Source organism: Pinus tabuliformis, chromosome 1_1 (genome assembly GCF_031772625.1).
Source record: "Pinus tabuliformis cultivar Carrire ecotype Pingquan chromosome 1_1, CPIR1, whole genome shotgun sequence".
NCBI classification, from domain to species: domain Eukaryota; kingdom Viridiplantae; phylum Streptophyta; class Pinopsida; order Pinales; family Pinaceae; genus Pinus; species Pinus tabuliformis.
This window is the reverse complement of record NC_142297.1, coordinates 946,564,339-946,636,427: the sequence shown is the minus strand read 5'-3', so window position 1 is coordinate 946,636,427 and position 72,089 is coordinate 946,564,339. Positions and strand designations below refer to the sequence as shown.

General features: G+C 37.1%; 1 protein-coding gene across 1 annotated transcript; it reads left to right on the top strand.

Annotated features, from left to right (window-relative positions):
• Window positions 1–44,666: 44,666 nt before the first annotated feature.
• Window positions 44,667–45,257, top strand: LOC149217611 (uncharacterized). Its single transcript, XM_089390308.1, has one exon. The coding sequence runs from the start codon at window positions 44,667–44,669 to the stop codon at window positions 45,255–45,257; it is 591 nt and encodes a 196-aa protein (XP_089246434.1).
• Window positions 45,258–72,089: the final 26,832 nt, after the last annotated feature.

The window sequence follows — 72,089 nt, the reverse complement described above, 5'->3', positions numbered from 1 at the left end:
AATTACTGCTTCACCGATAACCCTTCAAATATGAATTGGGGAAAAGGACAAGGCTGAATGAAATTCTATGGTGGTGTTGCTCCTTCAAATTTCAATGTGTTGATGTGCTAGTATCTCTTCACAATTTCATGATACCCATTCCAATTTCAATGAGTTGTGGTGTGGTAACTCTTCACGAGTTCATTCAACCATTGATGAAATATTTAATATTGATGATAGAATCAACAATCGAATACTTCGAACTCATTACCATAGGTTTGAATCCATTCATGATAATGAGAGACATTTTGGGGATTGCCCAAGGATGTTTCGTGTTATTCAAATCCTTTCACGGGGTAGGATTCATTGAGGTATTATTGGAGATAAAGATATCCTCTCATATGGCATGAAACGAGTGCCCCAAGATCGACATACTTTGCCTTATACTAAAGAAATATTTGCATTGTTGGGATCCTTTATGATATCATTTTTTACTATTTCCCAATGACCCTCTCGATTTGCGGATTAATCCCCTTCATCCATCCCACCATGTGGAAAAAATATTGAGTCCCCATAACAAGAATGACTATTATCTTTATGGAATCATTAATGATAGATCTCCCTATGCCATCTAAATCCAACATGCAATCCATAGTTAAAGCCAATGGTGAGCATTTCTCCATCTTCTCCCCTTTCATCTTTTGTTAAATTAGAACTAGTCTAACGATGAATGCAGAATCTAGCACACAACCTTTAGTGGAAATAATGAGGAAAGAAGTATCAATTTAATCTATTTTATAGCTCTATATTTTGTAGCAATAACCGATAGATTACATGAGGAAATATGTGTGACAATAATTGAACGATAGGCAATATGGATGATCATGCAAATACTTGACAGTTGAGAAGGTTTGCAAGATATGGCCAAGGCACCGTGGAAATTTGCAGGAGTAGGATAACGGTAAAAAGTGTGAATCATTCTACATCCAGTGAATTCTACATGGGTTGGGAAAGGAAACAATAACGATCTATGATTCAACTTTGAACAGTGGAAGCTGCTTTGACCTTTATATTGCATAGTGAGATGGGCCGCAACTCCCAAATTGACAAAAAATAGAAAACTAGACCTAAACCCAACTCAAGGCATCCCATAAACCCATCAAGCTCTTGGTGATTTTGTACTTGAAATTCCCAAAGGTCCCAACTATATCATATAGTACCTTAACATTTATCTATAAAAAAACAATAGCTAATCTCTATGCATTTTAATAGAGACAACATGCCATATGTGAAGATATAAAATCATTTACATCCAAAAAAAAATTCAACTAAAATTTAGAAAATTATTTTTATTATCACTCAAAAAATATCTATTTGATAACCAAATCCTACATATCTTTCGATAATTTACAAATATATCACACTTTATATTTAAACTTGTTCGAAATCCAACTAAAGATTTGTTGGAAATGCAAGTTTACTTTGTATAATTTACAAAATCCAAGTATCCAAGGGAAACTCCAAATACTCAAGGGGATTTTCAATTTGTTGAATCAATTCATGCATTCAAAAATGCATTTAAACAATGAAAATTTACACATAGCATGTCTAATTGCAACTCTTAATACACTAACATTTTTTTTCCAAATCTTATAGTCTAAAAGAGATTTATACATTAAAAAATTTGATCCCGTCAATACTTATTAAATCCATACTTAAAATATATATATATTGAATTACTTTTTAAATTAAATTCAAACAAATAAAAAAAATAAAAATCCAATAAAATAATTTAGAAAATTTTAATAATCATAATAAAATTTTAAATAATATAATACAGTTAAACATGTGGGTGATATACCTGGCTAAGTAATTCAACCGTTTTAACTGTTGCAATATATACATACACGCAATTACTACCCATCACTATTATATAATGAGACAGCGTGAATTAGCTACAGTTGACCTCCATGTCCACGTGCAAATATATGTAGCTCTGCTTAAATCTCACTCTATTCTTATTTGATGCTTTATGTATGTGGAAGCAGTAAAATATAAAATACCCTTCTTCCCCTCCATAGACAAGGAGCGGACTCGGCTGACTCAAATTAGATTGATGTTATAACATTCATCTCCGCTATTCCTTCTCTGGATCTGCTCTGATGGCTATCCCCGTGGCCTCCATGTGCATGCACAGAGATATGTGAGTCTAATCTTATTTGATGTTTTTTTTGTCTGTCAAAGCAAGAGCTGAGTTGTTGACTCCATATATTAGGGTCCTTGATGCCTGCTGCGGTTAGAGGTCACCGCAAGCATAAGAGGTCAAAGAGCATGTTAGTGTCTATAAAGAGGTCCTTGATGCCTGCTGCTGTTAGAGATCACCGCAAGTATAAGAGGTCAAAAATATGTTAGTGTCTATAGTTTAAAGATTTTTGTAAATCTAAGTTATAGTTGTTAAATTTGAAAAATTTCAGATATTTTAAGTATTTTTATGATACTAAATCTATTTTCACATGATTCAAACTCTGTCTCTACCAAAATTTGTGAATTTTTTTTCTCAGATTCCAATCCGTCAAACAATTCCTATTCCTCTGGCTGACTACTATCGGTTAATATGTCAAAAAGAATCTGTATATTAGTATTGCAGTATAATAGGTTACTATCGGTTTATATGTCAAAAAGAATCCGTATTTTAATATTACAGTATAATAGGTTCAAGCAGTTACCAAGTTCGTCTGTATCGACGAAAAAAATACGTTAACGATTCAGTACGGCGATTAATTCGGAGAATTCTAATTCGGTACGGTGCTACTGCATCCCAACACGAATACGGAATAATGTGCTTGGTTACTCTCCTGCTTCCTCCTTTAACGTGTTCATACGCAATGGGCTTCGTTACATCAAACAATGTCCTGTGTTTGAACAATGGCCGAACAATGGCCATACTGAAGGTATAGAATAAATAGATCTGCAGTTTGATATATAAAAATTTACATGGTTGAGTAAATACATAACAATTTTTCAAACTAGAGATTTTCAAATATTGTTTAAATATATTTTATAAATTTAGAAGATGGTGGGGTAAGCATATAAATTTAAAAGTGTTAACAAGTTTGGAAATTGGAACTAAATAATTTTGGTGAAAATTTGAAATAATGTAGAAAGGCAAAATTAATGCTAAGATCAATTACTTTTTATAAATTGTCTTAGAAGAATTAGCCAATTGGTATTTTCTGTATTCAAGCCTCTGTAATCACATAATGAATTAAGCAAGTTGGTATTTCTTAGTAGAAAAAAATGACAATTTTTATAGAAAAAAATAAAATCAGTGATTTCTATATTACCAAATTGATAATTTTTATTGGAAAAAAATAAAAATAAAAAATATAATTTTTATAGAAAAAAATAAAAAAATAGTAATTTCTAAATTAGAAAATTTCATGAAATGTCAAATTGCAATTAAGAAAAAAGATAATTCTTACCTTACAAGAAATTATAAAATAACAAATTGATTGCAAATCAATAACTCTTATATAAAACATAAAAAACAGTAACTTCTATTTTGGAAAAAAATCAACTTATACAACTTCTGTATTTTCATTAAAATTTTGAATATAATAATTATTTATTTAAATTTATAAATATATATATATATATATATATATATGAGTTTGTAAAATGTATAGTGTCGAATTTTTTCTGTATTAAATTTTATAGAGTCAAATTTTTTCTGTATCTTTTCGAATTCGAATTCGAATCCAAATCCGAATTCGAATTTGGTAACTATGGGTTCAAGTTACGCTGTCACGATGAAATAATGAGTTATAAATAGCGTAAAAGGCCATTATCAAAAGGTGGCCTATACAAATCTGAACGCAACCGTCCAATTCAGGTGACGTCGAATTTGGAACTTTATGAACAAATGTATATTTTCGTATAATTAGAAATAGAATGGCAGAAATATAATTATACTTGTATAATTATAGATCTTGGAGAGTAGATTTTGATATAATTACAAATGACCGAACTTTGGTGTAATTATAAATATAATGAGAGTCTCGGAAAATATTTGACTCTTTATAAAGGTATTGGGTTAGAAATGCATTCAAGATGAAGCTGGCAAATTTATATGATATTTCTGAATAGATAAGAGGTTTTATTTCAGTTCATTTGTCATTTTTATTTTAAAAAGTTATGTAACTTAAAATTTATAAATGCATTAAGTTTTTATTTTAAATTCATTAAAGGTTGGGGCAGAAATGCAGTATAATTATAATAGCGAATTGCTATTTTTTTGTAATCATCCATTACTTGTTCTGCATGACACTGGTCCAGCTTTTGACTTGTTTTAAATAGACATTTCTCTTCCTTTTCAGCAATATGGAGTGCCATATTACTAAGAATGTTGTGAATTTTTATAGGAGCATTCACATGACAGTATCATTGCTAACATGCTCAAACAAGCAACATTCTACTAAAAGCTGTCCTGCGTCTCTGCTACTAACCAATCCCTCCCCTATCTTCATCTCCACCAATTGCTCCACCTCAATCTCTACATCTTCGACAAAGACACCACAATATAGAAAACAGTTATGTAAGTTATGATCGTAACTCCAATTGAGTGGCCCGTAGAGATCTTCATCAATGCCATTATACATCTTTTGAAAATCAGGATTTACATTTTCTATTTGAGAGTAAAATTCCACTCATCACACTACCACACCAAGGGCATTTTTAAGGAATTTTTTTAACACAAAATAAATCTTTCGTCTTAAAACTCACTTTTTATTTTAGTTATTTTACATTAAAATTTAATATCAAAGACAAAATAGTTTAAAACAAAAATATTTTAAGACAAAAGCACTTTGAGAGGAAAATATTTGAAGACAAAATTTTATATTTAAGACAAAAATAATTTAAGACGAAAATATTTTGAGATAAAAATTCATATTTAAGACAAAGGTAGTTTAAGACAAACATTTAAATACAAACCTTTATATTTAAGAGAAAAACAATTTAAGACAAAATTATTTTAAGACAACTTTACATTTAAGACAAAAGCAGTTTGAGACAAAAATATTTTAAGACAAAACTTTATATTTAAGACAATGACTACTTTAGATGGAACCTATTTAATACAATTAACAATTAAGACACAAACATATCAATTTAAGACAATATTATCTAACAACTGCAAAATTGACTCTGACAGTGTGCCCTAAGTCCGTCATCTTGCAGGCAATTACTGTCTTGCGCCTATACCGAGGTTGTTTTGTACTTACCATTCACGTTATCTTATATAAAGACAATGATTTGTTGGGCTCTTTGTTTTGTGGGGGTAGTCGACTAAGAAGAACGCAACAACTTTTACTGACAAGATTTTTCGGACATCAATTCCTCTTCTGTCTCTTTCATATCTTTTGATACAATTAGAGACAACTTGTCTATCATTGCATTCGGCACTGCTACACGGAAGGGGATTTTAAGTGAATTTTTTAAGAGAAAAAAAAATATTTTGTCTTCAAATTTTCAATACGAGGCACTAGTAAAAAAAGGTAGAGGTAAAGGATTAGGGGTTCGTCTACTAGCATTCATCAAGTGGTTGGTTTACCGTGGTTGTGAAGTGATATTCAACAAAGGAAAAGCATTCCTGAGACACATAGCCATGAGATAGGTGAAGCAGATTGGGGTTCATGTGAAGAACTTGTGTAAGCTAGACGTGGAAGATTGTGCTGCATTAAGCACTAAGGCGAGAAAGTCCAGGTCACGATGTCGATGAAATTTTGCACAAAATACTTAGTCATCTGCATCATGGTAGCTCGAATATTATACAACAAATACCATTCGCCTCCCTAAAGGAGCATTTAATTAGTAGGATGTATGCAAAGGATGTACATTGTGTAAGTAAATAAAATCCAAATTCCATGATCGGGACAACAAAGCACATGCAGTCCTAGAAAGGATCCACTATGATGTGTATGGACCTTTCTCGACAACCTACACTGTCAGACACAAATATTTTGTCATTTTTATTGATGACTTCTCATGGAAGTGTTGGATCTTCTTCATGTGGAAGAAAGATGAGACATTTTCCAAGTTCATAGAATTCAAGGCACTCGTTGAAAAAGAAGCTAGCAATAAGGTGAAGGCTCTATTGTAGTGGCTACAACACCCTCCAAAATTTGGCTTGCACTTGAATTTTGGAGCCTACTATGGATATTGTGATTGATCATTCATTAGTCACTTATTGGTAAGTTGATAATCTCAAGATCCCCTTTTCAATCTTAAGAGTCATTCATGCTTTTATCTTTACATAGAATGTGTCATCTTTGGGCATGGGGGTTATCGCTTGTCATGCAAAGGGAGATTTGTGTTGCTTCAAGGGGAAATCTTTATGAGAATGGGTTGTTCTCACTACATAGACATGTTTCACACTCATTTCACACACTCTTACACTAGTGTCACCTTTATCCTCCCAAAGTCTATCATGGGAGCGACACTTGTTGTAAGCTGCCACAAGGGTTGTTGCATTAAGTGAAGTATGTGTTATATATTCTGGATGGTCTATGTTGTATCGCTAAGTTTTCAAGTGTGTGATTGTAGTCAATTTTTATCATTGTTCACATCAATTCCACTGATCCCACACTTAGCCAAATTTCAGAGCTTCCTTAGCACCCTAGCCTCATCCAACTTTCTTGAACTCCGTACTTCACATATGTAACCCTCAATATTTTCCATTTTATGTTGGAACTGTGCAATGTGCAGAAATCCCAACCTCCCTTAGAATTCAAAACTGCACAGCGGTTTCCTCCAATGTCCTTCCCTCAGTCGGAACCCACTGTCTCCAAAAACTGTGCAGCTTTGTCCCTTGACTACCCAGTCTACCTTGTATCTTGAAATTGCGTAGATGTGTCCTCCCAGGGTCTCATCGCATTCCAATGCCTTGCATTCTAAAAGTGTGTAAATGTGCCCTCCCAGCGCCTCATCCCACAATAATCACTGCCCGCTGAAACTACATAATTATGTCTCTCAGGGACCATGAAGAAAGATGACATGATAGATGACTCTCAAGGAGCCGAGGATAAAAATAAGGAGACCAAGGAAACCAAGGTATGATAGAATATCGAGACCACATGAAGACTCCATCTGATGCATAACCCTTTGGAGGCTAGGTATGGAAAACAAAGCACATCTTTTGAAATACAACTTTTACTATAGCTTAAAAGTTTGCTTATCATTGTCATATCATTCTGTCTTCAATGACATGCATGGTTGCAAGAATTGAATGTCATTCCATGTGTTTCATCTACCTGTCCTGTTCCCTTTCACTTGCTTATTACATAGCTTAGAAGATGAAGAGTATTACCACTTGTTTATTTAAGCTACGGAGGTTGTGACCAACATGATCTTATGACTAACCAGGCACGATGCAAGGAATCTTAAGTGGGATGAAAGATGTTTGATGATATGTATATAGTCAGTACACTCATTTGCATTACTCCTTTGCATTAATCCTTGCTTTGTATCTTGCATGTACCCTCACTGCTTGTCAGATTTGGCTATCTGCTGCGAGTAGTCTCTTAGCTCTTTCCTAACAAAGCAGGGGAAGGAATTTCCTTCAACCTGATTTCTTCAAGGCTCTTCATAGAAAGTATAGAGCTAAGAGAAGGAGATGTGGAATCTCACTATAAAACTCTTGAAAATACTTTGCATGTTCGAATTTATCCAAATGATTAAGCTACCACTCAACAACATTTTCAATCTTGGAAGACTCAAGAAAGATCACATCTCTAGATATTATAAAATTCTTATTCACTTCATCATAGAGATGGTATGCTTTGGAGGTATGAGTACCCAAAGAAGATACATTTGTGACTCCTTGCAGTGAGGTTCTTTATCTGTTCCTTAGGTATGAAGGCATAACAGGAGGAACCAAAAACCCTGAGATGCCTCATCGAAGGAATGTGGCCATACCACATTTCATAGGGAGTCTTGTTTCTAATAGCAAGAGATGGACACCTATTCTTTATATACACAACACATAGAACCACATTAGCCCAAAACCTTATGAACCTAACTTGTGAACTATGCTAAGTACATGGTGAAAGTAATACATTCCAATGAACTATGTGTTGAAAAATGCAGCAAGAAATTCTCAATTTGATTATTCCTTGATTAAATTGAAAAAAATCGAATTTACACATCAACAGACAACTTGGATGATGTTAACTTATGTGACATGGCTTGTGTCACCTAGTTTACTCAACAAAAATTTGAGTTGGAGGAGTTAGAGTTCAGTTCTACATATGTGATTGCTAATTTGTAGCAATAAAGGTAAATTATCTCAGGTTGTTGTCAGTTAAACGAGTTCTAACTTTTGGAGGAACTAGTGGAAGGTCATTTAAGCAGTGGAACTTCATTCAAACTCAGCGGTCATGCAATGAACTGATCAATCAACCAAAAATAGTTGGGGCATGCAGAGAAGTCAAGTTCCCTAAGATTGGTGGAGATTCCAAGGCAGTTTTAATTTCTTGTAGCTCACACAGTTGCAAGAACTTTCTATAACCATAGTGGAGGAGGTAGCTTGAGTAGGGGCTTCTTGTGAAATTGGAGAGGGAATGATTTTTGGTAGCATTAATAGCCTACTAGCAACTTGTTTTGAACCACACTTTAATGTTTTGGGCAGGGTTTTTGAGGGTGGATAATTTTTTCTGATGCATTTTGGTCATGAACGTCCTCACTAAGTATCTTGGGAGGTCTGTAATAGTTCCTTGCATGTGCGTCCTCACTAAATATGTTTTGGGATGTCTGTACTAGTTCCTTGCAAATTTCTATTTTTCAAGGCTTAACTACTTATGATCTTAGGTGCTCACAATGGTCCCACAGTTTATGGCACTCTCCAAATCACCATTCCTGAAAGGATCCAACAAAACAACTTGAGAGGAAGATGAGAAGGGTGCACTCTTATTGGAACTAGCCTAAAATTAGTGGAGTTGGTTGGTCCCAATGGTTTTAGAGTTGTACTAGTCTAGTTTGGTGGTTCAGATTGGCTAAGGTTGGTCTTGTATTGAACTGACATTAAAACACCAAAGTGACTAGTTCTCTACTAAACTTACCAATTCTGAAGAATGTAGTGCAACATAGATAATGACCACCAAATATTAATTTTTTAATAAAAAATAATTAAAACGAAAAAACATCTTAATGTTAGGGCCCTACAAAACCTAACCTTACTAATTAATGGTAATATTTAATTTTTAAAGTTAAAGTAAAAGTTGACACATAATGTCAACTTCTACTTATTTTTTTAATATTAACATTAATTGTTTTGGGTTGTTTCGGAGTGGTTTAAACTTCATTCAATTTTGAGAAAGTCAAATTTTAGATCCCATTCAAAACTTAGTGGTGACTGTTTGAACCGCTTCTTTGTAATGAGTCCTAGACTTTGACTTCCAATTTTTCATGTGCATTTATTGCATAATCATATTCATCGTGAGACTTTGCGGAAGAATTTGATATTTAATCCATTGTAAGCACTTCACCTAGCTTAGGGAACCATCAGCTACCCCTCCCAAGTCTCTCCTCAACATTGAAATTTTCTTTGGAAGCACGCATTCATTTTATCCATTAGATCATTTTTTCCACTATGATAGTCCAACAACACCCCTGCCAACATATGCTTGAAATCCATCTCATCTTCACTGCTACCTTATAAACACTCTTAAATATTGTGTCTCCATTCTAAAAGAGGAAGAACTAGAAAGGGCCTTCTTGGCCCTCTTCTCAACCCACAATACATTTAGCTTCTCTATTGTGCTTACACTCTAGTCTTCTCACAGCTTCAGAATGGCGAATCTTAAACACAGTCTCATGATGTGCATTCAGGGAGGCATAATTCACCCTTGATTTGCGTAAAATTACCCCCCTATCATTCCCTTTACCTTTACATGCAAACATATATTTTCCTTGTGGAGGATTGTTAAGCTTCCCATCCCTATTTCACCTCCATTTCCTACCCTCATGAACCTGATAAGCTAAATTTAACTAATCGCATTGTATCTGACATAAAAAACCCATCCAACTGGGTAGATTGAGTTGAGACCCTTTTAGAAAATAAATCCATCCCTCCACAATGATATGTCCCCCACCAACAACATCATCATGTTGTCTCTGAGATCTATCATTCCCATGATCAACATAAATTTCCCAGTCCTTCACTTACATCTTTGGTAACGTCATCATTCATATCACTTATACTTTATTGTATTGTTTCTTGTGTTATGATTTCCTTTAATGGAAATATCTCCCTAGTAGGCACGAGTAACCAAATTCAAGTTCCTGTTGAACTCTTGTGTTAACATACTTAATTTTCATTTTGACCTATTCGATTTCAAATTTTAGTGTGGTTGGTTTACTGGTTGACTACTAGCATTCACCAAGTGGTTATTGAAGATCGTAATTAGTTTAGAGTGAATGTTGGACTTTGCCTTGAAAACCAAGCCCCAAGAATATGCAATTATCATGGAACATTTCAGAGCTCATACTTTTCTACAAAGGAATACACTATTTTCATTCATCAAGAAAAGTTATATGAGAAAGAGCCAAGTGCTTATGCTTTTCAACATTTTCACCTACATTTCCTATCTATTGTTTTCTTATTTAATTGGAAAGTTGGGTTTTTGGGATTTTCAAATTAAAGTTCTACGCTATTGGTGTTCATCTCACATTTTGGTCTCCTTCTAAAATCTTGTTTGGTATGTGCAAAATGAGCATTGGTGTAGCTTTTAGTGGTGCAATTTTTAAAGATATGCAAATTCTATATTGATTTAAGACATTCAATGTTCAATATCTACATGATACCTTTTCTTGACATTCCATTCATAAATTTGAAATTTGTAACAGGTATAAATTTTACTAATTAATTATTATATTGATTATTGCAAAATTGAAGACAAAGGAAGAATAATATATAATGTAGGTTTATGTGAATGGAAAATGTTAAGCCAAAGGAATAATTATATAATGATAGGTGGACCATAGGGGTTGGGTTCCTTACCATAGATGTATTCTATATAATGAGGGAGAAGAAGGAGAAGATGGCATCATTTTTTCTTGTGTAATTGAGGACAAGGCTAAGAAAAGAGAACATAGTAATGGATTGATGGCTCATGCATGACATGTTTTTGAAATATCTGGAGCAATAAGGTCTATGGCTATGTGAAGAGTAGAACTCCAAATATTTTTTGCAATAATAAATCTTGAGTGAATAGAATGTCATATCTACATAAACCTTTGTGATAGTACTCTATTCTAGGTGATGATAGAGTACATCATTTCCTTATTGGAGGTAATTTAACTTTTATCATGGTATAATTTAATTATAAATATTTAAAATACTAGATGTTTACGATCAATTTTATAAAGGGTTATGGGCTTCTAAATTTTTTGCTGGAATTTTAAATATTGAGATAGAAATTTGTAACCAGAATATAATGACCTCAATTCCTTGTGAATGATATAAGTATCTACTATGTGTATTTCTTTCAAATCGAATAGAAATATGATCAACTTTAGTTTTGCTAACGAAAAAACACACAAACATATTCTATTATATAAGATTTTTTGTTATTATTAACAAAACTATTATCAACCATGGTTTATTTAGAAAATAACATATATTAAACTATGTAATGAATTATTAAATTGATAAATATTTACTATGGGTTGACTTTTAATGATGTTTCTATGGATCATTTTATGATGTTGTGGGATATTTAGAAGTCATGTCACTAGTAAGTCAAGTTTTCATGTCTCCTTCTCATGTTTATACAAAATAAAGTAGAGAATGGATGGGAATATTTAATTCATGATACTAAAAATGGGATAAAAAATTATCTCAAGTTTACACACAATATATTGACAACGTATACATGTGAGAAGTACTAGAGTAGAGGGATTGGATCGACCAAGCCTTTTCAATATATGAAAATATTAGGCTCCAAGAGTTCATGTGTTGTAGTGATGGATGCATTAAAGAGGGAAAATCAAATTAACTCAAACTACTAGAATGGGATATTGATGGGTGGAGGTCAAGTTGTACCTATTATGGGAGCCTCGTCTTTGGTATCTCCTTCGTCTATATCTTCTCCTTAGGTGATGGAATTTTTTCAAAAAACTATTTTGAGCGTTAGCATTTGCTTATTACATAGTCATCTTGTTTCATTAATAGAATTATATTTCTTGATAAAACAAGTAGCAAAAATCCTATTGGTGTGTTAGGAACTTGGTGCAGGATGGGATCATGAAGCTACAGTATGTCTGACAGACGGTCAAGTAGTTGATATACTAACAAAGTCTCTTCCTAATAAGATGTTTGAATATCTTAGATGCATGTTTGGTTTAGTTGATATTGCTGATTTTGTTTATGATGATAAAATTTTGGAAGATATTTTTTGAGGCCTTGTGTGTGAGACACATTGCCTAGGAGGACATTTTGCCAACACTATGTGTTGATGTCTAGTTCCCGAAGTAGGGAGGGTGGTGTTGGTCATGGAGCTCTGACCTCATACATGCACCTAGATCCCTGGGTTGATGGTTAGCAAGTAAGCATGATGCTACCTAGAGAGGCTAAAATCTTTATTCCATATTAGTCCCACCTGGATAGATTTCCCTAGTCAAGAATCTAGTATGTGGCATTGTGGTGCCTAAATTGTTGAGAGACCTTGGATAGATTGCCTTGGTCAAGTATCTAGTCCATGGCATTGCGGCTCCTAAACTCTTCATAGTTCATATAGTTTGAGATATTCCGTATGATATAGTTTGATCATCTTGATGCTCATTGTAACACCCCCTACCCACCTAATTAAATGTCCTTACCCAAACCTGAGTAAGTAAGAGAGTATGACTAATAAATAAAATATTGGTTCACATGAAAGTATATAAAACAAGAAAATACGAGATAATTTTTACACTTGATATTTAGTTAAGTTTGTTGGCCCAACTTAACTCTTAAAATGACCATAAATTCAATGGGGTGAGATACGCATTAAAAACACTGATTATTCCTTATTCTTACTACCATACAACAAAATAATGTGGGCACGATGAATGATTCTTTAGGGACTGGTAGATATTCTATAAGTGAATCGCATATGGTTGGGGGAAGAGTAAAGAAAGAAACAAATAAAATTATTTTAACGTCCATGAAGCAAAATATAGTCTATGGGATAGATTTCTTCTTCATCTCGTTGATGTATTCGACCCTTTTCTATGAAGCCTCATAATAAACACTCCCAACTTCTTGACAAACCCCTCACTAAATAGATTATCCCAAGTGCTAGATGCCACAATATATGCATAACTTTCCCTGTTGTCTTTGAAGGCCTCACATTCTAAAATGAAAAATATTTTCTATTTTCACTTTTTAGTGGAGATGCAACGATAAAATTCAAACGACTATGAAATTAAATAATAATAAAATAAATTAAAACATTATATCATATTTTAAAATAAATAATAAAAGAAAAAGAAAAAGTTTTCATTATTATTAATATATCTAAATCAAATAACTTAGTTAGAAACAACCTCAAAAAAAACTAATGCAATTCAATAGGATATTAAAATATTATTTATTTTAATGAAAATTATTATATAAATAAGAAAATATAAAAGAGGATAATTATTTACTATAATAAATAATGTTTAGACTAAATTAATTAATTAATTAATTAATAATAATAATAATAATAATAATAATAAACAAATAAACAGCGAAAGAAAAAAGAAATTGGGGGAATGCCTAGTAATATAGGGATGGAATCCATGAGCTACCGATCTTCCATCCATCATACATATTTAGCATATTAGACCTTTTCTCGATCTCAATGGCTGCCCTTAATTTACTGTGATGGAAATGATCAATCTTAGCAAGGACTTGAGAATCCTCTAAACATATGTGGTGTTTAGTATTTTCAGCATGTTCAGCTAAAACAGAGGAGCGAGTCTTACAGTGTCTAAGGTCAGTCGCATGCTCCTGAATCCTTTGATTGTGAACTTCCTTCTGGTGCCCCATTATAATGATACATGAAGTTAGATTTAGATTTCTCATCAACATGTGGTTTTGGTTAAATTTTGAATGATCTAAATCAATTTAGAATTGAGCTTAAGTAAACATAATCCCTTAAGTGCATCATTCCTTGAAGCATGATGCAAGGAACTTGGAGCATGGTGGAGCACTGCCCACATCTCAAAATTTGAATTCTGACATATTCTTATCATATTTATGCAAAAATAGGGCTTGTTTGCTACAATGTTTGCGATCTCATACCGAGAGAGGAGGGGGAGACCAACACACACCACAACACATTCCAGACCAACCAACTATTCATCGAACCACCATGTTAGTAAGATAGACACTAATTCTGTAAACTAAGAAACTCATTCTACATTTGCATTTTATATTTCTATAAACAGTCCAGTTCCATATAACGATTTGAAGATAATCTGTTACTTGCACTCAGAGAAGGATATCATATCTACTAGGAGTGGCAGTATGTTGGAGCAACTCAAGTGTTGACACTTTGAAGGAAAAAGGACAACTAAGCGAGCAAATTGGATTAGCCCAAGTTCATTGAAGAGAAGGACATTTTGCAGTGATAGATGGTAGCCTTCTGGCCCAAAGTTTGTCTTCATTGGAGCAACATAGGAAGGAAATAGAGAGAAGAAGTTCTGAAGGAGCTGAGGAGTAGTAGTGGGCAGTGGAGAGTTGCTTAGAAACAGAGTAGTGAAAAACTTAGCAGGAGTCCCTTTGTGTTGATGTATTGATGGGTGACTAATCAACTAGAGGGTAGATTAGTGAGTCGTGTTCAATGACCTAAAGGATGAAGACCATTGATAGAGGCAGTGTTATAGATTGGGAGCATAAAGACTAATAGGTGTGTTCAGGGTATGACCAAGGAAACTGGGAGGAGCTCTACATTAGCTAGATGGTTAGTGTATCTTGTTCAGGGTAGTTGGTATTGACAACAAGCCCTAGTTTATATTCTTGTATCAGTGGATGTATGAGGACCATTATCTCTAGCATGGGTGGTATGGGAGCCGTAGATAGTCGTATTATAGATTTTTAATATAACAAAGTTGGGTTATTGAAAATTGTAAAAAGCTGTCTATATTGTGGACTAGTCTATTGTTGTTTGTATTCCACTATGCAAAGTAGTTTGTTGTGGTATTTGGATTAGTAGTGTGAAAAATTCTAAGATCCTAACCTAGTTTTGAATACTGTGAAAAAACAACAAGCTCAGGGATGACTCATGGTCAATATTGATGGACCACAAAGTCTATGGATGGGGGGGCGTGGAGAGCTCGCAACTAGTTACTTCATTTTATGCATATAAGTGTTTTTGTATATTATTATGTTGATTTGAATATTACGATGTTCTTACGTGTGGTTGTAATTGTTTGTGTATATATTTAATATGTTCTTACTCATAATTGTATTTTGATTATGGCCAAAAATAATTTCTTTTGTTATTGTAATGTAACAACATCTCTCCCATACTAAATTGTAAAAGGCCCCACCACACAATGATAATATGTTAAAGATTTAATACTATTATTCACTTTTTCATCCTTTCAAATTTTTATTTAAGATAATTTATACAAAAAAATGACATATATTATATTTTAAATAAATTTATTTTTTACATATATTATATTTCAAATAAATTTATTAGAAATTTATATATTGTATAGGTTTTTAATATCCATTTACTTAATGGGTTTAGTAAAAGCCTTCTGATATCATTGTTAAAATTATTAGTGGATAAGTTCTTTGAATGAACATTAAAATAAAATAAATAATTTATAAATATTAATACCTTAATATTAAATAATTAAAATAGTTATATAAATTAACCTAGTATTACATATTTACCGGACCAACATTTGCTTATAAAAGAACTACCTCTCACAAAACGCATTTAAATATAAATCTCCTCCCGTGTGTATATGTTTATATTTTAGTTGTAATTTTCAACACAGGCAGAACAGTGTATGTATATGTATATATTTTGACAATTGTAACTTTCAACACAGGCATAACTCTGGCTGGTTAGATAGAATGATCTGTCTTGTAGAAACTTCGTGGGGTTGACCAAAATTTTTTCTTGCATGCCGTTGAATGGAACAATTGCAGCACCGAGAGATTGGGTCGAGTGTAATCAAAATACAAAGATTTCCTTATAATAATAGGTTTATTAATCCCATTATTCCCAACTTTGACGAAGGTTAGATCCAGAGTAATGCAAACAACATTATCACAATCAACACGAAACACACATTATTACAATCAACTCGAAACGCACATAACTTGCCGTCATGCAACAAAACCAGAGCTCTCTCAACACCATGCCTCGGCCCTCCATAATCCAGGGAGGAATTTGAGAATCATGGATAATTTCTGAGTCACTGCCTTCGTGGCCGTCTCCTTAGCCTGGGCCCACGACAGTTAGGCTCTACCGCCTCAGAGGAGGAAGAATTCACCGCCTATATGTACAACCAGGGTGTATAGGAATACATCCAGGTGAAGGAAATCACAACCAGGCTGTATAGGAATATATCCAGAGGAAGGAAATCATTTGATCTTGATTTTTGATATATACCCAGATCAAGATCAAGATCCTTTACAGCCTGGTTGTGATTTTCTTCTTCGGATGTATATCAAACAGGAACAAATCATATCATTGAAATACACTGAGTCAATTAATATAATATACCTTAATAATGGCAACAGATTCAAGCATCGAGAAAACATAAGTTTCAACCAAAAAAAATATCCAGTTAAAAGAAATCACTTGATTTTGATTTGCTATGTATGTATGTATATGTTACACTCATGTAAAAGGAATAGTATCTGTATGAGGAAGTCGTGAAGACTCACGAGAGAATATGAGGGATGTACTTCTCTGCCAAATCGTAAAAATGTCAATTGGGTTGGGAAATAGGTGGGAGGACGTGCGGACATGGATGCAATGCATCCTCTGCTTTGTACATGCATTGATCTGAGCACGAAGAGAGGGTACTGAGATTGTTCAACAGTGTCACCCTGCTAGAGATAAGAATTCTGAAGAGCTCATTCATTCTCTGGTCGATGTGGGTGAGAGCACTGTCCAACTCTGTGATGGACATGCTGACTTCATGGATGGAGTCCTTCACTTCATCTTGCATGTAGGACGTCTGGTTGATGATGTATCTTTCCAGTAAATTGTTGAGCTTTCCAACTCTAACATCCGCCCTGTTCAACTCATGCAAGAGGAACTTGAATGATGATGAACTCTTTCTCTTCATGTCCATAGCTTCCTTTAACTTTTGTTGCATCATGTTAGTCAAGCTGTTGATGTGGATGAGAGGAGGAAGAGGGTTAGGACTGATTCTATTCTTCTTCTTAAGAAAGCCTGCACCCGGCATAAAGGATCGGCATGGTGCGTTGAAGTAAAAAGCAGCTACAAGTGCAGTGAGAACAAAGATGGTGATGGTTTTCGCTTCCTTGATGACTTCTTCAACTCCTGATCGGCCAGTCGATGTTACCATTTCTGTTGATGAGTGAAGGCTATCAACCATTTGCTTCAAAGTAGACATGCATTTCACTAACTTAGACTCCATGTCCTTCTCCTTCCTTAAAGCATCCATGCAATTGGCAAGGGACATTTTGGCTTTCGCCACTTTATTATTCGTCGTGTGATCATGGCTTAATGCACTGGGAGTCTGGGCATGGGCGTGAAGTAAGCCATGGATGGCTATCTGTACTGACATGTTGTGCTTCTTTATTTCTGACATGCTCTCTCTCAACATATTGCACACATCAAGCAGATTGACCAGGTCCTCCATATGTTGGCTTAACCATTTGCCGTCATTATTATTGTCGATCTGCACATGCTGGTATAAATCCTTCACATTGGAATATATAAAGAGTACCACGTCCAGCGCTTGTCCAAGCGAAGCTGCGGAAAAGTTGTATGACTCCGGCTGTTGTTGTTGTTGCTGCATGAATATCTCCACCTTAGAACGAAGTTCGTACTGAAAACCAGCGAGGATCGGATTCTCTATGGAGGCTGGCATGTTTCTTGACCTCTTACGCTTGCCGTGACCACGAACAGCAGCAGGCATCAATAAGTGCAGAGCCGCTCCAAGAGAAACAATGGAAGAACTCATGATTGGGATCAATGCTCAATCGCTTAATTTTCTCCTTCTCAGAATCAGGGTCTGCTTCTCTCTCTCAATGTCACTGCACTTGTAGTTTGTTGCCTCTCAGAACGTGGAAGGGGTATATTAATACAACTCAACTAACTCCACATATCCTTCCAGATCAGAAAGCACGAGGATAGATACCAACCCATGGTCGACAGAAAGAATAGCGGACAGGAAAAGTGAGCGAGCCATGGTCGACAGAAAGAATAGCGGAGAGGAAAGGTGATCACACTATTTTAATTTACACCATCCGTGGGCGTTACTTGTCGACAGAAAGAATAGCGGAGAGGAAAGGTGATCATGCTATTTTAATTTAAGCCATCTGTGGGCGTTACTTGTCTATGAATCGTGTCTCCCCACCCGGCAACATGGCAAGACAAGCCAAGCAAAGAGTGGCATTTTATATATAAATTCGACAACTCAGTCTGTTGCTTCTACCGACATGAAGCATTTAATAAGATTCCAGTCAGATTTACGATGGCAAAGATGACGATCTTTAGAGAGTATGTGGATGTCTATTTAATAAAGAGCAAAAGGTAGTGGATGTCTATTTAATAAAGAGCAAAAGATCTATTGTTCTATGGGTAAGGAGCCGCATGGTTTTAAAGAGGGCCTAAGAATTCTGCAAGATTTCTATTTCATATAAAATTTATTTGTGTAAGTTCAAATATTTTGGAATGGGTACGCTCTTCGCTGCACACGTGGGATTATAGTAATCAAAATTGGCTGCATTGATATTAGTTTAAGCTGGTACTATGATTTTTGGAGTAACCAAAGTTGTTAAATGGTAATGGATGCAATTTTTTTTTGTAAGTTATAGTAATGCTTTTTTTTTTCTATTCATATAAAAACAAGTTGAGCTATATACATCGTTTTGGTGACCTCAACCCGCTCAGACAGGAAACCGGATCTGTTGGCCACCTCAAATTATTATAAGCTATCCAATAACAAAAATGAATAAGTCTACCAATCCATGCTAAATAAACTTCACAACTACAAATGCTAAGCATGTTTCAGACAGTCATGAAACTACTAACAAGAAAATGGAGTACTATCCTCAGAAAACAAACATGATAAACAACTGCATGAACTAAATTTTCAATCTACCACGATCTCAGGAGCTGCTGCTACGTCCCTTGTCGTTGGAGTAATCTTCTTGAGCTGTTATTGGATTTCGTCCAGCTTGCTATCCTGCATAAGCATTATGATTTGAAGATTCTTCATTTCTTTCTTCATATTAGGCATACCCTGGGCTAGCTCATCCATTTCACCTGCTACTTGCTCCTGCTTATATAAAGTCATTCATCCCCTAGTGTTTCCCGGGTCAGGAATGAGGTCTCCCCATTCCTCCATTTCAGGCTCTGAGTCTCCTTCCATTACATTTTCTTCCAATTCCTGAATGAGCTTGCGAATATCCTCATCAGTGCCTTCTCTATATGCCCTTTCGGCCTCTTGCACTGTTTTCCTCATGGTTTTCCAACTGCATCTCTGAGGAGTTGGCGTAGAGGTTGTTGGGTCATTATGAACTAGCTAGTTATGCCTACCTCTTCCACCACGCCCCCTTCCTCGACCCGGGCGCACCATTTTGCTCTTTACAGTCGCCTGTTTACCATGGCCAACAACAAAGGTTAGATTCTCCTCAATTACTTTTTCTCTCGTCTCTTGAGTTTCCCTCTCCCAAATTTTGCCCTCCCCACTCCATGTTCTTCCAATCGTCTGGCTACTCCCAGGCTTCCCTCCCCTTGGGCATGGCAAGTGAGTACTCTCTGTAGTCTTATCTGCCTCCCAAACTTCTTGTTTGACCTCGTCAGGCTACCCCTGTGCCTAGCACTTGCAGAATCCCAGTAGGCCTTTACCCTGGTCTTCGTGATTCCTTTCCATGCTAGACCCTTCCTCTGCATTTCTCGTCTTGCCACTCTCCGCCTCTTTACTACGTGCAGCAGGGGAGATTTCCAAATCTCGCATACTTCTCCCTCTCTCTGCTACTCCTATCTCCCCCCCTCTTCTGTCATACTACCAAAGATTGAAAGAAATGAAAGATTTGGCTTTGAGAATACATACCCGGACCTTTGCTCAGCCTTAGAAGAAACCAGTTCACGCTGCGCTCTCGCCGTCTCCTTTCGTTGCGTAATGATCTCACTACCACTCTTTGCCACCCTTATTAACCACCTCCCACCTGTCCTGCCTCCCATCATCCTTCTGCCGCTGTTTCCTACTACCTCTTCCCCCACTCTCCTGTCACCTCTATGCCTCAGGGTTCTATCCTGCCTGCATGATGCCCCCGCATCCTGTTGTATTATGAGAATGTTTGGTGGCCGGCCTTGCCAGCCTTTCCCCTTCATAATCTTTTCACACGTCTTTTCCCAGTCTCTCACCCCGATCGGGGGCCACCTATATCTTTTACCTTGAGTTCGTGTCCGCATTATTGTCATGGGTAATGATTGTTTTGAGGGGCTCCCATCTTTGCTCTTCCGTATGCATCGGCCATATACTGTTGACCTTACCCCCTTGTTCATTGCATCCCCAGTTAGAAAGGAAATCTGTTGCCTTATTACCGTCCCTTCTAACATGATTTATGATATTATAGTTGATTCTCTTTATGAGCGTTTCTAGGTCCTAAATTAGGCCCGCCGTCCTCCAACTCAATGCCACTTTTTCCCAATCCTTGCCATTATTAAGTTTCCGGAGCATCTCTATCACTAGCTTTGAGTCACCCTCTATTTCTAGATTATTGTATCCATTTCAAATCGTTATTCTTAATCCTTGTTAGACTGCCATTAGTTCTGCTTCGTTGTTGCTCATAATACCCCCATGATCTGAATACGCCCATCTTGTTTGCCCTTGACTATCCCGGAAGATGCCTTCGAACCCTGCTAGCCCTGGATTTCCCTTGGAGGCTCCATCAAAGTTCAGTTTGATGAAGCCGTCTTGAGGGCGATTAAAATTGGCAGGGCTATGGTTGAGAGTTGCCGGATCTTTCTGCTTCTAGGGGTGAACCATTCCTTGTTCTAAATGAAGGTATGCCAGGATCTTTTCTTCCTCCGGAGTTGTTTTCCAATCCTCTTGATTCCAGATTTCCACTAAGATAGTTTCTCCTATATGGCTTTGGGTTCTTTTCCAAATCAGTTCTAGTGACATTTCTTTGTTTTGAAATATTCTTCAGTTTCTTTCTTTCCATATCATCCACATATTCAATCCCACCACTAGACTCCAGGCCCTTCTAACCACCGGGTTCAAGAATTGGCCTCGCCCCCATTAATTAATGGTTTCTTTAATGTTGTGAGGATCTCTGTTTGTCTTCCCAAAAAGCTTTTTGATTTCTTCCCATTGTTGTTGAGTGAAAGGGCATGAGTTTAGAAGATGTTCTTGCATTTCTTGGGTTTATTTACATAAGCAGCATCTGGGGGGTCCATGGACTCCACGTTTCTGAAGCTGATCCGATGTCAGAGTGCAACCTTTACCTACTAACCATAAAAACATAGTTACTTTTGGCCACCAGTTACTCTGTCATATTTGTTTCTAGATGGGTGCATTTTCATCCTGCCCTTGTTGCGTGGTTAGATGGTAGGCTTCTTTGATCGTGAAGGTTCCTTTTGTGGATAGGCCCCATCTCAATATATTTGGACCTGTTCTGGTAGTTATTCTCCTAGACTTCATTTCTCTTATATATAGCTCTCTTTGTTCAGTATCAATGTTTCTATCCCACACTTCTGGATCCTTCCAAGTTCTCCAGGTTTCCTCCAGGATTTCTTCATCCCAGTAATCACTTACATAATTTAGTCCTTCCTCTTTTGCCCGCTGACATGTGTTTATAAGGCCCTCCATTTCATTCAGTTTCTCTCTTTGCTGCCAAGCTTCGTCCTAGAATTTAGCAGAATTTCCATTTCAAATTTTCCAGAATGCATGTTTGGATATAATGTCTCTGTTTTGACTGGCCAGGTTCCATATTGTAGAACCTCTTGGCATTTCTTCAAGTCTTAGGAGATCTTCAATAGTTGTGGGTATGTTGTATTTTTGCATCCAAATTCTTTTCCATAGGTCTCCTCCTCCCTTCATCCATCTCCACCACAGCTTCACCCGCATTACTTGATTCATGGTATAAAGATCTCAGACCCAATCCCCCTTCTGCTTTATTTTTTGTCAGGCCCTTCCACAATATCAGGGCCCATTTCTTTTGTTGCTGTGGCCCTCCCCAGACGAATTTTTTGAATATCTCCACCATTTTTGTGCATGCCTCTTTGGGTACAGCCGTTGCCCACAGAGGGTAGATGGGAATTGCTTATAAGACCGATCTAAGAAGCACTGTTCTTACTGCTATATTCAGAGTTCGGAAGGACCTGTTTGTTAGTCAGTTCTTGAGTTTCTCTATGGTTTGATGCCAATTGGCCATCTTTAGAGGATTTAGGGCTAGTTGGGTTCTTAAGTACTTTATGGGTAAGTCCCCAGAGAGAAAGCCCAATAGTCTAGTCAAGAAGGATTTGACATCACCCAGAGTATTGAAAAAGAATGTACATGATTTCTCCTTGTTGATTTGAGTACCTAAAGCTTCCATGAAGAGGTCAAGAGTTCTTTTTATTCTTTTTACTTCTCTTAGGGAGAGTGTGCAGAAAAGGATAATATCATCTACAAATTGCTGGTGGGTGATCAGTAGGATTTTTCCCCATAACCTCAACCCTTTAATTTTCCTTTCTCTCAGTTATTTCTTGATATATCTACCCAGTCCTTCTGCTGCAATGATGAATAGAAATGGGGACAGGGGGTCCCCTTGCCTTAGTCCTCCTGTGGTGTTGAAAGTTGAAGTTCGCGTTCCGTTCAAGAGAATGGAGAAATTTGGTGTGGAAATCATATCATGCACCCACTTTATCCACCTATTGCAGAAACCAAATGTCGCTAATACCGATTTAAGATATTCCCAGTTCAGTCAGTCATGTGCCTTTGAGAGATTCTGTTTGATCATCATTCCCGTTGCCTTCTTAATTTTCAAGGAATGCACCACCTCCTGAGATACTACTAAGCCATCTAGGATTTGTCTCCCTTCCACAAACCCGATTTGTTCCAGAGAGATAATGCTTGACAAAATTGGCTTTAGTCTCTTAGCCATCAGCATGGCGATTGATCTAGGTGGATGTTGGTGGCCACCCACCTATCCCATTTGGACACCCACAACTGTCTCTTTCAACTTTTTTTAGTTTCCTAAATTGTAGCATAGTTTACTATTTTTAGCAGTTTTTCGGGTCCTGAACTTCCGGAGCCGTTTTGAGGCCCTAAACGACGTTTTTTGGGAAATATAGGGTAACATGGGTCCATGGACCGATGTTTCCTCCCAAAGTGGTAGTGCTCGGATATATCTTTCTAACGAGCTATTGTACGCATCAAACGGAGATCGTATGCCAAAGCTACGACCCCGGGAAATTGATGTACCAATTTACCCAAACGGGGCCCACAATTTGGCATTTCATCTTCTAGGGTTAGGTTTCGGGATGTGAAAGGTTTTCCATTGTTTCTCAACAATAAATAGGCCTTCGAGCCTCATTGTAACACAGTTTTTAATAGTTCAGAGGCATGTAGCCACCACATCTCTTCTCAGAGATAAGCTACCATCGCCCTAGCTGGTTTATTTCCATTACTGTTTGTAAGCATATTTCAGTGTTTTACATTAATGAAGTGAAGTATTATTTCCACTGCATATCTATGTTTATGGTTATCTCTGTGTTTTATTGCGTTCCTGTTTAAATCTGGATCAGTGGTATCAGAGCGGTCTGCTTTTTCTCTGTTTTTCTTTGCATGTCCCCAACGAGGTCGGGATATAAGGAGTTAGGGCTTGAACTAGTCGAACCTTTGCAAGACCAGCCTCACAAATCTCGACGACCTCCCATGGCGGATGAGAAGAAAGACGAGGGGGCAGGAGATCCTATCAAAATCTTGCTCGAAGAAGCCCTCGAGTGGTAAAGGAACGCGATGATGGATAGCTTTGTGCAGATCCTTCAGCGGCTACCCAGAGGTGACGCATCGACTTCCAACAGCTACTTTGGAAACGCCACACCGTTTAAGGTACAAGTTAATTTTGAAATCCCCATATTCGAGGGTCAAATAGATGCAGATGCCGTAGATAAATGGTTAAATCTGCTAGATGGGTATTTTTCTGTTCATGAATTTTCAAATCGGGAAAAGATTGTTTTCGCTCTTCTCAAAGCAGCCCCCCACGTCAAGGACTGGTGGGAAACCTACTGCGAGCAGAAGGATGAAAGTACAGGCTCACTATTTTATGCCGCACCCACTTGGAATGACTTCCGGGATGCCATCAAGGAGCAGTACTACCCTGTCAAAAGCTACGAGGACAAATACATCAAATGGACCACACTGCGGTAGGGACGAGACCAAGATGTGCCGGAGTTCACTAACATTTTTCATACCCTTCATACACAGTTGGGTATCAAAGATTCTGAGCTGCATCTGGTACTCAAATATCGTGGCTACCTGCACAGATACATCAAGGAAGAGATGGTGTTCTTGAACATCTCCACGCTCGGCACGGCGTACCGATACGCTGTCAAAATCGAGAAAAAGTTCAAACAGAAGAAGCGAGACTTTAGATCTGCAAATCCGAAGCCCAAAGGACAAAGCCAAGGTGGGATGACCCAAGACAACCCGTCGAAGCCGCAAGAAAAGAACAACACCATGAAGCCGAAGAAGAAGTGGTGTGAGTTCCACAAGAGTCCCACTCATAACACAAGTGAGTGTCGGACCAAGCAGTCGCTGGTGGCTGAGTTGAAGGCTTCCGAATCAGATGCATGTTTCGACCCTGAGCCAGAACCAGACAAGGGGAATGGCAAAGGGAAGCAGACCATTGATGCGGATCCTAGCGCCACTGTTGCCACTGCCAAGATCCAAAAAGATGAGCCCGAAAATCGAGATGAAGGGGAGCGTCTTTTCCAACTGTCTCTTTCAACTTTTTTCAGTTTCCTAAATTGTAGCACAGTTTACTATTTTTAGCAGTTTTTCGGGTCCTGAACTTACAGAGCCGTTTTAAGGCCCTAAACGACGTTTTTTGGGAAATTTGGGGCAACATAGTGCTCGGATAGATCTTTCGAACGAGCTATTGTACGCGTCAAATGGAGATCGTATGCCAAAGTTACGACCTCGGGAAATTGATGTACCAATTTACCCAAACGGGGCCCACAATTTGGTGTTTCATCTTCTAGGGTTAGGTTTCGGGATGTGAAAGGTTTTCCATTGTTTCTCAACAATAAATAGGCCTTCGAGCCTCATTGTAACACAGTTTTTAATAGTTTAGAGGCATGTAGCCACCACATCTCTTCTCAGAGATAAGCTACCATCGCCCTAGCTGGTTTATTTCCATTACTGTTTGTAAGCATATTTCAGTGTTTTACATTAATGAAGTGAAGTATTATTTCCACTGCATATCTATGTTTATGGTTATCTTTGCGTTTTATTGCGTTCCTGTTTAAATCCGGATCAGCGATAATCTTATAAATTACATTAAAAAGAGCAATGGGTCGAAAACCCTGGGCAGTATCAGAGTTAGCGGTTTTGGGAATAAGAGACAAGAGGGTTGAGTTAAGACTAGGACATACCTTCTGATTTCGTCACGACTCTTCTACCACCTCCAAAATGTCTTGCCCCAAGAATTTCCAGCCCGCTTGGTAGAATTCCATTGTTAATCCGTCTGGTCTTGGAGCTTTATTCTTATTCATCCCTTTCACAATCTATTCCACTTCCTCTAGGGTTGCAGCTCTCATAAGGGCTAGATTCTGATCTCTGGTGATCAAACCTGGGATTTCATTGCAGATCCTTCCAATAGCGTCTCCTCTATTCACTTGGGGTTCCGTAAGGAGGTCTTTGAAGTGACCTACTAGAGTCTGCTCCATATGCTCATGCTGGGTTAGGCGAAGTCCATCTTCATTTGTGATGGAGAAAATTCAATTTCTTTGTCTCTGTTGAATCATGGCTTGATGGAAGAATTTCTTATTTCTTTATCCTTCTCTAAGCCAGTTCACTCTTGATTTTTGTTTCCATAGAATCTCCTCTTGTTTCCTTCGTTCTTCAATTTGACTTATTAATATCCCTTCTTCTCGGGTTCTTTCCTCGCTTCTGCCTTCTGATATCATTTCTTGCTGCAAGATTTTCATTTTCTGGTCTAAGAGCTGTTGGTCTTTGAATATATTCCCAAATTCTTCTCTGTTCCATTTTTTAATCTTCTCCTTAATCTCTTTTAATTTTAATTGGAAGGTCTACATTCTGCTTCTTCCTCTCTGTTGGCTCTGATTCCACCACTCTTCCACTTTTTTCATGAACTTTTGATCTCTGAGCCAGAAGGCCTCGAACCTAAAAGGACGTTTTTTGGACTAGATTTAATGTCAATTTCTAGTCGGATCGGCCAATGATCTGAACCCATTCCTCGTAGGATCATTACTTCAAAAAATATATCTCTGTTTATTTTTGTTCGGATATTGTTATGAAACCAACTCACAAAAAGATAGAAAAGATAGATCAATGCCTTAGAATTCAGCCTCTTCAAGGGGGAAACCTCCTTTACATTACATAAATGAACAATTCTTGGATGATACAAATGAAAAGACCTCCTTTCTATATATAGGAGTCTAAGGGGTCATAATATAATTAGAGTCGACATAACAGTAATAATGTAAGGGCACAATAGTAACAATAGTGGGCTTCTATGGGGCAATAGTAACAATATGGGGACTACATGGATACAACAATATAATAAGGGGGTTGTACTAATAACAATAAGGGGTTACACTAGTAGTATAGGGGCCTACCATGCCCCTCTCCTTCAAAAAGTGTTGTCCTCAATGCTTGAGTAGTTCTTGATGCTTCTGTATAAAATTCTTGTCCTCCCATGTGGAATATTCAGCAGGTAAGTTCTTCCACTTGATGAGATACTCTGAAATTGATCGATTTTGTAGCTGTCTGGTTCTTGTTTCTGTGACTGCTCCAGGTTCTAATATGATGTTTCCTTCCTCTTTAAATTCTCAAAATATTGTTTGAATTGGAATCTTCTGCAATTTTTGAATTAGTGGCCATACTTCTTCGTCCTTCTTCCATTCATCCCTTGCTTCGTTTATCAAATCTGGTTGGATAATAGAAATAGCACAAAACAATGCTTCCACATCCTCATCCTTTCTTGAGAGTGCATCTGCAACAAAATTTTTCTTCCATTTTCTATAGATGATGTCAATGTCATAACCCAACATATTTGTGACCCATTTTTTCTATTCTTCTAAAGATAATAATTGTCTTAAAAAGTATTTAAGACTATTATGATCCATTTTTACCTTGAAGTGTCTTCCCATTCGGTAAGGTCGCCATTTCTTAAGTGCATGTAGTATTGCTAACATTCCCTTCTCATAAATAGCTTGCTTGAGATATAGTAGTAAAAATACCCAATCACCTACATCAAAATATTTTTCGCTACAATGTTGATCTACCTGTTGTTTCATTCGATTTTGCACCAAAGTGGCGTTATCCTTTGAGGAGTGGTAATTTCTTCCAATGCTTTACAAGATATGGTCGGATTCATTTCTTGATGGTCGATGTGATCTTTCACTTCTTGAACTTTTTTTTTCTTGATATGTCCTTCTATTTGGATAGTTTGAGGAGTGGTAATTCCAGCCAATGCATTACAAGACATGGTTGAATTCATTTCTTCTTTCTTGATGTGATATTTCACTTCTTGAACCTTTTTCTTCTTGATATGTCCTTCTACCTTGAGAGTTTTAGGAGTGATAATTCTTGCTGATGATTTAGAAGATATGGTCGGATTCATTTCTTCTTTCTCTGGGGTTGGGTCCTGGCATATATCCTCTTCTTTGATGTTTCTAGATCCTTTTCTTCCTCCTCTTCATACTCTATGTAAAATAATTTCTTCTCAGCACACTTATGACCTTTACTGCATTTGCTATCACAATTGTAACAAAGCCCTTTTTCTCTTTTTTCTTCCAATTGTTGTAGTGTAACCCTTGTAGGTTGTGGAAGGTTAGGAGAAACAACACTTCCATCTTTATAGTTGTGAGGGGTAGAATTCCTTGTTGCCATAATTTTTCTTTCCACTTTGCAACAAAGCCCTTTTTCTCTTTTTTTCTTCCAATTGTTGTGGTGCTGCTCTAAACAAGGTGTTGCTCTTTGTATTCTCATAATGTGCTATAATTTCCTCCGTGAAAATTGACCACGTAACAAGTTGTTTACGAGAACAAAGCCATTTATACCATAAAATTTGATCTTTTTCTAAATATGAAGATGCAATACATACCTTTTGTAATAGTGGTACACCATGTAGATCAAAATATTTCTCCATCTATAGTTACCAATTTACAGGATCCTTGCCATCAAACTTCCTCCTCTCACTTTTTCTTGATTTTTAGGATCTTGATCTTGAAATGAATGTAACTCTGTACTTTTGGATCTTTAAGTTCTGAAATTGCGACCTGCAGTAGCCCTCTACTTCCTCTTTCCAATGCTACTAGTCTGATCGAATTTAGATTCTCCAAGAAAGAGTTATGCACAATCTCCCAAGATGACCTGATTATATATCTTTTCAGAATATCGAACTTGTATGAAGTGCCACATGTCACTATTTTGACCTTAGGATCTGAAAAATGTACACAAGAAACTACAGTCTGTCCTCTTTCTGCAACTTCTTACAAAATTTCAATCTGATGCTCAAAACAAATGTTATGACTATTTTCCCCAGGTCACCTGTTTGGAATGTAATTTGGGAGTCTGCGAAAAGGCCAACTTCCTTAGATCATATCTCCATAAATATAGAATGAAAAGCTCTGTAATTTGGACCCGAGGTTTAGAACGATTTCAACCCAAATGGGTTTTTTGTTTTAGCGTCTGAAACGTCGCAGAAAAAACGTTATAACGAAAATTCCATGATGACCTGTTTGGAGCAGCGAAACCCAGAATCCAAAGCTCTGATACCAAATGTTATGAAACCAACTCACAAAAAGATAGAAAAGATAGATCAACGCCTTAGAATTCAGCCTCTTCGAGGGGGCAACCTCCTTTACATTACATAAATGAACAATTCTTGGATGATACAAATGAAAAGACCTCTATATATATAGGAGTCTAAGGGATCATAATATAATCAGAGCCAACATAATAGTAATAATGTAAGGGCATAATAATAACAATAGTGGGCTTCTATGGGGCAATACTAACAATATGGGGACTACATGGATACAACAATATAATAAAGCAATATAATAAAGGGGTTGTACTAATAACAATAATGGGTTACACTAGTAGTATTGGGGCCTAACAGATATTAAGAATTTGTCCAGTCTTTGGGTATGTCCACCAGTCTTTGTTCTGATATCATAATGCCAAAGGCTTCCATGTCCGGATCAGTTCTTCTCAGACCTCCTCGTTTTTACTCTAGGGATGTGATCATGTTGAAGTCACCTCTTACAATCCATGGTGAATTTGGGCATAAACTTCAGATTGTTCCCACATTTTGAAGAAAGCTCACGCGTTCTCCCGTTAAATGGGGGCCGTATACTCCACTGAGAAGGACCCACTCCCGAGAACCTATATTCCTAAATTTTCCTGAAATAATTCAGGGCACGCTTACCCAATTTTCAAATTGAACTTCCTCTGGGTTCCAAAGAATTGCTAGGCCCCCTGCACTGCCTATGGCATCCTAACCCATTATTTCATAATGAGGATGAAATTTACTCATTATCTCTTTCAATTTTTGTTCACTAATTTTTGTTTCTTGAATAATCATTATACTGGGTTTATCTTTTTTCAACCTGTCTCTCAGATATCTTTGTTTCCCCTTACTATTCAACACTCTAATATTCCATGTTGTAATTATCATTTTAACAATTTAAGGGGTTGTTGGAATACCTCTAAAAGAGGTATAACTCTTCTTGAATTGACTAACATATCTCCAACCATTTGGATGGTTTCGCTCATGGGTCTTCTTCCCCTTTTCCTCCCTCATTTTCCGGTATTACCCATTTCTGTGCCTTGGCCTCCTTGCACTCCTGGCTATTTTGGTTGGTTTGCTATGGCTAACCCTCCTTTCTCCTTATATTTTTGGAACATGTCCTTGTATAATTGCTTTTGTTCTTCCGGTATGAATCATTCATCCAGATGCCTCCATTCATGCAGAAGTCTCTTCATTACTTGTTCCTCTTTGCTCCCTTTGTCCTTTTGTGGATCTATCTCCATTTGGGTTTGATCTTGGGGGGTTCCCATGCTTCCTCCTTCCTTATCCTGTTCCAAATTTGTTTGCATTGTGTCTTTTCCTTTATCCCCTTTTGAAGGTTCTGCTGGTTCCTCTTCACTGTCTTCCCTTTCCGTTTTGTAATGGATGCAATATTGTTCGCCATCTTATTTGGCATTTTTCTGAGGCGGGTAGACTAAACCATATTTTATATTCATTCATATTTATCTGTTTTGTTTACATTTTAAAAGTGTTAAACTAATGATCATATTAGTTCCACACATTAAATTCTATGCGAAGTAAATGCAATATCAAAGTTGGTTGATCAAACGCTTGTTGTCTTTGTGACACTGCAATCTGGTCCTTTGTAACACCTCAGTGGTGAGCACATAGGGCATGTTCCCCTTCTAGTGCAACTTGGATAATTTGTTCTATAGTTGGTGAGGTACAAACTCTGTTGCATATCCTACAATTCTAATTCCAGGTACAGTCGTAAACTCTGCTACATATCCTACAATTCTAATTCCAGATACAACTATAGGTAGAGTATAACCAATAAAAATACTAATAGAATTACCACTGGAATTACCAAGATAACAATGGCACAAAAAGAATATTTATCTGGTTGTGTTACGTGTTCTAGCTCATGCTATCGCAAACACATGGAGTTCCTCATGAATTTATGTCTTTGCTGACAAAACACTGAGCCATACCAGTAAGCCAAGTAAGAGTCCTAAGGACCATCCAACCATGACAAAACAAGGAGGGACATGCTTCTATCCCTCAACTTTTTCTATTTCAAGTGAATAACTAGGTAAGCAACTAGCAACAAAAGCATAAGCATGTGAAATTTACCCCGAAGCCATATTTCCAGTGGCTACTAAAGCGGAGGCATCAAAGCAAAGAAATAGGATGGTTTAGTTTACTAAGAAGCCATTTCTAGTGGCTGCTAAAGTGGAGACATTAAAGCAAAGCAAAAGAAGATCCTCAGAACTTGTATTAATCATTTATCACTACATCCCTTGATCAGTTTAATCAGACATCTTAGAGTCGCCTTAATAAAAAAACCAAATATTTATGATTTACTATCTGCAATTTTTGCTATTTACTATTTATTATCTGCAAAGTGCTTGAGTTTTTTCTTTGTAGGAAAAAAAAATAGTTATTTATTATTTACTATTTCTAAATAGAAATGCAAAGGACAAGCATAACTATGAGGATATGATTATGCTCCACAATCCAAACAATTAAGAACTCAAAGTATATATTCTAATGCCAAGTTATATGTAGAAACTTAAGCTTCATATTTTGAATTAAGAATTTGACTCATCAATTATTTGATATCTGTCCTGTCGCAGGTTTGCAAATAGAATACTTGTAGAGAAGATTTCGTTTAAAATAATCATCCGATCAATACCCTCACGCATTTAATGACTAATAATTTATAATAAGCCAATTTGTCCCAAGGCTCGCAAAACAATGTCATCGTGCAACTAAAAATATTTGTAGCAACTTCATTTGGTAGTACTGAGGATCCTGTAGCATATGGGAATTGGTGTCCATTGCAGAGTTCGAGTATGATACCAACAATAAGCTCAATGCTCCCATTGCCAACATTATGAAAACCAATTTATCTACCCAATCTACTTGAATTATTTTTCTGTGGAACCCTTTAAGCCCTTCTTGTTATCTTTCTTCTCAAACATTCACCATATCACCATGTCTTCCTTCTGTAGACCAGCTCTTATCACCTGCTATCGGTAATTGGTGGAAATGACCATATTCATTTCTCAAAATTTCTTAAGAAACATTCTCTTGGCCATTTACCTCCATTCTTAACTGTGAAAATATGCTTAAAACGGTTGAACCACATTCAATTATGTTATTGTTCCACATCCATTTCTAAAATTTGCTCAAAACCATTAACTCACATCACTTTGCTGAAAACTATCAATCGACATCAATTTCGATCAAAATATGCTTCGCAGCAAGCTTCAGTAAGCCTCTGTATCTAGTTCCAACCTCCCCAGCACTGTTTGCAGGCATTAACCCACATTCATTTTTTGCATGTGTAAAAAATGAGTTTGCAACAATATTCTATAAGTTGTTTTCCTACTTTTGTATCACTAAGATTTGCTGAAAGTAGAAACCATTTGTAAAACACATCCTCGAAGCCAAAAAATGCCTGAAAACATCATTTGAATCTCTTTTTAATATGTCTATATCCATGTAGTAGTAACTAATTGTCAATTCTGAAGAACCAAAACCATTTTAGGCTCGAAAAAACTTCATTTATTGACGAAATGCATTGCAGTTGGACATGATGCCATATTCAGAAATGGGTTCAGGGGAGGAGAAGAAAATCCCATGAGCGAAGCCACTAAAAGCTACTAGATTTCTTCCAGAGGGAACCATTAGCAAAGACCATTTCATATAATCCAGATCAAGAATCTGAAGAGGTAACAATGACTGGATTATCCACCCTTGAACCATGAGGCTCTTTAAATTTAAACTCACACTGGACATGTTTTTCTATGTGAGCTAGGAAAGCGTCCAACTTGTTCATATTGTCTTGCGTCTTCCATTGATTCCTCTGGAGTTCATTTAAGAAAGAGATGACATAATTTCTATCTTCATGCTTCTCGCAAAGGAGATATCCCAACAATCTCTTTAGCTTCCAATGAAGGGTGACAAATTGTACATATTGATCCCTTCTTCCCCTATTATGACTAGGGTCAGGAAGCCAGTAAGATACTTCATTAAGCACCTCAACGTCAGATCGAGCAAGATACTCCTTTGAAACATGGCCTTCCCACTTGCAAATGTCCTTTTGAATGATTGATGGGGGGGTCACTGCATGGAAGGCTACAACAATATCCATGGCTTGAACCTCTACACGAGAATTATGAGGCTGGATCGATCCTCCTGCACCACAACACCCATTACCACAAGGATAGGCCATGCTACTAGATAACAAAATAGATCTTGAAAAAAGACAAAATATCATGTACCCACCACCTCATAGGTAACATAGGAGTAAAATATTCTCCTCCTTCAGTAGTGAAACTCATGTAGCTAGAAAGATGCCAGACCTAAACTGCATAGTCCAACAACAAGAAATAACCATAGAGAAACTATTGCTAGGGATAAAAACACCATACATTGAGGATGAATCTCGGACCCAGGCCAACTGTCATTCTCCACTCTGACCAACCTTGACGAGTACTCACATTAGCCTGTTAAACCCCCGAGGTGGTAGAGTCTTCGTGTAATACCCTTGCTGACTTATGATGTAAATATAAATACTTTGATATTAGGCTGGTGAGACAAATGTACATAACGATTAGGTTGATGATTCAGAGTCATTTTTGTAGGCCTGCGTGCCTATGTATATGTGTAAATGGATTTTGGGGCTAGTTGACCCAGGGACATGTATGTTATGTTGGAAAATTGGTCGGATGGCCAAATTGTAAATATTGTAAACATTGTACATATTTTTATTAATAAAACAATGTTTGGTTGTGAATCCCACTACATTGAAAAGAGTATGGGGGAAGTGCAACTCCATGTAAAAGAGTATGGGGGGTAGTGCAACTCCATGGTAAAGGAAATGAATGGATGTGTTTGGTGTTGGGTGAAAGGGGCACCTGGGGCCACGAGAATTCTAGGAGTGTCTTATGGCAGTGGAAAATCCATGCATATATAAAGGTGTTTCATGTGAAGGCATTCATTCAGCCATCTCATTCATACCTTCATCCATCTTCATTATCCATTGGTTATTCCATCATTTGGGGACACACAGATTCATGTAGGTACTCAATTGGATAGTGGATTCAGTTATGAACTAGTGGGTGATCCTTGTGAGGGGTTCTAGAACCGATAAGGGATTTTTTTTGGTGAGTTATATGATTGGACTCTAGAACCAACTAGATACTAGTGACTCGTTGGTGAGCCTTGGAAGGTGGGAATCAGAAAGGTATTGGTAGGTTCCAAAGAAGGGTGTGCCACTTAGGTTCTAGAACTGATTGACCGAGTTATGGCCTCCAATCCCTAAATGTAGCATGAGCACCTAGAACCCTATTAATAAAAAAAATTTGGCTAGTCATAAGGATCCATGGAAAGTTGGCATCACAGAGGGACTAGTAGGTCCCGGGGAAGGGTGTTCCACTTGGGAGGAAAAAAACACTAATTGAGTTATGGTTGTTAGGTTAGCACCCTGTTCATGGACATGTTAATATTTTGCTTCTCATCATTTCCTACGGACTTGCAACCCCACCTCTGTTGAGATTTGTAGCTTGGGAGGTGCTCTAAGCCATAGGGTTTTGGTTTTTTGAGGAATTGGCACCACAAATGGACTTTTATGGGCTAAGAATACAAGCAAGTTAGATTTGCACCCAAGGTTATGGGTGTGAAACCAGTAGGAATTTTGTTGATTTGACCTTGGAGATGAAAGAGCACCCTTAAAGGAACAATGAGAAACTTCAAGCACCAAGAGAGCATGCGCCAAAGTGGAGAAATGATTATTTTTTGTATGGATATCGGTTTGTTCAACAAAAGACAAGATGACCTAGTTTTAGGACAACCGAAGAGAGGGCTATTCATTTTCACATACCTATTCATATAAATAAAGGATTGTGAGACTCCATTTTAGCATCCAAGCAAAAAAAGAGAAACTCACATAGGGAAGAATAATCATGTATTGGTCGTACACGTTTGGAGCTTAGCGAAGAAGATAGATTGATTTTTTTGGGGCTCATTTATCATAACTCTCTAAGCCATGTAGGATGCATATCATGCAGAGTGAAGGAGGAGCAGTTATGTGCATCATTTGTGGAAGTTTTCTCTCATAATACAAGCCGAGAAGCTCCGTGAACTAAGGATATAGGGTCAAGCCACTATAGTCTCAATTGGGAGGGCTGAAAGGCCTAAGCAGGTGGTTGTAGTAGTCTTTTAGGGAAGTAGATGGTGAAGGTTTGTAAAGGGAAGGAGACCATAGGTTTTTGAAGAGAATTTGACCACACTTCAAGGGATGACATGGAATGTAGTGTGCCATAACCATTGATAAAAAACTTTAGGAGGTATGCACAACCATTTGCAAGGTATGTATTCTTCATGTTGTTGATTGTAACTAGGTGGTAAGGAGCCGTAAGTGCAACCTAGAGAAGGATATCATATCTACTAGGAGTGGCAGTATGTTGTAGAAGCTCAAGTGTTGAAACCTTAAAGGAAAAAGGATAACTAAGTGTGTAGATTGGATTAGGTCAAGTTCATTGAAGATAAGGACATCTTGCAGTGATAGGTGGCAACACACCGACCCAAAGTTTGTCTTCATTGGAGTAGTGCAGATAGGAAATAGAAGGAGGAAGTCCCAAAGGAGTTGAGGAGAAGTAGTGGGAAATTGAGATTTGTTCTCAAATGGAGCAGTGAATAACTCAACAAGAGTCGCTATGTGTTAACGCATTGATGGACGAATGATCAACTAGAGGGAAGATTGGTGAGTTGTGTTGAATGACCTAAGACCAGGACTAGTGATAGAGTCAGTGCTACAGATTGGGATAAAAAATACCGACAACTGTGTTCAGGGTACGACCAAGGCGACTGTGAGGAGATCTACATTACCTAGACATTCAATGTATCTTATTTAGGGAAGTTGATTGTCATAGTTGTTGAAAAAAATCCCTAATTTCTCTTCTTGTATTAGTGGATGTATGAGGGCCATTATCCATGGTATGAGAGCCCTATATAGTTGTAATACAATTTGTTAATATAAAAAATTGGGTTATTGAAAATTGTAAAAAGTTGTCTATATTGTGCACTAGTAGATTTGTTGTTCTTTATATTTTGTTGTGCAAAATAGTTTGTTGTGGTATTTGGAGCAAGGGGCTTTGCACCCAAGTTTGTGGGTGTGAATCCACTAGGAGTTTTGTTGATTTGACCCTTGGAGATGAAATAAAACCCTTAAAGAATAGCGGAGAGGAAAGGTGATCACACTATCTTAATTTACGCCATCCATGGGCGTTACTTGTTGACATAAAGAATAGCTGAGAGGAAAGGTGATCACACTATTTTAATTTATGCCATTTGTAGGCATTACTTGTCTATGGATCGTGTCTCCCCACCCGGTAACCTGCCAAACCAAGCCAAGCAAAGAGTGGATTTTTATATATCAATTCAACAACTTAGTCTTTTGCTTCTACCGACGTGAAGTATTTAATAAGATTAGAGTCAGATTTATGATGGAAAAGATGATATTTAGAGAGTATGTGGATGTCTATTGAATAATGAGCAAAAGGGTCTATTGTTCTATGGGTAAGGAGCCGCATGGTTTTAAAAAGTGCGAAAGAATTCTGCAAGATTTCTATTTTATATCAAATTTATTTGTGTAAGTTGAAATATTTTAGAATGGGTATGCCTTATTCGTTGGGATTATAGTAATCCAAATTGGCTGCATTGATATTAGTTTAAGCTGATTATTGCAATGACTCTGGGAGTAACCAAAGTTGTTAGACGGTAGTGGATTCCTTATCTGTTGGGATTATAGTAATCCAAATTGGCTGCATTGATATTAGTTTAAGCTGATTATTGTGATGACTCTGGAAGTAACCAAAGTTGTTAAACGGTAGTGGATGCAATGTTGTTCATAATTTTATTTGGCATCTTCATAAGGCAGGGAGACTAAACCATATTTTATATTCATTCATATTTATTTGTTTCATTTACATTTTGAAAGTGTTAAACTAATGCTTGTATTAGTTCCACACATTAAATGATATGCAAGGTAAATGCAGTATCAAAGATGGTTGATTGAACGCTTGTTGTCTTTGTGACACTTTCATCTGGTCCTTTGTAACACCTCGGTGGCGAGCACATAGGGCCTGCTCCCCTTCTAGTGCAACTTGGCTCGTTTGTTCTGTAGTTGGTGAGGTACAGACCATATTGCATATCCTACAATTCTAATATTAGGTACAATCGTAGACACTGCCACATATCCAACAATTTTAATTCCAGGTACAACTGTAGTTCAAGTATAACCAATAAAAATACCAATAGAATTACCAGTGAAATTACCGAGATAAAAGTGGCACAAAAGGCATATTTATCTGGTAGTGTTACCTGTTCTAGCTCATGATATCAGAAACACATGGATTTCTGCATGAATTTATGTCCTCGCTAATAGAACTTTGAGCCATACTAGTCAGCCAAGCAAGATTCCTAAGGACCATCCAGCCATGACAAAACAAGGAGGGACATGCTTCTATCCCTCAACTTTTTCTATTTCAAGTATTTCAAGTGAATAATCGGGTAAGCAACTAGTAACAAAATCATAGGCATGTGAAATTTACCCAAAAGCCATATTTCCAGTGGCCGCTAAAGTGGAGGCATCAAAGCAAAGCAACAGGCAAGTGTAGTTTACTGAGAAACCATTTCTAGTGGATGCTAAAGCAAAGGCATCAAAGCAAAGCAAAAGAAGATGCTCAGAACTTGTATTAATCATTTATCGCTACATCCGTTGACCAATTTAATCAGATATCTTAGAGTCACCTTAATCAGAAAACCAAATATTTTTATTTCTAGGGAAAAAAACCAAATATTTATTATTTACTATCTGCAATTTTTATTATTTACTATTTATTATATGCAAAGTGCTTGTGCTTTTTCTTTGTAGGAAAAAAATAGATATTTACTATTTACTATTTCTAAATAGAAATGCAAAGGAAAAGCTTATTCATGAAGCCACCAAACCAGATAAAAAGACTCCTCCTCCATCATCCCTCTCCTGCAAGAATACCAAGACATTTTTGAAAATCCTTAGGGTTTGCTAGCATCCCTTCAACTCCTCCTACAAGAATACCAATATTTTTTTGAATATGATCAGGGTTTTGCTCCTCTATGCCACACTAAACATTAAATCGAGTTTCTCCTGGGGGTTGTCCTCCCCAACGCACCCCATAATCCTCTTTTCCATTTGTTTCCCTTTCGCAGTTCACTGAAGAATGCATGAGTACAATCTGTCTTCTTACGGGCTAGCTCGGTGAACCAACTTCTAAACCACCTACACAACTAAATAGTACTTTTGTTTAGTCAAGACCCTATACAAATTCACTCTAAACAAAAGGGGAAGAAAAAAGTTTGAACCTTTCTCCCTTTCTCCTTGCTTCTCCCGAGCTAACAAGAGCATAAAAAAGGAAATTCTAAACAAGAATTCTACAACTCATCTCCTATTGAATAGAAATGGTTGGGCATTCATGAGCGTTCTATGGTAACGTCATCACCGTGATCAATAGATTTCTTTTTTGCGGTGTTTATCAAACTTTTTTTTCCCTATGGTTGACCCTGAACTAGTGGTTCCAACAAAAGTAGATCCAACATTTAGAGAGTGATTCCGTGCTCACACTTTGCAACTCCATTATGTTCAAGAGTATGAAACTCCACTTTGTTCAAGAGTATGAGGACAAGAGGATTCAATTCATTAAAAATGGAGTCTGGAAAGCACAGTTCGTTACCAAATTGTTCAAGAATTTAACCTTATGTGATAATGCCTTTTCATAACTCTAAAGCTGCCACGAGACACCCATCCTAGATAAACAAAGATGATTGCCATGCGTCCTAATTCTATCTTCAAAGAAGGTGGTTATAAAATGTAAAGCAATGGGCTCCATGTAGTGGGGGCAAGTGGATTGCATCAAGCCCGTGTTTATAAAATGTAAAGCAATGGGTTCCACACAGTGGGGACGAGTGGATTGCATCCAAGCTCACATCCCCGCATGCCCACTGGCTATTCCTTTTTTAATTTACCATAGTTTTATTATGAAAAGGGCACTAGCGGGCATTGCATGCAGGGCACGTGTCTACATGATATTTTTTTCGAGTTTGAATGACAGTGAAGTCTATTCATGGTAATGCAGGAGTTTATGATTCACCTATTGGAGCTTCTTCATTTAGATAAGTCGTACAAATGGCTTCAGAAGTTTACCATCATTGTCAAGATATGATTATGCTCCATAATCCAAACAATTCAGAACTCAAAGTATATATTCCATTGCCATGCTATATGTAGAAACCTAAGATTCATATTTTGAATTAAGAATTTGACTCACCAGTTATTCGATATCTATCCCCTTGCAGGTTTGCAAAGGGACTATCTGTATAGAAGATTTCATTTAAAACAATCATCCAATCAATACCCTTGCGCATTTAATGACTACTAATTTATAATAAGCTAGTTTGTCCCAAGGCTCGCGAAACAATGTCATTGTGAAACTTAAAACATTTGTAGCAATTTCAATTGGGGGTACTAAGGATCTTGTAGCATATGGGAATTGGTGTCCATAGCAGAGTTGGGGTCTGATTCCAACAATAAGCTCAACACTCCCATTGCCAACATGATGAAAACCAATTTATCTACCCAATTTACTTGAATTATTTTTTAGTGAAACCCTTTAAGCACTTCTTATTATCTTTCTTCTCAAACATTCACCATATCGCCATATATTCCATCTGTAGACCATCTCTTATGACCTGTTGTCGGTAATTGGTGGAAATACCCATATTCATTTCTCAAAATTGCTTGAGAAACATTCTCTTGGCCATTTACTTCCGTTCTTAACTATGAAAATATGCTTAAAATGATTGACCCGCATTCAATTATGTTATTGTTCCACATCCATTTCTAAAATTTTCTTAAAACCATTAACTCAAATCCCTTTGCTGAAAACTATTGACCAACATCAATTTCGGTCAAAATATGCTTCGCAGAAAGCTTCAGTAAGCCACTGTATCCAGTTCCAACCTCCCTGGCACTGTTTGCAGGCATTAACCCACATTCATTTTTTGTATTTGTGTAAAAAATGAGTTTGCAACAATATTCTATAAGTCGTTTTCCTACTTTTGCATCGCTAAAATTTGCTGAAAGTAGAAACCATTTGTAAAACACATTCTCGAAGCCAAAAAAATGTCTGAAAACATCATCTGAATCTATTTTTAATATGTCTATATCCACACAGTAGTAACTAATTGTCAATTTTGAAGAACCAAAACCATTTTAGTTTCGAAAAAATTCCATTTCATTGACAAAATGCATTGCAGTTGAACATGATGCCATATTCAGAAATGGGTTCAGGGGAGGAGAAGAAAATCCCATGGGCGGAGTCACTAAATCTATTATATTTCTTCCAGAGGGCACCATTAGCAAAGACCATTGCATATCATCTGTATCAAGAATCTGAAGAGGTAAGAATAACTGAATTATCCACCTTTGAACCAGGAGGCTCTTTAAATTTAAAGTCATATTGGACATGCTCTTCTATGTGAACCAAGAAAGAGTCCAACTTTTTCATATTGTCTCGCATCTTCCACTGATTCCTCTAGAGTTCATTTAAGAAAGAGATGAAATAATTTCTATCTTCATGCTTCTCGCAGAGGACACATCCCAACAATCTCTTTAGCCTCAAATGAAGGGTGACAAATTGTACATATTGATCCCTTCTTCCCCTAGTGTGACTAGAGTTAGGAAGCCAGTAAGATACCTCATTAAGCACCTCAATGTTAGATCGAGCAAGATACCCCTTTGAAACATGACCTTCCCACTTGCGAATGTCCTTTTGAATGATTGGTGGGGGGGTCACTGCATGGAAGGCTACAACAATATCCATGGCTTAAACCTCTACACGAGACTTATGAGGCTGGATCGATCCTCCTGCACCACAACACCCATTAAAACACCCATTACCACAAGGACGAGCCATGCTACCAGATAACCAAATAGATCTTGAAAAAAGACAAAATATCAAGTACCCACCACCTCATAGGTAACATAGGAGTAAAATATCCTCTTCCTTCGGTAGTGCAACTCATGTCTCTAGAAAGATGCTAGACCAAAACTTCATAGTCCAAGCAACAAGTAATAACCATAGAGAAATAGTTACCAGGGATACAAACACCATGCATTGGGGATGAATCTCGGATCCAGGCCAACTGTCATTCTCCACTGCGACCAAGCCCTGACGAGTACTCACATTAACCTGTTAAACCCCCGAGGGGGTAGAGTCTTCATGTAATACCCTTGCTGACTTATGATGTAAATATAAATACTTTGATATTAGGCTGGTGAGACGAACATACATAAGGATTAGGTTGATGATTCAGAGCCATTTTTGTACGCCTGCGTGCCTATGTATATGTGTAAATTGATTTTGGGGCTAGTTGACCCGGGACATGTATGTTATGTTGGAGAAAAGGTCTGCTTATCTCTCTGAGCGTCACTGCACTTGTAGTTTGTTGCCTCTCAGAACATGTAAGGGGATATTAATACAACTCAACGAACTGCACACATCCGTCCAGATCAGAGAGCACGAGGATACATACCAACCCATGGTCGACAGAAAGAATAGCGGAGAGAAAAGGTGATCATGACACTAATTTAATTTACGCCATCCGTGGGCGTTACTTGTCTATGGATCGTGTCTCCCCGCCCAGCAACATGCCAAGCCAAGCCAAGCCAAGAGTGGTATTTTATATATAAATTCAATAACTCAGTCTGTTGCTTCTACCGACATGAATCATTTAATAAGATTAGAGTCAGATTTAACCAGCACTGCAACTTGTCTGATCTGCACATGCACATGCACATAGAGGGAACGACAGCTAATTCACATCGTTTCAACTTATAAAAGTGATAAGCAGCCTGTTTTAGGGGCAATCGCATTTATTTATGATATTCCCACTGAATAATGCAGCTGGTTGGGATATTATATGGTTGGCCACTGCAAAATGGTATCCAAAAAAACTCGGGCAGGAAGCCAAAGGGAGTGGTAACATTAATTTTGCACTCGACATATCTTATTATCGGTGATGCCCGTAAATAGTGCATAATGTGAACAGGGGACAAGATTACTTCATCGCCCTCCCTCCATGACATTCATAGCATTAATGACGATGCAATGATTATATTTTATGATGAAAAAGATATGATCTTTAGAGAGTATGTGGATGTCTATTTAATAATAAGCAAAAGGGTCTGTTGTTCTCTTGGTTAGGAGCCGCATGGTTTTAAAAAGCGCGGAAGAATTCTGCAAGATTTCTATTTTATATCAAATTTATTGGTGTAAGTTGAAATATTTTGCAATTGATACACCTTATCATATTATTAGTGAACTGCAGAAACAAAAATGTTAGTGCTCTATAAAATATTTATATTAATATTGATTCTATCATAGTTGCTTTATAGGTTCCCGATATAGTCACAGATATCGCCAGTTCATGGACCAATAATAAAACCCATTCGAGATTGGAATCAAGAACCAGCGTCATATCTATCCGTTGAATGGCCTTTATGGTTTTATATTTTTCTTTTTCTTTTAAAATTTTACTATATAATTTGTTCTTAAACGTATTTTCAAATTTATAAATAGAATAATTACCATCAATGTTAGAACACGGCTTCGCTCGACCTAGGGTTTCTGCAACCCCTGCTACGGCAGTCTACCCCTGACAGAGTTCAGCCTTGACAGACCCTGGGCGGATCTACGGCCTTTCGTTTCCTGCAAGCGATCAGAGGAACCATGCAGCCCCCTCAAGGGGAGGGCGATGCGCCTCCCCTAAAGGACAATGGCCAAAAGCAACTAGTTGGAGCTAACGACAAAGAAGAGAGGCAGAACGAGGACAACACGGACAACAGCGAGCATCACGACAATGATCAAGCTCAGAAGGACAAGCCCAAAGTGAGCTCATCCACATGCAGGCCAGTGGCCACTCACAGGCCAAAAGTGGAATTTCCTAGTCACCGAATCAATTCCAGAATACAGTTCATGAGGGATCACGCGTTGATAGGCAAGTTTATTGGACTTTGGCCGACTGAGAAAGCGCTAAGGGGTTGGATAAACTCCAAATGGAATCCAAAAGGTCCCATCACTCTGTAACTAGGGCCAAAGGGTTTTTTTACAGCCGTTTTTAACTGCTTGGAAGATCGTAACAAGGTTTTGGATGGAGGTCCATACTTCTTTAACTCCGCGGGCCTATATCTCAAAGGGTGGGTTGAACGCTTCAATCCTGATAAGGAAGATCTTAGTTGTGCTCCTGTTTGGATAAGGTTGTATTCGCTCCCTTGGGAATACTAGGAGGAAGATTCCCTACAAGAAATCGGAAATGCTCTGGGCGAACTCATCAAAGTAGCAGAGGAAACAAAACTGTGCAGATACACATCATATGCCCGGATCTATGTCTACATGGACCTCAAGCAAGCCCTGCCAGATACGGTAAGTCTTTTCCATGATGATATTGAATGGATACAGCTGATAGATTATGAGCATGTACCGTTTAGATGCAGGAAATGCCATGACCTGGGTCATCTCTACAGAGATTGTCCTCTAAATAGAAAGCCCCCATCTCAAATGGACTCAGACAATCCTGCTCCTGATGGGTTTACCAAAGTGGTAAATCGCAGAAGAGGTCATAAGAAATCGACAGCCAATACCAGGACCAACCCAGCTAACTCGTCAAAACCCTCAACTAGCAATAGTTTTGCTGCTCTGGCCAGTGATGATGTTCAAGAACCTGAAAACCTACCTCTAAATGACAAGGAAACCAATAAAGAAAAGCAAATCGGGGTCTCACCGCAGCCAGGGGAGAGCCTGTTCAGCAAATCGACCCCTCATACCCAAACCAAGCTCCCAACTTGGAGCTTCCAAGGAATGGAAGTCGACAATCCAGCACCCAGCTCAAAGGTTGTAGAGGAAACAGCTGACGACTACCAAGAGCCCCAACTCATGGAGGAAGACCCTGAGAATATAGATATTGGTGAACTGGACATTCTAGGACTAGAGCAGGCATGCAAAACCAGAAACTTTGATAAAATCCCAGATCGGCAAGTGGACAACCTGGTGGAGGTCCTCACTCGCGCACAAAAAAAATACTCTCTGGGGGTCCAGATTGGTAGTCAATGGGATGGAAAGTTCATTACCAAAGACAGTAAAAAGCGAGGGAGGAAAACCACTCTCGAAAGAGCTATCAAAATAGGAGAAGTGCTAGTTGAGTCAGGCAGATATGCCAAGCTGATCAAGTATTTCAACATCAACCCCAACCCTTCTCAATGAAGTTGATCTCGTGGAACATTAGAGGGCTTAATAGCCCAAGGAAAGGCAGGCTTCTAAAAAACATGCTTATGCAGGAAAAACCTAATATTCTCTTTCTGCAAGAAACAAAATGTAACTCGACAGTTTTGGAAAAAATGGCAGCAAAAGCTTGGCCAGGAGGGCTGGTAACGGTTGTTGATGCTCAAGGGGCGTCGGGAGGACTTGCAGTTCTCTGGGATGCGCGAGTGATTCAACTTGACAATATACATGCAAACAAGAACTTCATCCAAGCAATATTTCACATAATCGGCACCAACATCCATGGTCACATGACTAATGTGTATTTCCCTCAGGAAACTATACACAAAGCTGAAATCCTGGACACCTTATCAGAGCTCAACTCAAACAGGTTGCACCCGCTATGGATATCTGGAGGTGACTTTAACATGATCGCAAGATTGGAAGAAAAACAGGGAGGCAGAAATAGAAGCAACAGAGATGGGAACATTCTAAAAGACTTCATACAGAATAATTGGCTGATAGATCTACCTTCAAATAATGGCATGTTCACATGGAACAACAAAAGAGAAGGCTCGCAACAGATAGCTTCACGCCTTGATAGATTTTTACTATCAGACAATGCAATTCATTTGGGGGGAGAATTCATTGCTTCCATCCTACCGATATCGGGCTCTGATCACTGGCCAATAGCTTTGCAGTGGAATCGACCAGGCAACAACATTTGACGTCCTTTCCGGTTTGAAGCTTTTTGGTTAACCCATTTGGATTTCAATGAATTAGTCAGATCAACATGGCTCAATTTTAATCCCTCTAATGGCTCTAACATGTCTAAATTCCAGCAGAAACTAAAGCACCTTAAAGGTGAAATCAAGCACTGGAATCATACATCTTTCGGCAACATTTTTCAAGCACAGAAAGCCCTTAATCAAGAAATGAAGAATGTGCAGCAGAGGATCATAATCGAAGGACGCTCTGAGGACCTAGCAAAACAGGAACAAACTCTTGAGGCCCAAATCCTAGCCAGAGCAAAACAGGAGGAAACACTCTGGTGACAAAAATCAAGAGTAAAGTGGCTGAAGGACGGGGAAAAAAACACAAAGTTCTTTCACAGAACCACAGTGCAGCACAGAATGAACAACTACATATCCCACATCAAAAATGAGCAGGGAGCAAGGATGGAGACTCACGAAGGCATTGAAAATGAGTTTCTCAGGTACTTCAAACAAGCCCACCAAGAGCCCAACATAGATAGAACGCCTGCTATTGACAAAGTTCTGAGAAACATTCCCAAACTAATCACAGAGGAGCATAATCTTCTCCTTCTTCGTCCCACAAGCCTTCAGGAAGTCGAGAATGCTATGCGTCAGTTGAAAGCAGGGAAAGCACCGGGTCCGGATGGATTCACCTCCAACTTTTTTCACAACTTCTGGGATCTAATAAAAATGGAGGTTTGGCAAGTTGTAGAAGAATCGCGCACTTTAAGATGGATGTACCCAGGGCTGAATGCTACCTTCATTGCTTTAATCCCCAAGGAAGAGGAATCCAATACTCCAGATAAGTATAGACCGATTGCTCTCTGCAACAATATTTTTAAGATTGTCTCAAAAGTTATAGCTACCAGATTGAAATCATTGCTCCCTCTCATTATTTCGCCAGAGCAATCTGGTTATGTAGAAGGCCGGCAGATTAAGGATGGTATTATTTTAACTCATGAAATAATCCACTCTCTGAAGCAATCAAAGAAACCAGGTATGATGCTTAAAATTGATTTATCGAAAGCTTTTGATAGCTTAAGCTAGGTTTACATTCAAAAAAATTTAAATGCCTTTGGCTTTGCCCCTTCTTGGGTTAGATGGGTTGTGAGTTTATTATCTTCCTCGTTCTTTTCTGTGCTTATCAATGGTATACCTTCACCCACTTTCCGTCCCTCCAGGGGTATCAGGCAGGGAGATCCCCTCTCTCCATTCCTTTTTGTTATTATGGCAGAGGAATTGGGTAGAAGCATCAAATCCGCTCTGCACTCCCAGCGGCTCAAGGGCTTATCCTTTCTCAATTCTCCCACTTACTCTCATCAGAAATTTGTAGATGATAACATGCTCTTTGCCCATCCTTCTATTCTGGAAGCACGCCTTCTCAAAGCTCTCCTATCGGATTTCTTTAAAGCATCAGGAGCCCTTATTAATCGAGTCAAGTCTCAAATCTTTTTCTTCAATACTCGGGTCCCTACCCAAAACGCCATAGCCTGCATTCTTGGTTTTACCATTGCCTCTCTTCCTTCTAAATAACTTGGAGCGCCCTTAATGGCCTCGACTCTCAAGCATTCCTCATGGAAAATCCTACTAGAAAAGCTAGAGGCGCGTCTCTTCCTTTGGACTCATAGGGCTCTTAACATGGCCAACATACTTGTTCTCATTAAAGTTGTTCTTCACTCCATGCCTCTGTATCTCTTTTCAATTTTAGCAGCTCCCAAATGGGTGCTCAAGGAAATAAAGAAGCTCCAACGTAATTTCTTATGGGGCAACTCAGGTCCCAATCGAAAGTGGGCTCTGGTTAAATGGGATAAAGTTTGTCTTCCGAAGAAGGCTGGAGGTATTGGTCTAAGGGATCCGGGGCACAGCAATGAAGTCATGGGAGCCAAAATTTGGTGGAGATGGCTCTCAAAACCCAACACTCCCTGGGCCTCCCTATGGACAGCCAAATATGCAAACAATAGCCCTATCGAAGAAAGAATTCGAATGTCAGAAGTAAGTACGGGCTCAGTGATTTGGAACTCGGCAATTCAACATAGGAAACTAATACAACAGCATAGCTTCTAGGAAATTAAGAATGGCAATACAGCTAGGTTCTGGGAGGACTCCTGACAGCAGCTCCCAAAGATCAAGGACATTATCTCTAACCTTCACTTACCAGAGCAAGATCTGCATGAGCTAGACAAGGTTAGTCAATTCTGGAATCCTTCTTCCTCACAGGGGTACAGACGTTGGATTGAGGCTAAACAGATATTACTACATGGCTCTGAGCAAGCTCAGATCTCTCTTTCCTCTGAATTCCAAAAAAGGCAAATCCTCTCTTCAGAAGGAATGGACATTCTAAGATGGGGGTATAAAGAGAAGGGCACTTTTACCACAAGGGAAGCATACAATGTAATCATCAAGGAACGGATAATCAAAGATGTCTTATGGAATAAAATCTGGGATTCCTCCAACTGGCCGAAGGTATCCAATTTTCTTTGGCTCCTATGTCACAATAAAATTTTCACTTGGGATAACCTCAGAAAAAGGAATTTTTATGGCCCATCTATATGTCTCAACTGCAAGCAAGCAGAGGAATCAGCTTTACATCTTATGCAGACTTGTCAAATAGGACGAAAGCTGTGGGAAAAGGTTAGCTTCCGTTGCCAAAAAGAAGGCAGAATTCATGGGGATATTAAAGCTACTGTTCGTAATTGGAGTCAAGCACCATACCAAAGCAAACTCCTCAACACTCTTTGGCAGCTTATTCCTGGTCTACTGATGTGGAACATTTGGAAGGAGCGGAATCGCAGGGTATTCAAGGACCAATCCATGTCTATAGAGCAGATCTGGACTAGGCTACACCAGAACATTAAAGAATCCCTATCCATTAAGCCCTGGTCCCAAGAAGACTTTCCAATGCTGTCACAGGAACAATCCATCTGGGCCAACTGGAATATTCATCTGAATCAAAAGCCTACAGTTAAAGGCAGTCCTTCTCTGCGTGATCAAATCCCGAAAAGATGGATTCCACCGCCCAGTAACATGATCCAACTCAATTTCGACGGAGCCTCAAAGGGAAATCCAGGAAAAGCAGGATTCGGGGGAGTCTTTAGAGATCATCATGGAACTCCTTTATTGCTCTTTCTTGGATCAAAAGGTTGGGACTCTAACAACTCAGCGGAACTGGAAGGATTATGACGAGGTCTCATTTTAGCTCAGGACAGAGGATTTTTCCCACTCATCATAGAAGGGGACTCGCAAATCATCATAAACATGGTTACAAAAATCATGCAGGGTACTCCCACACACAAGGTCAGCAGCAGTTGGAGAATGGCTCAAAGACTTGAGCTAATTGACAAATGGCTTTTTACAACACAGACCAATTTCATTCAAACACACGAGGCGAGAAGGAAACAAGCTGGCTGATTTTCTAGCTAATATAGGAGTGGAATGTGGGTTGGATTTCTTTGCAGGTTCGCTCTCCAGCATTGCCTCAGAGGATCAGCTCTCAAACTACCATAACATTGTGAAGAATGATATGAACCAGGAAGCAGATACACACCAGGATGCGGGTGTCCTCGAGGCTCATTTAAAGCGGATTAACTATCTGTCGACAGCTGTCTCTGCACCTGGCGATCCGGCGCAGCTCCCACAAACCCACCGCGACCGATATGAATGCTAAGGGGTACAGAATGATGGTTAAGCATTCGATAATGAATGCGCGCCCAGTTCGAGATCCCGCGCAGGCTGTTTTATTCATGGCTCGGCTTCTGGTTTCAGCTATCGCTCTCATCGGCTCCTTCCATTTCCATCTGCTTTTTTTCCCGCACCCTTGTTTCGCTCTGGCCGCTTGGGGGTTCATCCGGAATCTGGTTTCGGCCTGGTTCGCCCACTCTCGGCCCTATTCTATCTGGTCCTGCTTAATAACCCTTCCCAGGTCTCTCTGTTAGTTTGAAAATGGTGCGACGCCGTGGTGTTTCTCGCTGTGGAAGCACCAGTGGTAATCGTGGCTGTGCTTCTCAGTCTGCCCCCCAGAATATCGTTCCGCTGGCTTCAGCATCCCCGTCCTCTCCGCCCTCTGATCATGGCAGGCCCTTCCCGCACAATTCCTTCCAAACCACCCGTTTCAAATTTCACAGTTGGCTCAATAAACCCGTTCTGTCAGCCAACATTACATTGATCTTAGCTGAGGAGGAGGATAAACCCAGCAGCTCTGTTCATACCACAACGTCTCAGTCTCAGGACGACAGTGTTCTTCAGGGAGACGTGGTTGGTGCTGTGTTCAATTGTGATAATGTGCAGGAAGAGGGGAATGCACCTGAAGCACCTCAGCCTCCAGTTGATTCTACACAGCGCAATTTGCTTGCGGTCGAGCCGGAGCACCCTCCCGGTGGCATTTTGAATTTGGAAGCTCCTCCAGGTGGCGGCGACATGAGAGATGGAGACAACGCAGTCGACATGTGGATGGGCTCTCCTAGCCAGGTGGAAAGGGACGCTCCGGACTCTCTGAAACATGTTTGATTTCTTCGGTACAATGCACACTGATGGCAGTCTCCCTTCTGGTCTTTATATATTTTTGCTATGCTTCTCTGGATTATGTCCATTCTGTTCTGTTTCAACTCCTAGTCTGGTATCGATACACGCCATTATAGTATAATGAGTTGTATCAGGTCATGGCTCAGAAAGCCATTGTTTTTGTCAAAATTTGTATATGGCTATCAGGGCAGAATGATTATTAGTAAAGCCATAGTCCTCGATAGTTTTGCAGTGATGTTCACAACTTTGGTTCGCACTTTTGTCTGTAAGGGATTTGAAAAACATGTCTTAAGTATTCTTAATCCCGGGACTATTGTCACAGGGGTTTATGTCTACCAAGATATCTGGTTGAGGGATGGCTTCAGCCTCCTCTGAGGTCTTGACCTCTCTGTACATTTTTTTTCTCTTTTTTAATAGAAATAGCCTTTACGCAGAAAAAAAAGAAGAAAAAAAACAATAAAAAATAATAAAAAAAATAAAAAAATTATAAATAGATTAAGTATTCTTCCTCGAGACATTGTGTATATTAAACAGATGATTTCTTATAAAAATAAATAAATAATGAGATATGATAATGTTTTAAAAATTAAACTAACTTAAATACATTTATAAAAGAAATTTATGAAAAATTAAATTTTTTAATGTGTAATTTTTTATAATAACAATTTAAATATGATATTTTTTTTTAAATAAGAAAAAAATTAAATTTTTTAATGCCTAATTTTTTATAATAAAAATTTAAATATGATTTTTTTTAAATAAAGAAAAAATAATATAAATATATTATTTTATTAATTTTTTGGAAAAATAATATTTATTATTGTTTCTTAATTATTTTTTATAAATTATAATAATTTTTTAAAATTTTGAAAAAAAATAAACAAATCCAAAAATTAACACCTTATGTTTCATTGTTTCATTCTCACTTTCAAGCTTAAACTTGCCTCTCTTCAGAATTAAAAGCCTCTCATTTGAGAAACATATCCCACATATAAGCACCATCTAATAGAGGCTTCAGGATATCCTTATCATGTATGCTTCAATTCAACTAAATATAACTCTTTCTTCTTACATAGCTAATATTGTATACTTCCTTACGACTAAATATAAGTGTTTTTCTTACATTGTATACTTCCTTACATCATTATTTATGGAGGTCAAAATTTCGGGCGTGAGAAGATTTTCAAAAAGTTTAACTTTTAAACTGATTAAATTATTTTTTACGGTGGAAATTGATTTAGTACGATCAAAAACATTTAAGCCACTTAAAATTTAATTTATAGAGTGATTTATCTTTTTTATGGTGGAAAATGATTTAGTAAGATCAAGAATTTCTAAGACACCTAAAATCATGAAGTTTCAGAGTTATAACTTGGATTTCCTAAAACATCAGTAAAATTTTCAAAAAAATCAGCCAGATTTTATCAAAATTTCGTTAGAATTTTCATTATTTTCCTGCAAAATTGTGGCCTCATTCTCTAATATCCTCTCTAATATGCCCAGTTAATATTCCCAATTAATTTAACCAATTAAACCATAATAATAATAATAATAATAAATAAAAAATAAAATAAAGTGCGTACAACACATAATTTTGGCCGAGGTAATTCTCAACCAAGGTATTTTCCGGTTGTTTCTATTAAACAATCAAGTTTTAAAAGGGTGGAGGAGCAACCAAGGTATTTTCCGGTTGTTTCTATTAAACAATCAAGTTTTAAAAGGGTGGAGGAGCAACTATAGCAGACATGGATTTAGAATTTCTCTTAACATTGTTTTGAGAGCTCAGGCGGGTTTTCAACAAAGAAAGTGTTAGATTTAATTTGTGAGTTTTCCTAATTACCTTAAACCCCAACCAAGATCTACTCCTTTGTAAGAAATTGAAATTAATGCACAGCGGAACTTACTTTCCATCCTCAAAGGCTCCTGGTCTTGACTTGAGTTATTGGCTCTTGAATCCTTCCAAGAGCTTGCAATCCTTTTCTCTGGCTATCCTAAATGACAGAGTACCTAGTCCTCAATGGAGCAGACAACTTTTTTTGAGTGATTGCAAGCCTTGGAGACTCAGCCCTTTTATAGCAGTGCAAAACCCCAATCCTAGGGCAGCCTAAAATTTAGCTGAAACAAGTCTGTCTGAAATTTCAGATTGATTGAAATCAATCAATCAATCAACAATCAGAATAGATTCTGATTTCCTTATTCAGCTCAAATTTATTACTGCTATTATTTTTAATCAATTATAATCGGTCCATTAAGAATTGTAATTGATTAACATTATTCTATATGTATTTGTATCCAAATCCTTATTTAAATACGTATAATGCCATGACTTAATTAATCACATTATTTGGCATATTTTAATCACTACATAAATGTAATCTTGCTGACAGTATTTGACATCATAATCATAATGCACGCATGTCCAACTCAATTATTGTAATTAGACGTCTCTAAATCCAACAATCTCCCACATGGACAAGTGCAACCTTTTGATTATATATCCTTAACTTTATTGCATGCAACTTTTCTGTCTTTACTTATCGTATTTCTTAAACAATTCCGTCCATCAATTATGCTAACAAAGGACTTAAGCGGCATTTGTCACATTTATTCGCAACTAAACTGACATAAATCACGCTGCCAACATAACTGAATGACATGAATCTGATTTGGACATATAGTTTAGAAATTACACGCAAGTGTGATTAGACGTGCCTATTTCTAATTGAGTCACCTTTACTTTACTGTATGAGGCCAAAAACTTAAACTTTAAAGAAAGAAATAATGAAACTGAAACTGAATGCAACTTGTATATATCATCAAAATTGTTTACAATTGCATTACATAGAACATCAAAAAACAGAACTTAAAACATATTCAGACTCCCACATTTTTCTAATTATCCTAAACAGATATTACACCCATACAAGCAACATGTTGGTGAAACTTCTTGGGTGGTAATCCTTTAGTAAGAGGATCCGCAATCATGGAGTCTGTACCTATGTGTTTTATACATAATTCATTATTCTGCACTCTCTCTTTTACAACCAAAAACTTAATGTCAATGTACTTCGACTTTGACGAACTTCGGTTGTTGGATGCGTATAACACTGCTGAATTGTTGTCACATAATAATTTGAGTGGTTTCTGAATAGAATCCACAATTTTCAGACTTGTGACGAAGTTCTTCAGCCATACGCCATGATTAGATGCTTCAAAACATGCAACAAATTCAGCTGCCATAGTGGAGGAGGCTACCAATGACTGTTTAGCGCTCTTCCATGACACAGCACCACCTGCCATCATGAAGATGTATCCTGATGTTGATTTCATGCCGTCGACACATCCTCCAAAATCAGAATCGGTGTATCCAATGACCTCGAGCTGTTCCGATCTCCGATACGTGAGCATATAGTCCCTTGTTCTCTTTAGGTATCTCAACACTCGCTTGGCTGCCTTCCAGTGTTCCATACCTGGGTTACTCAAATATCTCCCTAGCATTCCGGTAATGAACGCAATATCCGGACGCGTGCATACTTGTGCATACATGATGCTACCCACGGCTGAGGCATAGGGAATATCTTTCATGAGGTTTTTATCTAAGTCAGTTTGGGGACATTGTTTCAGACTAAACTTATCTCCTTTTGATATAGGGGTATCTCCTGGTTTGCTGTTTTGCATGCCAAATCTTGTTAGAATCTTATCGATATAGTTCCTCTGGGATAACCTCAGAATACCTTGAGATCTATCTCTAAGTATTTCAATCCCTAGAACAAATGATGCATCACCAAGATCTTTCATTTCAAAGTTCTTAAATAAAAAATTCTTAGTTTGATGCAACATGTCCTTATCGTTACTGGCAAGCAATATGTCATCTACATATAAAACCAAGAAAATAAATTTACTCCCACAGAACTTAAGGTATATACATTCATCTACTATGTTAGACTCAAAACCAAATGAGCTAATAACTTGGTGAAACTTATAATACCATTGTCGAGATGCTTGTTTTAGCCCATAGATAGATTTCTTAAGTCTGCAAACCATAGACCCTGCATCACCTGATACAAAGTTTTCTGGCTGCTTCATATAGATCGTTTCATCAATGTCACCATTGAGAAACACCGTCTTTACATCCATCTGATGAAGTTCTAAATCATAATGTGCTACAAGCGCCAATATAATCCTTAAAGAGTCTTTCGATGAAACTGGAGAGAAAGTCTCTTTATAATCAATGCCTTCTTTCTGTGTGAAACCTTTCGCAACAAGACGTGCCTTGTATTTTTCAACATTGCCTTTAGAATCCCGCTTAGTCTTAAATATCCATTTGCAACCAACGGGTTTCTTTTCTTTAGGCAACGGAACGATATCCCAAACGTCATTGTCATACATAGATTTCATCTCTTCATTCATGGCATTAATCCACATTTGAGAGTTAGAGCTTTCCACAGCTTGTTTGATATTAACAGGATCATTTTCAAACATGCCAATGTCAAACTCATGTTCTTGAAGATATGCATAATCCTTTGATTGTGTAGATATTTTCTCTCTAGTAGATCTCCTAATTGGCACAGGCTCTAGATTTTCTTGAGGTTCATTTACAACTTGATCTTCAACAGGAGGAAGAACATCATTACCAACTTCTGACTCTCCCACAGGCCCTAGGCCATCAACATTTGTCATGTCAATGTGAGGGTTTGGGTTGGGTTCAGGTCCATTTGTGTTCTCTATTCCATGTTGAGTTTCTAACTGAGTTGTTTGGGATGATGAAGTTTGCACATTGTCAAAAGATGTATTTCTAAACGCAATCGGAATTTGAACAAAACTAGGACTTTGGTCCATAGTCTCATTCGCATTCGTCTCTTCTTCTTCAAAAATAATATCTTTTGTCATATCTCCCCCCACAAACTCATTATCCTCAAAAAATTTTGCACTTCCTGACTCGAAAACTGTATGTTCTGTTGGATTATAGAATTTGAACCCCCTAGATCGTTCAGAATAGCCTATAAAGTAACAACTAACGGTTCTTTCGTCCAGTTTCTTTTTGCTTGGCTTATAAGGCCTAGCTTCACATGGACATCCCCAAACTCTCAAATGATTCAAGCTAGGCTTGCGCCCAACCCATAACTCATAAGGGGTCTTGTTAGCTGCTTTAGTAGGCACTCTATTAAGTATGTATGCTGCAGTCTTTAAGGCTTCTCCCCACAAATTCTCAGGTAGAGTTGTACGAGCAATCATACTTCTCACCATGTCTTTAAGGGTGCGATTTCGTCGCTCAGCAACACCATTCATTGCAGGCGAACCTGGCAACGTATACTGAGGCACAATTCCGCATTCCTCTAAGTATTTTGCAAAGGGACCTTGACGTTGTTCTCCTGATCCATCATAACGACCGTAGTATTCACCACCACGATCAGAACGAATGGACTTTATACGTTTGTTAAGTTGTAACTCAACTTCCGTTTTGAACTTTATGAACACGTCTAATGCTTCTGCCTTTTCTTTTATTAAGTAAATATGACCATATCTTGAATAATCATCTATGAATGTGATAAAGTAACGGTCACCATTTCTTGTAGCCTTTGGAAAAGGACCACAGATATCCGTATGAATCAATTCTAAGACATCATTACACCTTTTTGCATCATACTTACGTTTATTAGTTTGTTTTCCCTTTATACAATTTACACAATCACTTAAGTTTGTAAAATCTAAAGGTTGGAGAATTTCATTAGACACAAGACGTTCTATCCTTTTCATAGAGATATGTCCTAATCGCTTGTGCCATAATGTTGCAGATTTCTCGCAAGTTAATTTACGTTTTCTATTATCTATATGCAGTGCCTCTGAATGTGAAGTGTCTATATCTAGAAAATAAAGGTTATCATAAGAAGACAGGATACCAGAAGCAAGAAGCTTAGAATCTTGACACAAACTGAAATTTCCATTACCAAATGAACATACATAACCATTTTTGTCCAAATAAGATATAGAAATTAGGTTCCTTCTGAAAGATGGAACCACTAAAGCATCAAAACTTAAATAAAATCCTGTCTTACATAATAATCTAAATTTTCCTATGCTTTCCACTTCTACTTTATTGCCATTTCCTACGTAAACGTAGCGCTCTGCCTCACTTGGCTTGCGATGGCTTAGGCAACCCTGCATCGACATACTGATGTTAGTCGTTGCACCTGAATCTATCCACCAAGTATATCTAGATACAGAACTTAAATTAACTTCAGAACAAACCAAAGCAAGAGACATACCTTTCTTTGCCAACCATGCATGATAGTTGGTGCAGAATTTCTTTGTATGTCCTGGCGCTTTGCAGAAAAAACAGTTCCTTTCTCCTGCTTTCGCAGAAGTATCTTCCTTCTTGCTTTTCTGCGCGGCATTGTTTGCAGCTACCTTGGTAGGTCCCTTTTCCTTGGCAGTAAACTTGCGCTTCTTGCCTTTACCCTTAGGATTAGATGTTACTACATGAGCACTTTCTCCCTTAGTCATTTTCTGTCTCTCTTCCTCCTGCACCAACCGAGCCTCAAACTCAGGTAATGTCCACGTCTCTTTTTGACAATTATAAGTCATCTTGAATTGACTAAAGTTAGACGGGAGAGACAGAAAAATGAACTCAATGAGAACCTCATCAGAGATGTCATAATTATGCCCTTTCAAGGCACGTTGAAGTCTTGTCATCTCAATAACATGCTCTCTAACCCCTTCTTTTCCCTTGTATTTTATTGTTGCCAACTTCACAAAGAGTGTACTCACATCAGTCTTTTTACTCTTTGTGAATTTTTCTTCAAGGGCCTTAAGGTATTCAATAGCGCCTGTCTCTGTATCAGGTATGATGCCTCGAAAAGTCTCATGGATCGTTTGCTTCATCACCATTATGCACATGCGATCTGAATGCTCCCATCTAGCAATATCAGCCTTCTCTTGAGGAGTTAACTCACTCTCTTTATTAGGCTTGGGGCGATCAAATCTCAGTGCTGTGTCCAATTGCATGATCCCTAAGACTAATTTCAGCTTTTCCTCCCACTGTTTGAAATTGTTCCCCATGAGGGGCTTAATCTGACTTAGACTTAACATTATGTTTGGATCTGAAAAATTCAAGAACAAGGAAATAATTTAGATACGATGCGTCACGATTTAATCATAATTCTAAAATCTATCTAAAGGCATGTGTAAAACTATTTGCTCAATTAAAACTTTAGCCAAAACACCATTCAGTAATGAAACACCTTTGGGTGCAATCATTACCTTCAGGCAACCCTTATGCACCAAACAACTTAGCAGGCGCCAACCCTCCTTTGGGAAAGCTAACACCCACGTCCATTGCCAGCACGTTACTTCAACTTGTCATGAGTCATCCTTGCAATTGTCTTACAGAGAGCGGTTCGTTTGCGAACATCAATGCTTGACTCATGCGAAAACAACACATGTATACCAAACACCGTCTTTAGTTAGATTCCAAAATTATGTCTAAAACCTAATCTAGGACGTACCTATAGAATCTACTCGTCCTATATAGAATACAGTATCTTATGACACTTTTAAATTTAATATGTCAACTATATTCATCAAAATAATTATTAGATTTTAGTAAAACTTTAGCAGTTTCTACAATGATTACCTTTTAGAAATGCTTCAATAATTTATTTAGAGAATACTAAATAATTTTATGGTTGCCATGATTAGCATCATTGTGATCAAATCCGAATTTTAGTATTATATCAATAATTAACGTTAATACAAATTTTATGCCACAATTAGCATCATTGTGATAAAATCCGAATTTGGTATTATATCAGTAATTAACGTTAATACAAATTTTTTATGCCATAATTAGCATTATTGTGATCAATTTAGAATTCAGTATTATACCCTTTAATTGGTGTTAATACCAATTTTAAATAATATCTAAATCCTAATAATTAGGCTAAATATAGCATGTAGTAATTATAGTAATTATAGTAATTATAATTACTATAACCTAAATTACAATCACTTACAATTACTTACAATTACTCTTCTCGATGATAAGAATTTATTCCAATAAACAGAAATATACATGTACATTCTATTTGAATAAAATTCAGACATAAAAAAAATGGCCAGAGTTGATGCACATATGGATAGAGCCAACCTTACAGGGCGCTGGTGGGTTTTTATTGTTAACTAAAAAATAAGCCAAAAAAGCAGAAGGTCAAAACATCACATTGAGTGAGATTTAAGTATACACTGACATAACTTATCCCTTCAAGCTTTCAAGTTTTCATTTAACTCAAGTTTTCATTTAACAGAAGCATAAGATATGTAAGATCATACGAGTAACAAGACTAGAGCCCGTGGACAGAAGTCTATAACTAGGGATAAAACGAATTAGAACACTATGAGAATGAAAAAGCAAAAGACTACTAATAAAGAGGCACATACATGGGAGAATGACTTGATTTCCTGCAATATAGTCTAACGTTCAAAATCAAACTGGACAGTCCTAAAACCAAACAGAGGATCACATTAAAGGTTACTTCCAGCAACATGATCCCACATATAATGTGTTCAAAAAATCCAAACTTGATGTGGAAAAATGAATAGACCAAAATGAGGCGAAGGACCAACGCAGGCATCTTGCCCTCAATGTGCCTGAACTGACAGAGCGGAGATACTGTTGCTGGATGAGCCCGGCTGCCGGAGTATTCATGAAGGCGAACCCAAGCCCGGGTAAGGATATCACCCCAGGAACTTCTTATCTCTCAGTCACCAAAACCATCCAAAAAACCCCAGGAATGCACAAAGAGAATGAAACCCAGATCCAAAAAATTAACACGAATAACAGAAAACCATAACTGAAAGGAGAAATAAGAGCTGAAACATAAACCATCTAATTTCTCCAGTTATATGTCTGCATATTCGATCCTCTTCTGCGTGAGCATTTGGATTAAAATTGTTATGAGAGTTCACAACTTCACATACGAAACAAAATCAGCTAATCTCCAAAAATCAAGCACGGATTCTTACATAAGGGAGCTCCGATACCAATTGTTAGATTTAATTTGTGAGTTTTCCTAATTACCTTAAACCCCAACCAAGATCTACTCCTTTGTAAGAAATTGAAATTAATGCACAGCGGAACTTACTTTCCATCCTCAAAGGCTCCTGGTCTTGACTTGAGTTATTGGCTCTTGAATCCTTCCAAGAGCTTGCAATCCTTTTCTCTGGCTATCCTAAATGACAGAGTACCTAGTCCTCAATGGAGCAGACAACTTTTTTTGAGTGATTGCAAGCCTTGGAGACTCAGCCCTTTTATAGCAGTGCAAAACCCCAATCCTAGGGCAGCCTAAAATTTAGCTGAAACAAGTCTGTCTGAAATTTCAGATTGATTGAAATCAATCAATCAATCAGAATAGATTCTGATTTCCTTATTCAACTCAAATTTATTACTGCTATTATTTTTAATCAATTATAATCGGTCCATTAACAATTGTAATTGATTAACATTATTCTATATGTATTTGTATCCAAATCCTTATTTAAATACGTATAATGCCATGACTTAATTAATCACATTATTTGGCATATTTTAATCACTACATAAATGTAATCTTGCTGACAGTATTTGACATCATAATCATAATGCACGCATGTCCAACTCAATTATTGTAATTAGACGTCTCTAAATCCAACAGAAAGGTTTGATGAGAGATCCTTCCAGCTAACTTCGGTGGATTCAACTTCACCCTAGTCGGCAAATACAGTTTCGGTGGTCCTCGAAATCACCCTGCATTATTGTGTTTCTGGTTGTGGGTATTGGTTTCTTGGGTTCCTCTGCAGATCTCATAATGAACTTATCTGGATCAAAGTACTAGGTAGTGGATAGAGTCACTTGCACGCCATCCCATCGATCGTTGGGCAGAGATGGCAGATAGAGTCACTTGCACGCCATCCCATCGATCGTTGGGCAGATAGCTAGATGGCAGCGGCGCTGAAACAAGTGAAAATCAAATTGTGAGGCTGTGAGGCCATTCTCTGTGACATGGGCGATACAGTGAGATTGTTCCTCCCATTTGCAGTTTGAGAGAACCATACAGGGAGTTGTGGAATTTGTTACCACACAAGCCACCGTTATCCGCTAATGCTGGATGGGACCCGTTGAACAGTAGAACCGGCCGAGGGGTCAATTGATCTCCTCTCAATCACTTGAGGGGCCTATATGCAGAGTAAGCAATGTCTCAAGGCCACAAGTGGAAGTATTGGAGACCCGTGAGAACAATTCCAGGGCTCGACGTGCTCGCTGTTGCTGCAAAGGAAAAGGGTCTGCACCGGTGGATTATTAAGTTGACCAACTGTGTGGTTGTTGAGATTCAAATCCAATACGCTGCGCAGGAGCTCTAAGGCCATGATACCATGTATCCACCTCACCAAACATTAGAGGGTCGCTAGACCATACATGCCATGGGTCATCAATCCAATGCTGATTTAATTGCACAGGATCGTGGAGTCAGAGCACAATTAGCTCGTTATACAAGTATTGGGAGACATTACAAGATTTGCCTCGACTCATCAGAGGTAGATTATCATTATTCCTGCTTAATAGAGGTCAGTTTTATTACAGGTTAAGAATACGAGAGACAGTATCCCGATAGTGGGTTTTGGACGCCTATTTATTAGGCTTAAGAGTACGATAGAAAGTATCCCGATAGTGGGTTTTGGCCGCCTCGATATGGGAGCTCCCATCTCCCCGGTTTCTCGGCGACACATAACGCGATTATTTCCGGCGATTGCTCCATGACCATACAATACCGACGAGAATGCGCTTCATGGACATAGCATACATGATAAGCGTCGACATTAATACTCATCTATTCATTTGATTTGAATTTCGAAGCGTGCTATTTTATTTATTTCAATGCAGTTAACTGGATTTCAGCGATTCACCAGGTTAGAAAAGCTGGCCACGCTCGCAAACAATAAATCCCATGCTATTGGGTATTGAATGCCCTCTAAGAAATAATATTTAATGCACTCTAAGAGCTTGACGGGGCAGCCCTGGTCGTTCTCCCAGATACATATATGGACAATGTAAGATTCCTTCACCTCCACCTTCGCCTCCGCCTTGATCGCCACCGCCACCAGCATTCCATAAAAACGCTGGCATATACGATACAGGATACAGGATATACAATTTAAGGTACAGGATATACAACGTACGCATACGTACGCATTTAATTGGCATATTAGTTTGAATTTGAATTTTGAGTTTGAATGCGAAGTCGGCTCTCAAAATTTTAATTTCTATAGCTGTGACCGCCTGGAGGGTGCAGCAAAACGCTGCCCGTCCTCTCTGGAGGGTGCAACGAAATGCGGTCTGGTGGTGTCGGTGGCGATCAAGGCGAAGGCGATGCCAAGGTCTCAAATCCTCAGCACTGCTTTTGAGATACTGGGGACTTCCCTGCAACAGTTGCACGAAGACGCTGAGCCGCAACAAGATATACAGTGGCTATTCTAGCAAGGGGGAGAGCAACTTCTTCTGTGATGGTAGTTACGAGCCCTACCTGTGGATACACAATTCCTCTCATGCTGCTAAATATTTCATCTCACCCACGGCAGCCAAACAACTATACATTAGTTTCGATAACCTTCGTGAATGCCTGGAGATGAAGATTTATCTGGATGGAGGGAACGGTAGTTTCTCTGTACTCAAGATGCCCAGAATCCGCTGAGGTTCTCTTTAAGTTTAACTATTGAGGTCAGAATATATATCTATATACGCAGTGCAATATATTTTCATCGAACTTTTTCTTTGTTTAAATTTGTTTCTTCTCAGCAACTTTGCTCAGTTACTTCCTACAGAGATCACACATTTTCATTTATTATGTCTTTTGTGTGCGTTTGCAGGTTTACATTTACAGGTAATGGCACGTAGTTATTTTATTGTGAATACCATTTATTTTCTGCTCTGCCACAGAGGTTTACAATGGCATAGTCTCGGTTATGCTAGATAAGTTTACACTACATAGTCTCGATTTCAGAGGAAAAATTTAATCATTGCTTTGGCAAAACTGCTGAGCATACTGGAGCTTTCTACACATTTTTTCAAACATAAGAGAGAGAAAATACCCAGAGCCAGAAACCAGAAACCACTGCTATAGATCTTTGAAAGAAACTATGGCGAAATGCGAAATTGTTTTGCTTTTTTTTAAATGATGTCTGCTCAAACTTTTACAAGTTCATGGGTTCATAAGATGTCTAAGTTGGACCATTTGTAATTTTGCAAATGATTTTTAAAGTTTGAGTACTAGTGTTTTAATATATTCTGGAAATAGAATTGTTATATATCTATATATGTTTTGGTCGTAATGGTTGTGAGGAGGTTATATTTGATTTTAATTTTTTTAATGGTTATTTTAAAATTTGAATGTAATTATTTTTTTAATTGAAATGGAATTTTAAAATTATATAAAAATAGATTTAATATTATAAAATATTTTATTATAAGTTTTTTCAATTTTATATTTTAAAATAATTTTTATTAAATGTATTGGATTTTTTTGGTTGAAATTTGGGTAAATAATTTTTTTGGTGAAATTTTGATTATTTGTTATTTAAAATTTATTTTTGACTATAAAAATTTAGCATTTTAACAATTTTAGTACATTTTGATTGGAAACAGTTCACAAATCAATATTATGATTCCAATAAATCTTTACTAGATTTTAAACCTTTTTCACTAAAAAAAAATATACTCAAAAAACTTTTAAAACATATCATAAATTCAAACCAATTTAATTAACTTTAAAATATTAATTTTAAAATTTTAGTAATTTTTAATCCATTTAAATGTATGAACAACTTGTAAATAAAGAGAATTTTTGAAAATGAATTTTAAAGAGGATATTTATTAAAAAAAAATACATAGTATTGAAAATTTTAAAAACCAGGAGTCAAACGATAAATCAAATGCACAAAATTCTATTAAAAGCAGGTCCCAAGTAAATAGGCAAACCAAAAAACATATGATCAAGCATATATTAAGAAAATTCAAGTAGATATTCTTCATGACAACATTAAAATTCCACACTCATTTTCAAGAGCTTTTAAAATTCCTAAATAGACACTATGGTTCAGATGGATTCTACAACATAGAACCATCACAAATAAATTATTGGAACATGGATTCCATGTTCCATATTTGAATATCCTTTAAACTGTCATAGAAATCTCGTAGCTGGATTCTAGGAGATTTTCTAATTAATATTTTATTTATTTTCTCTACTCTCACTATTTTTTTAAATAGGTAGGCATCATTTTTCTCTCTAGACTATATATCTTAGATCATGTATCTTTAACTTTTACATAAAATATGTCAAGGAGTGCAAGGAGACAATTGGATCAACAACTACAATAAGGATACTTTGCAGGTAACATGTTGCATTCGTGATTAACTTGTTGATTTATAGATGCATGGTATATGCATGTGGTTATTTTGTTATGTGTTTTCATTGGCATGGAGATTTTTTTGAATTGATAGTGATTTCAACCTTGCCTTGCCATTTCCTGAATAACCATGGTGTTGTGGGTTTCCCACTTATTTTTCTGATTGGTACTCAGGTTCCCTGAAACATTTTGGGTTAAGTTACTAATTCTTGGGGCCTACAGGTTGGGACAAACGCTCTAGAGCCTTGTGGGTTGAGTTACTAGTCCCTAGAGCCATGAGTTGGGACAAATTCTCTGGAGCCCTAAATTAGCTATAGGTTGAGTTACTGATTCCTGAAGCCCTAGAAGGTTTCGATAGAGACTGATCTAGTTGATGTTAGTGATTTATGGACTATATAGGTAAGATCACTATGGTTGAGGGTTGAGGTGGTTTGGCATCTAGAAGCCCTGGTTGGTTTTGTTTTGGTTTAACCCTTATGATCCCACATTCATGCTTGGAATATGGAATGTGGGTGATTGGCTGAAAGAGAGATTTGGCTCAGCCCATTCTATGGTCGGGTGGTAGATGGAATTCCATAACTTGGTTGGAATTTTCATATGTTAATAAGAGTTATTTTTCTCTTGTGATCTAGTACTTGTGCTAGTTATCATGTTGACATTATGACTGATTTTTTGTGGTTTCTATTCTAGTTATACACTGCTTATATACCTGGTTATATTATGTAATCTAACTATGGATCTTGTTCATGATTTGTTAAGTTATTGAATGGTTTATGAATGCATGGGCTAACAAGTGTTGTTGCAGCTAGCTGGAGAGGGCATTGACCCTTGTCAGTGATTTTTAGAAGAAGTTAGAAGTTTATGATCAGATATGCATTCATGACCTATAGCTTCATTAGAAAAATTTTGAGGTCTAAAAGGGGCTTCCTAAGGAATATTATAAAATAATAGTGGAAATAATAGGGAAAAAATAGAAAAACTACCTTTTCAACTCATATTTTCAGCTTCTGTCCCTATGCTTTTACTCAAATTTCGAGTAGGACCACTTTTTGGATGCAAAATTTAATTTTTCATGCAAGGAGTACCCACCTCACATACTTTCGATGGGCCCTACTACACGAAAAATGTGAAATACGTGAAAAACGTAACTGCAGTCACGTTTTTAATGCATTTCACATTTTTTGTGTAATAGGGTCCATTAAAAGTATGCAACATGGATACTTATTGGATGAAAAATTAAATTCTGCATCCAATGAGTGCTTCCACTCGAAATTTGAGTAAAATCATAGGGATAAAAGTTGAAAATATGAGTTGAAAAAGTAGTTTTTTTTTTCTTTTTTTTTAAAATATATTTTTACCATTTTACTCCAAAAATGGTGAATTATCCCCCATTGTTGACATCATCATATTGAATCTTATTGGTTCTTATAAAGTTGATTTTGGTGTACATTTTTTAGGCCCATTTTTAACCTCAAAATTTCTCTAATGATATGTTTCTCATATGTTTGACGAAATGCCTATCTTGCATTAGGCATATCTAGGTCAATATCTTGCTTTAATTTTTATTTTTTTGCATCGTGATCATTATTGATATGATTATGGAAATTTATAGGCAATTCTGGGTAGTCATATGGAGGTTTTCTTGAAAAAGTGGCATAGATCTCGTGACTGCATGCACTGAAATGAGGAAATTGTGTCATAACCGCATGAAGGAAAGCTTGTGAGTGCAGTTATAGCATCCCAAATGTATGCATGTAGCCTTGTGGGTGCAGTTGGAGGGTAATTATGTGAAAAAGATTTGAAGTTCAAGGATTGAACACCTGGGGTGGTTTGTAAGCTGCTGAGTGGTATGTAGTTCCCGAGGGATGTCATTTTATTATCGTTTTGTCGGCTCCACTTCCATAACTATAACTTGGAGGTCAAGTCATATCATAGTGACACTTAGCTCATGTTTACCCTGGGGAGCTTGTAAAAGTGGGTAAATGCGGGAGGAGGTGTTACAACTTTCTACAGAAAGGTACCAAGATTCTAGAAAAGCTTGCAACTTCTACAAGAGCTTCAAATGTCAAAAGAGACCCACCATCATTAGATATGTAGAAAGGTAGATTCTCTACCGGATAGTCAATTGAAAGAGTATAAAGAATAGTATTGGAAGTAACAAGAGGAGGTTCCTTATCTGGATAAATAGTAGAGACAAACACATCAATCCCTGTAAGATCACATCTCCCCCTTGGGTTTTGATGGCTTGGATGCTTAAATATTTCCTTGAGAACATTTAACTCAACCATTTTATTTATACGACATAACTTGGGGAGTTTATCCCGAACCCATGATAACAAAATCACACCTTACATACCACTAACGATCCCCATAGCCACATTGCATCATTATTGGGATGGTGAATCTTCCAATGAGGAAGAAACAAAGTGCTACAAGACGGATTAACATCAACAATTTAAAAACAAAAGAATAAAAATCATGGAGTTCCAGAATATTGGAAAAACAATGTTGGAATATTATTATCATTTTATATTTATGGCCTAATGAAACCTCGCTTGATCTATGGAAATTATTCTCTCATAATCAAAAGTGAAGTTTAATTAATCTGCAAACAAGTAGAAGAAAAATCATGGGTTTGTAAGATAATAAAAAAATAATAAAAGGGTTGTTATTACTACTGTATTTTTATTATTAGTTGAGACCTAACTTGGAGAATAAGTATCAGGACCTATTATCTCGTGTTCAAAATCATATTCAATAAAACTTATCGAATTTCCAAGAATTTGTTTATGAAATTGAAAAACTCAGGTATGAAGCTTCTTAGTGTTTTTGCTTCTTATGAAGCTTATAATGAATTAATATAGGAAAGAGGCTAGAAATTACATGTAAGGGCTGAGAATACTAGCAACTATTGAAACCTTCCTTGAGATTGAAGATGTGCAGCTTGACTTGTATTTGCATCTTTGAGACACTAAAAATTTTATATGTTGTGACATCTGAAATCTGAAACTTTCTTGTCGAATAGAAATGTAATTTGGGGACAGTGTTTTTATAATCACCTAAATTTATTTCAACATCCCATTTAAGATTTAAATAATTCAAACTTAGAGATGCAGAAAATGAAAAAACAGTAGAAAAATGAACACAAGATTTATATGGTTGGGGGTATAGTAATATAGATACCCATGCCTACCTTGCAGCACCTGAAATTTTGCATGTGAGATTTATTTGTAAAAGGTGAAAGACATGTCCCTGATTAGTATTTATGTTAATTATTTTCCAATTTCAACCAATTTTAGGACATTCGTACATCAAATTTTACCACAAAATTCATTCTTTCTAGTGTGTTAGATTCAACTCAGTTTAATGTATTGTTATGCCTCGAGAAGCACCCATGAGATTGATGCTCTCAGAAACTACAAAGTGATAATCTTCTACTTCCCTATTCCCTTCATTAAAATCTAATTCATATTACAAATGGACAAGATAGTTATCCATAGTAGAATAAGTAAAACTGGCCTTTCACTCTCTACTTATATTACAACTCTCTTCATCATCATGCATGATAAAGACATAATTTCAATTCCTTTTTTTGGGATTTACAGAAGCATAGAATGAAATGATAAACAATAATACAATTCCTTGTTGTCCCATATCAATCATTCCTAAAATTTTAGCTTAACCATTGGCGAAGATTAAGCTTTTTGGTTGTCTAGAACGCATAATCCTACTGGGAGAAAGACTAATATTTATGTTATCTTTTATTTTGTGCTTCAAATTATAAAGTAAATTTATGTATTCACCATCAACATGAGGACTATTATCTTAATTTTATGTCAAAGTATGATGCATCAATGAGGACATATGTTATGTTGTGACAATATATTGTATTATAGTTAGTCTCAAGTCTATTTAGCCGTCATTCCAGGGTACATTAGTTAAATTTTTCATTTAAATTGATATTTCCAAGGGTCTAAGCTAGGTGCAATATATTTGAGATTGTAAATTTATTTAAAATGTTGTTGTATAAACTTGTGTTCATTTGAACAGGAGGCGGAGTTGTCTCTTTGATTTATGGCATTGTCATTATCATGTTCTGCACCCTTGCATTTCTTAGTTGACTTTTTGATATTACTGTTATTAAATAATTGAGGTCTGGGATCGAAGGTTCTTTTTCTCAAAAATTTTCCTCTTGAAGGGAAGTTTGCCTAATAGATAATACTGAAAACAAATTTCTTTTGTTCGTTCACAAACAAGTCCTCCCTTTTTAGTTAATGCAAATGCAATCTTGGGATAACTCCACTGGAGTAACTCACATTACCCAACCGATAAGAACCATGTACATGCATTGATGAACTTGTAGCCAAAGGTCAAGGAGACTTGTATTAGCAATACCAAAGGATCTACCATCCATCCTGCTTAAGGCATATAAATCTCATGATAGCTTCATTTTTATCTATGTTTCTCCACGCCCTTCGTTCAAACCGTTTTCTCAAGTGAGTGAATTTGTTGCAGGAATCTAGTCTGTATCTCTACTCAATTGTTTTCATTTCTTAACTAAAACACTAATTCTATTTGGAAATTATAACTCATTCTCTTTTAGTTCATTTAGGTCATTTCTTCCGTAAGAATTTTGCAAAAATCCATGAAAGTTTCAATCATTAACTCATTCTTTTAATTACTTTTCTGTAATGCATTAATATGACATTACAACTTTAGTTATTCACCCATGAATCAATGAATTTTTCACCAGGTTAGTTGTTACATGCATTCATGAAATTTTCACTAGGTTAGTTATTGAGTAGAGAGGACATGCATTTTTTTAAATATTGGGTATAATAAATACAAAAATGAAAACAATATTGGGTATCTTTGAATTGAAAATAACATTGTCTATAATAAATACAAAAATGAATATACATACTTGGTTATTTTTAATTAAAAATATAATAAAACATTAATGATCTCACCTTTATTATATTGCTCCATTCAATGCTGATATTACAACCCAGTATGAAGGAGATGTGGTAAAAATATTCCACATAATTTTATATCAAATACAGAGAGATAAGGAAGATGTCTCGGACTTTTTCAAAATATTTCAAATACGACTTATATAAACTATTTGAATATTCATGTTAACTAATATTGCCATACCAACTTTATTTGTTTATACAAAGAGAAAAAAATAATTTTAATGTTGATAATAATAAATATTTCAATTCTAAAAGGAAGAAGTAATTGAGAGAAAAAAAAATAGTTAATTCTAATAAAAGGAGGATGTGTAATTCATTCAATTCTTAATATAAAAATTAATTTGTGATATTTAGAAAATATATATTTTTTGTAAGCTTGATAGGGCTCTCCGATTTTCCTGTTTACATGTCCATTATTCACCCCGCTAGTGGGACTTCATTCCACACCCATCGCCACTTGAGCTACCCTTCATTCTACATCCATCACCACTTGAGCTACCCCAGACAAGACGAACATGATATTTAGAAAATATTTTTTTTTCTAGTTAAGACTAACCTAAGTACCCACGGGGATTTGAACCTCTGACCTATCGCAAGGAGTGCCTTAACAGCCCACCCATTCACCATCAATCCAAAGCCCCATGGGCTGATATTTAGAAAATATTAATAATAATAACAAAATCAATATAATTCATACATAAAATATTTCTAATGCAGGTGAAGTAATATAGATATATATTTAAAAATATATCAATAACAATAAACATTTTAATGTGTAAAAAGTATTTCATAAATAACATATTTCAATAATATTTTCACTTATATTTTAGGGTTAAATTTATTTCAAATTTAAGAAAAATTATTTAGAATTAAGAATTTAACTTGTAAAAAAAAAAATCAATACATTAAATTTATTCATACATCCAAAATGCACTTATAAAATAAAAAATTACATATAAGATTTTAAATATAATACCACAAATAAATAATAATGTGGAATCAATATCCTTGAGTTGCAACCTCTTTTATTTATATTTGTATATAGATGAAGTAATATTTATTAATTATTTAATCATATGATATTTTATATATATAATCTGAATTACCTTTTTAAATTAAGTTTGAAAATAAAAAATTCAAAAAAATAAATTTTGATTTTGTTGTGACTAATAAAATTTTAAATGCAAATAAGAATAATGTGGCATTAAGGTAAAAAATACAAAAATAAATAAAAAATAAATTTAAATTGGGTTTAGAATAATAAAATTCTAAATGCAAATAAGAATAATGTGGAATAAATATCCTTAAGTTGCAACTTTTTTTATTTTTATAGATAGATGAATTAATATTTATTAATTATTTAATCATTATATATATAGATATAACCTGAATGCCTTTTTAAATTAAGTTTGAAAATAAAAAATTCAAAAAGATAAATTTGAATTTTGTTTAGAATAATAAAATTCTAAATGCAAATAATATAATATAGCTAAGTAGTTGTGTTGGGTAATGCACATTGCCAAATAATTATGAAGTATGATTACTACCATGATATAAATGTAAGTTACTTTATACTAGAATTTTTATTTTTAAATTTTCAACATTTATTGATGTGCTACTCCTACATAAATGCAATTACTACTCATCACTTTTATAAGATGAAAAGACGTTCATGTGCATATACTGATTGAATCTGACTCTAATCTTATTCTAACCTTCTTCGCTTAGGTTGGCCGAGACTTTTGCCGGCGCCGAAGAAACAACTCTCCAGCGCACACGCTGGCTCAACTTATATTGGTTTATCACATTTCCTCTCAGCTATTCCTTCTCTGGATCTGCTTTGATGGCTATATCTGTGGTCTTCCATGTGCATGTAAAGAGACATGTAGTGATGCTCACATCTGACTCTAATCTTATGTGATGCTTTTTGTCTCTCGAAGCAAGAACTGAGTTGTTGACTCCATATATAAAATAATCGTCTCCCGTCGGGTTAGTTGAATTTGTTAGAGGGCCGGAAAAAAAAACTCTCCTAGACAAGAAACACGCACGGCTGGCTTAAATTATATTACTATTATCGCATTTCCCTTCCGTTATGGTTTCTGTCGACCATGCTTTGCTAGCAGCTATCCTCGTGTTTGTGATCTGGCGGAGGTTTGAAATTGAGTTGTATTAATACATACCCCATACATGTTTCGAGAAGCAAGAAACTACAAGGGCAGTCACCTCGAGAGAGATAAGCATATCCTGATCCTGAGACGGAAGAAATTAAGCGGTGGAGCATTGATCGCAATCATGAGTTCTGCTATCATTTCTCTTAGTCAGGCTCTGCACTCATTGGTGCCTGCTGCTGTTCGTAGTCACGGCAAGCATTAGAGGTCAAGGAGCTTGCCGGATTCCAGCGTGTGCCCGATCCTGGCTGATTTTCAGAGCCAACTTAGAGCTAAGGTTGAGACATTAATGGAACAACAACACCAGCCTGAGTCCTACAACATTCCCGCAGCTTGGCTTGGACAAGCTCTGGACGTGATGCTATTTATCTACTCCAATTTGAAGGATTTGTACCCGCACATGCAGATACACAGTAATAATGACGGAAAATGGTTGAACCAACATATGGAGGACCTGGTCAATCTGCTTGATGTGTGCGATGTGTTGAGAGAGTGCATGTCAGACATGAAGAAGAACAACATGTCAGTACAGATATCCCTCCATGGATTACTTCATGCCCATGTCCAGATTCCTAGTGTATTAAGTCGTCCTGACCACATGATAAATAATCAAGTGGTGAAAGCAAAAGGTTCCCTTGACAAATGCATGGATGAGTTAAGGAAGAAGAAGGACATGGAGTCCAAGTTAGCGAAATGCATGTCTACTTTGAAGAGAATGGCCGATAGCCTTCACCCAACAACAGCAGCGGCAACGTCAATCAGCGGATCAGGAGTTGAAGAGGCCATCAAGGAAGCGAAGGCCATCACCGTATTTGCCTGCACTGCTCTTGTGGCTGCCCTTTCCATTAACGCACCATGCCGGTCCTTTATACAAGGTGTAGGGTTTCTTAAAATGAAGAATAGGACCAGTCCTAGCCCGCTCCCTCCTCTTATGGACATCAACAGCATGAAGGACAGGATGCAGCACAAGATAAAGGAAGGTATGGAGACGCAGAGAAAGAGATCATCGTCATTCAAGTTCCTCTTGCATGAGTTGAACAGGGTGGATATTACAGTTGGAAACCTCAACAACCTACTGGACAAATACATCAAGAACAAGACGTCCAAGTCGTCCTCCAACATGCAAGATGAAGTCGTGGACTCCATCCATTCCGTCAACATGTCCACCGCGGAGTTGGAACGTGCTCTCACACACATCGACCAGAGAATCAACGACCTCTTTAGATTTCTTATCTCTAGCAGGGTCGCACTTTTGAACAATCTCAGCACGCTCTCTGCGTGATCGGATCACTGCATGGCATTATAGTACAAAGCAAAGGATGCAGCACGAATTGTATCATCATGTCTAACTGCAATACTCATGCTGCATCATATCAACACGGCATCAAGCCTATTTCTCTCGGCATTTGACATTTTTGACAGTTTGGCAGAGTACATTCCTGAAGTTCCCTACGGAATATACATGACTGTAACATATACATACAGATCAAATCAAAACCAAGTGATTTCTTTTTACTGGATATTCTTATGGTTGAAATTCATGCTTCTATGTTTACGGGCATTAATATTAATTGATTTTACATTAATAAATTTATATTTACATTTTTATAATATTTAATCATTATATGTATCCAGAAGCAAATAAAAAACTTAACGATAAGCAATTAACTCTGTATATCCGCAATCAACATCTTCAGAGTTCTTGA

What these genes read in the sequence shown, in the direction of transcription:
- LOC149217611 (XM_089390308.1), top strand. Translation starts at nt 44,667, where the DNA reads ATGGCAGCAAAAGCTTGGCCAGGAGGGCTGGTAACGGTTGTTGATGCT.